We start from the raw sequence: 72,089 nt of genomic DNA on the forward strand, positions 1-72,089 counted from the left end.
TTCTTGTTTATCAATAAAAGCTATTCAAGTTTTCCTCCATGCTCTTGTGTCATTGATGTTTGCTACATTTGTATGGTCAATTTACATCTGATCCTAGATTGTTTATGATTATAGATCCATGTCTTTGTATAGTTCTATGCTACTGTGATCTTACAGGTACTTTGTGAAGCTGGGCGTGCAAGGGAGCAGGTAGCTAAAGACTATCAAAGAAGAGAGGAATCAAATCAGGAGATTAGCGCAAGACAGAGGTTGGTCTTTCTATTCCTCTCTACCTATAATTCATAAAGGAAAAACGAAAGTAGCTTTTCTCTGTTTGTTTCTAAGGCAGCTGTCACACCTTAGTGGGATAGAGCAGTTCTATATAGACACTTTTCCCTGTAACAGTGGTGGAGGAAAAAGAGGGGGAGGAGTGTTGTACTGTGTCCTCTACCCCTAATGAGGTGTATTCCACTGAGGCTGTGGCTGAGCATAGGATTGGAATGAATGAGTAGCTAGTTTAGCATGATATTGAGGTGGATATGACCAAGGAGGGGGTGTGGACCAGGAAGGATGAGCAGAGGGACCCCAAGAAGGCATGGAAGTGGCTTGATTGGGGTTGTAATATGCCTGGGATGTCCTTTGCATTCCCTGCTGGTAAGTTCTGGGTCCATGTGGCCTCCTTTGGTTCATGAAATAGAGTGGTTCAGTGGCTCCTTCAGCCCCCTAGTATACAGCTTTAAGTCCAGGCAAGGAAGGGCACTTATTTGTAGGATGATCTTCTTCATAGTCTGAACACATTTCTATAGATTGCAATGGACACTCATTCCTAGGATGCCTTCTGGTGCACCTAGGACAAAAAATGGCCAAGGCCCTTTCTGCTTCCGCTTGTTTCTTTTTGATATGCAAGGTATCCATTTGCATGGCAAGAGTCTGCATCATCTCGCTCTTGAAATATTCCAACAGATTTCCAAATTCTCCTTTAAGGGATGAACTGGATGAGGAGGTACTGGCTATGGGTTGACTCCCCCTACCTCTCTTTCTGGCTACCCTAGAATGGTTTCTAAAAATAGTCTTTATGTCTTCATAAGGTAGTTGGTAGATGTCCCCCCCAGCTAGCAAATGGATGGTGTCTAGAAGGTCTTCTGGGACTCCTCTGAGCAAGACCAACTTTAGAGATTCGGGGTCAAGTGTGCACCTGGCCCTTTTATAACTGATCTGAAGCCTCTTTCCGTGATCTTCCAAGGATTCATCACTTCCCATGGTCATTCGGAAGATTTTTTCCTTGGTATCTTTTGACCTACAGTAGTCCTAGTATTTGTTATTAAAGGCTTGCTGCATCTGAGCCCAAGTTGCGATGCTATTTCCAGGTAACCCCATGAACCAGCGCAATGCTGCATCCTTGAGGGTAGAAGGAAATAGTTTCAATTTCTGCTCATCTTCTGCATAGTCATAGGTTCGACAGATAACAGCAAATTCAAACAAAAAGGTATTAGGATCTTCAGTAGTCAACCCATGGAAGTGAGGTAGGGATGAAGGGCTTATGTTCTTCATTTTAGTGTCCCCATTGGTTTGTCGGATGGGAAAGGTACCCTCTACTCTTTCTCCATTCCCCCTAACATTTCTATTTTCAGCCATTGTCTCCGGAGGGATGGTTTCTTCCTCTTCTTCTATTATAGGATCTTCGTATATCTCTAGTTGTTCACCTATAGGTTCTTATGGAACACTGCCACTGAAGAAGAGAGAGGGGTGGCTTTGTGATGTGGTGGGGGTGTTGGGTAGGAATTTCCTTGAATTATCTCTATTCCTACGAGGCATGAAAGGGAATCTATTTTTGGGCGGTTTTTGCATTTTTTCTACTTGTACCTATAAAACTGAAATTTATTGAACAAGCAAATTGCAACTACTGAAATGAACTTGCTGAAATGCAATGGTGGAATTGAAATGAAAGCAAGGAAATGACTAATCTACTTTTGCTGAAATGGAAATTGTGGAATTGAAATGAAAACAAGGAAATGACTAATCTACTTGTGATGGAATGGACATTGCAGAATTGAAATGAAAGCAAGGAAATGAATAATCTACTTTTGCTGAAATGGAAATTGCAGAATTGAAATGAAAGCAAGGAACTGAAAGGAACAACTACTCTACTTCTGCTGAAATAAACTACTTAGCAGAATGTTGCAATAGAAAATAGAAGAAAGCAGTAATCACAAAATACTCTGATGCTTCCCCGACAACGGCGCCAAAAAGTGCTGAGCACTAGTATTGCAGCAATAATGTTGCAACTCCTGGGGCTTCCTACTTTACTTTTATCAACCCGGTAGTTTGTAACAAACTTGGAAGCGATGGCGTTGTATGCACAAGTACTAGCTCTTACTGCAGGCTATCACTTGGTCAGCTGGTGCAAGATCACTAGGAGCTCAAGCCAACTTCTATGAGTTTCCGAAAAAAGCTTTTAACTGTGATGAAAGGAAGCTAACTCTACAAACATTGTTCTACTTGCAAAAAGAGAAGGAAGACTAGAATGTAACGCAAACCCTAGCAAACCCTAATTTTTCCAACTAACCCTAATTTTGCAGAAAAAGATATGAAAACTGATGAAATGAGTGCCATTGACTACTAAAAAGGTAAATCACATCTATTTAAGCTATTCCCAGAAGAAAATGAGAAAAGAACATCTTTTTGTGTTTTTGTGTTTTATGTGAAATTGTTATGCATGAGATTTTGTCTGTTTGTGACTGTGGTAGAGCTTTGGTGGTGAAGGAAGGCAGATTTGGTTCTTACAAAGGTGTAAGAAGGTGTGGAGGGGTCCTAAGAAGCCTTTGGTAACCTTCTGGAGACTTCCCTTGCAATTGGACTTTGAAAAATCACTCATAGGAAATTATACAGGAGGCTACAGGGGATCTACAGGAGGATGCCAAGAGCTATTTTTAGAGGTTTTAAGAGTGTAAAAATGGTGGGAAATGGTTAGCTGAAGACTAGATGGATTTGAGGTGTCTGGGGCTTAACAGGGAGGATCAGGAAATAAAATGATGGTTTGATTTGTTCAAATGACGAGAGGAAAGCTTATGGAAAAAGTGCAGAAATTAGGGCAAATTCATGAAGGACTGTGAATGACTTGTGAAACCTGTGAGAAATGAGATGATGCTGGCTATTTTATTGATTTATTGTGAGCTAAGGTGTGTTGTAAGAGATCTACACATCTAACTACTGAAACTAAGCAAGAAAAGGACTAGCTGCACCAAGAAAATAGAACCATATCTCTTGTTAACCTAATTTCTGACCTAGAAACATGAAGTGCTAAAGAGTACCCTATGAATAGAAAATCTTGCAAAGAGATTTATTATAGAAATAGGAAATAATCTTGGCAAAATGAATCTAAAGCAACACTTTAACTTTTCAAATCAAATCATCACACTAGAAATTGCATGGAAGAGCAAAACTGTGTTTTTGGTGGCAACAATGGTGCCATAACCTCAAATCATGATCCCAGGAAGGGAGAAAAGAGATCAGGGCCTATTGGTTGCCTTTTTGAATCTTAGCCTATCACTGTGTGAACCTACTTCAGCAACTAAAACAAAATCAGCTATACAAACCATCAAAAGAAACCTATGCTAAACAAGGTAAAATGAATCTATGTAACAGAAATCAACTCATGAACTGAAGAAAAAACATATAAGTACAAGGCAAGAGGTGTTGGGCAGCTTGGGTTGGGCCCTAATGCAAGAGCTTCAGCCCTCTAGAAGAAATTAGTGCTGGCTCATAAAATATGTCATCTCCATTATCAAAATAAAAGTCACATTACAAGAACTGTTCACAAAAATAAGCTCGAAAATGAGCTGAACAAGAGTTGCACAAAAGTGAAAATTTTTTACTAATACTGGCTAACCTACTGAGGCTCTAAGCCCCCATATTTATACAAATGGAATCCTTTAACAGCCCTCCTAAAATCAAGGAGCTCAGCTTCCCAAAACTGTAGATAAATAACAGTCCTTCTTTACTTGCTCAGCTACCCCTTGGATGCACTATTGTGGTTACTTGTGCTCTGAGTTTCTGATGGAGAATTCGAGGTAAGGGTTCATAAATGAAGGGAACACCCCCCTACAAATTCTCTTCCCTATTTTCCTCGAATATTGGCTTCCAAATGCTCGTAAATCCTTTGACTTTGTCCAAAATTGACCAAAAAAATCTGCATAAAGCACACATTAGACTTCATGGCGTAATGACTAACCCAATTCACTCTATTAACATAAATATAATCAAAAACATGCATTAAACTAATGAGAATGGTGGAATAAGCTGAGTTAGGAGGCAAAATGAGCCCATATAATTACCCATTTCTGGGGCTCATCAAGTGTGCGGAGTGCGTGCAGTTCAATTGGTCGTTTTACCTCTGTAGCAAGTTCCTTTTGAATAGTCACAAGGCTCAAGATGAGAGAAAAACCTTCCACTATGCGTGGTTGTTGCTCTCCATCGTGCTAGTGGCTTGGGACGTGCTAGAGGATAGCTAGTTTCCTCCCCTAGAGAAAGGATTGTCGGAGGCTACACAGTTTGCCTCTCTTTGGGCCACAAAGGACGCTGCATGGGTCACAGAGACCAAAGTTTTCTAGGTGTTTATGGAGGCGATCATTCGCATGGCCATCAACTAGAAGCCACAGTTGTCCCAAACGGTGTTTGAGCAGCTATTCGAGTACGCGGAGTTTAAGGAAAACTTCCACTGCATATATATCAGGGCATGGAAGGATCGCAACAAAAATGGTTTGATCTGCCTTACCTTGCTACAAATGATGTTATTCAGGAGGTTATAAAGCAATGGTTGACAAATTGGCATTCTCCATTCGATATGGCTGTCGGCAATAGCAAAGGTGCATGGAGTTCTGCGGAGAAGAAAAAGAAGGAAGCAGTGAAGTAGGTGGTCCAGAAGTTGGCCGAGAAGCAAAGTTGGTCGAGAAGCAAAGGAAAGAGACCAAGGAGAAGGCTTGGATAGAAAAGGAGCACGCTGTGAAGCAGTAGGCCGAACATGAAGAGAATGACTCGAAGTGAAGCGGTAAGTCCCCTTCACCCCAGATAGAGGAAGACAAGCAATAAGAGTGGGTCGGTGACAGTCAGGAAGAACATAGCACACCCTTCCAAATAAAAGGGTACAGCGACTGGCAAAAGGAGGGGCCCTAAAAGAAGTCGAAAGTGACAAATCCATCACTAGATCTGATCACACTAACAGAAGGCGATCTCGACGAGATCAGAGATAAGGTGCACGACACCACAATGGAACTGCTGCAACAGTTCGAACAACAGTAACAACAGGCGCCAAGTACTATCCAAAAGGATATGTGCGAGTTGCAAATTCAAACCAACTACATCTAGGTGGGCACAGCGCAGGTAAGTGCCACACAAACAAGCTTGACACCAAGAACAAGTCAGGCAGCAGAGATGGTCAGATCAGTGGATCTTTGAGCAGTCGCACTACTAGAAGGCTCATTGAGCGTGGAAGCGGCTGATGACAAGGTCATCATGAGTTCTCTAAAGAACATCGGCCTCAACCTCGCAGTGCTACCCAACGAATATCTTCACATGCTACAGTCAGGTGTGACAACGGAGCTAAGGGCACAGAAGTACCGTGCCCTCAGTTTAATCAATGAATATTGCATGAACAATGAGAAGATGTTCACCGAAAAGATGGAGGCTCTGAAATCAAAAGAAACAATCCAGACACAGAGCTCCTAGATAGCGGCCGCAGTGGCATAAGCATGCAAGACAGTGCCAGAGTTACTCATACCTAAGGAAGCACCGTTGGAGACCAAAATCAGAAAAATTGTTGCGGGCATGCACGATGCCAAGGCAGAGGTGGCCAGTGTACAGTTTGAGGTGAACATGAAAATCATTGAACTGGAGCTAAAGTCACAGCCTTCAACCCCGCCATAGGTTAGGGAACAATGCGAAGCCGCTATTAAGGATGGAGTTGCCACGGTGGATGCCGTGGTTATGGACTGCACCGTGTTGTTTGAGCAAGCCATGGAATTAGTGACAACCCTGTAGGAATATCCCACCTTGCAGGTATTAAATACAGAGGTCTGCGATCTCCAGTAACTATACGATGAAGTAAGGGTGACGGCGTGCAACGTTGCTACAACACAGCACCTCGTCAAGCTACAAGAGGCTAAGCAGCTCCTTACATGGGTGGAAGTGGCACAAAAGAAAGAGGCAGTCCTAAATGCCAGGTTGGGGCCTTGGTTGGATGAAGCCTACATAGTCTCGGCCAACATATAGGAAAATTTGGTGAACTTGGAAAGTACGCAGTAGAAGATTAAGCGGGATAGTGTAGGACCAACAACAGAGCAGTTGGTAGAAAAATTCAAGCAGGTAGTCACACAGAGCGTGGCTGAAGTGGAGGTTGCATAAGTGGAGCTGGGGTATCTTCACAACAAGATCTTCGTACCAGCCGAGTGACTCAAGGGCGAGTCACGATCTTTGTGTTGGGGCCCTGTTGGGATGGGGTCCCCTGGGTCAATTTTGGGGAAAAATCCCAAGTTTTATGTAAAAAGATGGAAAGTCTCTGCAAATTGTGGTCGTGGAGTGCGTAGTTAAGTAAAGAGTCAAAAAGGGTTTTTACCCTCTTTTATGTAAGTTAAGTCAACTTTTTGAAGATCTACCCATGGTCCATGGACCATGGGATTGTATAAATAGGTGTGTCTTAGAGAGTCTAAGGCATATTAATAGAAGAATAGAAGTTGTCTATGGGTATGACAGAAGGAGTCTAAGTTAGTGCAGAAGGTAGAAGAAAGGCTCTGCAGCTGAGTGCGCAGAGGCCTAGAGTAGAGTCCACAGCTGAGTGCGCAGGGAAGTCTTGAGTTTGTAAGCTTAATTGAATATCAATAAAAGAAGATTATTCTAGAAATTCTTGTGTTTTATCTCTTTACTTCTGTTACAAATGAATGCACTTTATGTTGTGATAAATGATGGTTTTGTGAAATAATGATGTATTGATGCGCGAATTTACTGGATCTATATTGTTATCTAAACGCAATCGATGTTAAGTACTTACGCAAATATTATATCGTTGTATGTTAAAAATATTGAACACTTAAGTAGATCTCAGTAAATACTAGGTTAAGAGTAATCTATGATGTGTGTAAGTAGCCAATTCACTTATTCAGGGTCCACGAAAGCTAGTCATAGACCTTCGCGGAGGTCTAGAGGTTGATTAAATGAAGTTACATTGATAAGACATAAGGGTTTATTGATCTGCGTGAAGGCAGATCTAGGGCACAAAACAACATCGCACTGATCTTTGGGTGTGGGAACTTGGTTCCAGCATCCCCCCATACTACTTCGGGTGAGACTTCAATCCACGCTCCACAGATTGATGCCGAAAGTTCCAGTAGTGTAGGGATTTGTTTGGTGTAACTGACTCTGAACCTAGTTTAGGACCCACTAAGCCAAAAAATACTTAAATAAATCATTATTTGTTTATTATTCCTTATCCATATTCCTTGAGATGATAAATAAATCATTTATTTATTTAGTATTTCTAAATAAAAGTTTAAATACTTTTTCCCTCTAATAAAATATATTAAAATATTCCAAATGGTTAATTCTAGAATTTGGTTAATAATATTTATTATTTCCCATTATTCAAGAATAACCTAATATTTTGTTATAAATAGAAGGGTTTTACATTCATTCTTCACTTTTGATCATTTTCATTGTTGCACTCACTAGTGTAACTCTGATTATTATCACTATTACACGCCATTTTTCATTTCCATTTGAGTTCTCATTGAGCTCAAAAAAAAAAATTGTTGGGTTTTACACATTATAGAGGAGAGAAACTCTACAAAAGCTGAAGACATTGAGGATAGCCAAGAACCAATCCCATAGAGGGGGATTGGTAACATTATTTGTTCCCTTCACAGGTGTTGTTTAATAAAATATATTCTCTAATATATATCTAGTTTCCATTGGATTATTGGGGTTACTTGCACTTATTTCATTCTATTGTTTAACTATTTTTGTTGCATAGATCAGGGCTTTAGTAGGTTTTGTTTCTATCATTTGCTACAGATCTACATTGTTTAACGACCAATTTTACTGTTAGGGTTGTTTTTCATCCACAACCTTAAGTGATTTCTTTTTGTACACCTTCGAGAAGAATACTTATTAACATTATGCTTTCATGTGATCATCTCATTAGTTTTTAAGAAGAGTTCATAAGTTTTATGCTTTGTTTTGATGAGATCTTCATGTTTGTGTTCCATTTCTTATGATGAATGAATTCATAGTCATATGCTCATTTTGATCCTTCATTTTCAACCCTATACTAAAATAAAAACCCAAATATGTCACTAAACATACCTACCTTGCCTCATTTTTGTCCCTGCAATTGATCATTCAAAACCCTAACCTATTTTGCTAGATCTATGACCTTGATCCAGTAAACCCCATTTGAAAACCCTAATGAGCTGAATACCTAGCCTAAAAACCTGATTTTCTCTAGTCACTTCCATGGCTGCGAGCTTGATATAGAGAGATCCCTCTCTAATTTGGTAGGGCTAGATACCAAGTCAAAAGTTGGTCTAAGGTTACGTCCTTGGCTTCCTTTCTCAGCCTTGGGAAACTAAGGAGTGCTAACAGACCCATCCATCCTCCATACTCTATGTATCATAGTATCGGATCCCAAAATCATGTAACTATTATAAAAATAAATGTCACACAATCATATTATTTTGATGCCTTCGGCCCCTTTTCTCTTAGTCCCCTTCTTGTTTTTACTCCATGGGACCACTGCTTGTGACCACTAGTATAGCGATTAAGTGCTACAATAACGGAGCCTTCATCCCTCATAAATCTATTTAAAATAAATATTACAAAATTGTAACATTTCAATGATATTAGCCCCTTTATACTTAACAAGGTGTCGTTACCGGAGGCTAAGCCCTGAGGTGCTAATGCCTTTTAAATCCTGTCAGGGGCATATCTCTTATTGTGTTTACTCTCTACTTTTGGTTTTTTGGGCTTACACAACCAAGAGCCACCAACAAATTTGAGCTCCTCCCATCGTAACTTTTCTAAAATGCACTTACAAAGAGGTTCTGGAAGCTCTAACCTCTAATATGCTCCATAGCACCTAGGTGTTAAATATTCTCTTCGCTCTAGGTTCTTTGGATCTCTCACGACCATGTGTCAGTCAACATTGGAACCCCTCTCAGCGAAACTTTAACATAAAATAATTTGACAAGAGGTAAAAAACTCCAACCTTCGAAAAGCTAACCTATAAATTACTTTGTGTGTGACGCCTTGGCAGTACTAAGCACTAAGTCTTGTTGCATGCCATTGTCCCCTTGAGTCCCTATGACAAAGCCTTATCCAACATCGGAGCTCCTTTCATCGAAATTTCTCCCAATTGGAATTAAAACAAAGTTATGATGCATATTTCCTTTGATATTATCTATAGCACTCAAGTGCTCAGCCCACTCTACGCCCTTGGTTCTTTTGGGTCCCTACAACCAAGTGCCACTTAATCATCAAAAGCCCCATACATCAGAACCTTTTTGAATTCCAAATACATAGGAGTTTTAAAATATCTTCCCTCTGAAATTCCAACCTCCGAGATGACATCACGCTAAGGTCATCATCTCCACATGGTGCCTCTTAAGTGATGAAATGTGTCACACAGATTTTCCTCACTAGGCCACCTAAAAATGCTAAAACTAGCTACCATGTGTCACGTACCACCACGTCATGTTGACGTCATCTACCTTGTTAACTCCTCAGGGTCAATCACCAGCTGCCATGTGTCCTCCAGAGGAGAGAGAAAGGGTCCTTGGGTCCTTTGGTTTTGCAGCAATTTTCTTTGTAATTCCCATTCTCCAAAACTTTGGCACTTTTCAAAGAATTGCATTTGTTGAGTTACGAAGCTTCGAGGTTCCAACATGCCAAGTTTCTGATATACCTTCCTTCCGACTGCCTGCTCCAATATTCCATTTCGGGTCCACTTTTAAATAGACCATCGAGGTCTCTTATGTTCTGACCTATGATATCTCGAAGTCCCGATATTCCTTTCCAGTTAGTCCTTTATATATTGGGTCCCAAAGTGTTGATCCTTCTCCAAAATTGGCATCCTGATGGTCGGCCTTTCCCTTTTGATTTTGGCCTCCGAATTTCAGCTCTCCTTTTTAGGTTCGGCCTCTGAGTTTTGACTCTCCTTTTGTTAGTTAACCAATATTTCACTATTCTTAGGGATGAAATATAGGACCACTTGACACAAATTCAAGATGGTATGACAGGTGACAACAAGGCTATTGAGTATGTTTGAATGTAGATTTGAATGATAGTAACATATAATACAGAGGTCTAAAATTACAGAGATTGTATATGCATTCCTTATGAACTAAGATAAGTATCAAATAATGGATCAAATGAATTGAAATGAAAAGTTTAAATTGGGAATGAAATATTGATTCACCCACCCCCCTTCAGTATTTCTAACACATACATAGATTCCCTTCACAACATCATCCATTATATAGGTTAGCTCACAATATTAAATGAAAGGAACATGGAGGTCTATGTTTGAGGCTCGCTATGTATCTCTACTAGTTTATTCTTTTTCCTTTTAGCCATGACAGAGATTATAGGTTTCCGTGGTAAAGGAAAAAACAAGGTTTGTAAGATTAATGAGGGGCGTCATTCTAAATGACACTATAGCTAATGAACTCACAATATTGACTAGGATGCCTCCATATCAATCCACAAAGATATTTATATTTTCTATGGAGGCTAAATCTAGGGATTCAAGGAGAGAAATGCATGTGACCATTGTTGGGTTTGTTATATTCCTTGCATGACTATCTAGGGGGGTCACGTGGGGGCATATCCCCCCTTACTTGGTTTCACCTCCTGCATAGGGGTTTCGAGTATCACCCAAAACAAAACAAAAAATGGATATTTTTTTGCCTTTGTTTTTGGCAATTTTTAGCACACGATTTTCTCTAAAAGTGGTTTTATGGTGCATAGTGGTTTTTCCCATGGTTTTTAAGTTCTAGTTTAGGAACTATAATTTCATTCTAGTCAATTTAAATGGATTGGAGGTTCATGGATGCCACAGGATATACACTATTTTGTAATATTGTACAGAATAATATATTGAAAAAAATATTGCTATTTTTCCTAGTTTAGGTTTCCAGAATAAAGTTTCCATGTCAATGTGTGTGTTTTCCCTTGAATTTTTTCTATTTTATTAAGAATTAATTTTCATGTACAAGGTTAAGACCTAGATTTGGTATCAAATTAGTTTGTGCTTCAAGGGGGCACCTTTGTGGATGAGGGGTTTTTCACTTGAGCCTATGGTACACCTTGTTACAATGCGACATATACAAAATCAATTCTTGGTGAAAGGAAATGGAAAGTAGTTCAATGATAGAAATTAATAAATTCAATGGGGATATTTTTGAGATGTGGAAGCTCAAAATGGGTGATGTGTTAGTGGACAAAGATCAATGGATTGCTATGGATCCAGGTTCTAGACCAACGAGGATATCAATAGAAGATTGGACCAATTTGCGTCGAAAGTTAGAGAAAAATACGATTGTGTCTCTTAGATTCAATATTACTAAATGTTTCAAGGGAAGCTACAACAAATGCCTTGAATAAAATTTTAGGGGTTTTATATTAGTTTAAGTCCCTAATGAAATAATTGTCCCGATAAAAAAATATGTATAACATGAGGATGAAAGATGGAGATTTAGTGATAGAGAATTTGAATGCCTTCAACATTTTGGTTAGCTATTATCTATTGATATTAAGATTTAAAATGAATATATTTTCATTAGTTTATTGTGTTCTCTACTAGACTCATGGGATAAATTTAGTTGATGACATAAGTAGTTATTCAACTACTTTAAGTTTTGAGGATGTAGTCTCGTCCTTATTATCATAGGAGATGAGATAGAAAAATATGGAAAGTTAGAACATATATTCCTTATCTGTAAACCATGTCTGTAAGAGGAAACTTCTAAAAAAAATAGAAATAAGTCCTCAAGTGAGAGATATGATTGAAGATGACAAGATTCTATTAGAAATGGTGGACACTTTGAAGAATGTTGCAAATTAATTAAAAAAATATATGAGCTTTGAGATATTCTCTTAGTGTAGACAAATAATGGGAATTATTTTCTTATGTTAACATGGAAAAATCATACACACATTTTTACAATCCATATGACACCCAAAGTCATCCGGTAGAATGTACAGGTGAATACTTTCCAGTTGAAAACATCATGAAATACAAAATAAAAAATTCTCCAAAGGTTTCAATTATAAATTCTACCCACACAACACATCCAAAGGTAGAAATTAGCGACCGCGTGGCTATTTCTTCGATAGTCGCGCGGTCAAACAAAAGTTTGATTTATCTATCGAAGACCACTTCACACACTTGGAAGATGGGATTCCCTGAAATGTGTTAGAAAATTATATATTACAGAGCAATGGAACACATTAAAAAATTGCGGAAACACAAATATAGAAACACGTAAAACAAGAGAGACACAGATATACGTGGTTCACCAAATTTGGGTTATGTCCATGGAGAAACAGCCAATCATTCCTTTTATATTATCCAGCAAAATGAAGAGATACAACCTACAAAAAATCTGTTGTAATTTATTCTTCACTCTCACACAACCTCCTCTCTCTCTCTCTCATAATAATCATACACAACTGCCATACAATTCCCTCATATAAACTGAGGGTTTCCTTCTAGGGAAAAAAACACTAAATTAACATAAATTCTACCATCATATCATTTTCCTAATGAACAAACCATATTGACTACAAAAATACAATATTTTGCAAGGCAGTTTTTCAACTATTTTTAGCTTTAGGGGCACTACCCCCGAAGCCCGACCAAGGGGGGCTCTTTGAAAGTAGTCATTGCCCCCCCTTGGACCCCCCTAGAGGCTACCATATGGGTGGCATTACCGCCCCATTTAGGAACTAGGGTCAAACACAGCTAAGACCTCTCAATTAAGAAGATAATCAAGCTCCACACCTAACAATCTCCCACTTGGATATTGGTTATAGCAACTCCATCATTGCTTCATTTGATGGAAAATGCTTCCTCTTTGAACCTGGTTGTTTCTCATCTTCATCATCATATTTTAAGACCAATTGAAACTTAGAAAGATCTCAATTTCTCCCTGGTTACAACTTTTGTTAACATGTCTGCAGGATTCTAGCTAGTGCGTATCTTTTCCAACTTCAACTGTCCATCTTCCAACACTGGCTGTATGAAATGGTACTTGAGTTGTATATGTTTAGTCTTGGAATGAAATTTTGAGTTCTTTGCAAGATGAATGGCACTCTTGCTATCACTATATAACCTTCCCATCTCCTTTTTCTTGCCCAACTCATCCATAAACCTTTGTAACCAAAACATTTATTTAATAGCCTCTGTAGCAGCAACATACTCTGCTTCTATTGTTGAAAGTAAAACAATTTTTTGCAATTTTGAAACCCAACTGACAGTTGTTCCACCTACAGTAAACACGTACCACGTGGTTCTCCTCCTGTTATCTCTATCACTTACCATATCTGCATCAACATATCCCTGTAGAGAAATGTTTGAACTACCAAAGCATAATTCTTGATTTGTGGTACCTCTCAAATATTTAAGAATCCAATTCACTACTATCCAATTCTATTTTCCTAGATTGTTCATATACCTGATTACAAATCCCACTGCATGTGTAATATTAGGCCTTGTGCAAACCATTGTATGCATTAAGCTTTCAACTGTTCATGGGTCTTGGAACACATCTCCTTAGTTTTAAATGGCTAGCCAAAGGTGTACTAACTGGTTTTTTATTTTTCATATTAAATCTTTATTACAACTTTTCTATGTACTCACTCTAAGAATATGTTAATTTGTGATTTTTCCTATCTCTAGTTATTATCATACCAAGGATTTGTTTTACAGCACCTAAATCCTTCATTGCAAATGAATTTTCCAATTTTCCTTTGAGCACATTTATTTCTTGCATGTTAGACCTTGCAACAAGCATCTCATCTACATATAATAGTAATATAATATAGTTGTCATCATTTTGTTTCTTAAGATAAACACAGTAATCAGAATGGCATCTAGTATAATCTTTTTCAAACATAAACTTCTCAAATTTTAGATACCATTGACTTGGAGCTTATTTTAGGCCATACAAGCTCTTCTTCAACCTGCACACTAATTTCTCCTTCCCTTTGACCTCATACCCTTGTGGGTGCTAGATATATATTTATTCCTCCAAATTCCCATGGAGAAAGGTTGTCTCTACATCTAATTGCTCAAGATCCAAATCTTCTGCTGCCACTAGACTTAAAATAGTTCTGATTGAAGTCATTTTAACAACAGGAGAAAAAAAATCATCTAATTCTATACCTTTATTTTGTGCAAACCCCTTCACCACAAGTTTAGCCTTATACCTTTGTTTTCATCCATCTTCTACCTTCAACCAGTAAACCCATTTATTCTGCAATTTTGTTTTACCTGCAGGAAACTTGACTAAGTCCCAAGTCTAGTTATGCATCAAGGAGTCCATCTCTTCTTCCATGTCCTTCTCCCACTTCTTCCTAGTTTCTATCTACATTGCTTCTTCATATCTTTCTGGTTCACCATAATCAGTCAACAATACATAATCTAATGAAGGAGAGTGACGTTCAATGGTTCTATTTATCCTTGAAGATCTTCTAACACCACTTCCAGGTGTTTGAGGTGCCTGTTTCTGTTGTGCTTGATGTTGTTGTTGTGGTTGTTGACCATTATGATTTTCAGACACCTTTACTTTTTCTGTGATCTCATAAAGCACTGCATATTATTTGTTTTCTTTTTCTTGTTTCTTTTCCTACATCTGATCCTTATACAAGACTAATGAGCCTCATCATTGGGTAATTATATGGGCCTTAATTCACTTCCTAGCTTAGTCAAACTAGCTATTCTCATAACTTATTGCATGCTTTTGATTATATTTTGTTTATGAGGTGAGTTAGAGTTGGATATTTTACTTTGTGGTCTAATGTGCATTTAATGCGGGATTAAAGGAGAAAATCGAGGAATTTTGGCAAAGACCAAGGTCAAAAATCAAATGGGACAATGGAGAGGGATTATAGGAGGTAAATCCTTCTCATTTACTACCCCTCCACTAAAATATTCCTCCATCGGCGCGAAGTGAAAATAGCCAAATCATGAGGACTAGAAGGCAGCCAAGCAAGTGAGAGACAAAGCACCAGTTTATCTCGAGTTTGGGAGCCGAGCCTCCCTAATTTTACGGAATTCATTGGAGACTTCATATGTATAAGTAGAGAGGCCTAGGACCTCAGTAAGATTCATAATTTCATTGTAAAACTCTATTATATTTTTGCACTGCAAGACTTGTGACAGTTCTTTTGATGTAATCTGTTGTTTTGGTAATAAGAATGAGTTTTGTTTTGAGCCAGCACTAAGTTAACTGAAAGGGTTGAAGCTCTTGGATTAGGGCCCAACCCTAGTAGTCAAGGCTCCTCTTTATTGTACATGTATGCTTAGTGTAGATTCATAGCTTAATTGTTAATTTTCTTATTAGATGCATTTCCATTACAAGTAGTGTAGATTAGATTGGTTGTGTGATAGTTTGCTTCCATTTGTGCCTTCTTTCAAGTAGCAGGTTATCAAGGAGAAAAAGGATCACCACAAGGTTGTCAGCAGGTGTCTCGGCCTCACTTCCTCCCTCTGGGACCATGACTTGAGGAAGGGACCCTTCAGCAGCCCCAAAAACACAGATTTCTAGTTCTTTTATGAGCTTTGGAGTTTGTTGTCTTTAATTTAGTATTTGGTTAATGTTTCAAGGTAGATTTCATTGTCATATTTTTCCATATCCATTTATGAAATAATATCTCACTCCTGCTTTCATTCCCTTCAACAATTTTTTTCATGCATAATATAGGCAGTTGATTCATGCTTTTCTAGTTTATGAAAATGTATCTTGTTGCATGGTTTTTTTTGAAGATACACATATTTTATGCAGAGCAGGTGCTTCAAGAGGATTCCAAGACTTCATAGCCAGTAGCCCCCTTCCACTTCATCCACCTTAGCCATCCCTTTTCTTCACCATCACCCTCACTATTTTTTCATCATTTTTCATTGAAATTCTCCTAAACACATTGAGCGAATCTATCCATCTCCTATATTGGATATTGACACCTTAGTTCTCCTAGACCTTCTAACACTCCATTCCACCCATCACACACCCTTCCTAAACTTCCCAACACCTCCAACACATCACAATTAGCTTTCGGTTGTATCCTGTAGGTTTCCTATAATTCCTACAGGATCATCTCGTAGGTTTCTAGTACATCCTATAGGTTTTCTTGAAACGCCCTATTTTGAAGATCAATTGATGGGAAATCTCTAGGAAGTCACAAAAAGCCTCCTAGGACCCCTCCACACCATCCAAACACTTCATAAACCTTCTAGCCATCCTCAAACACCTTCAATCTACCTGTCACATCCACAAGAACAATTAGTTTGCATACTTGAAGTTTCCTAAAAATACCAAAAAAGTGAAAATAGATTTAGTTTAGTTTCTCTACTTGCACATTAGTATTGTTTGATTCTTTTTACTTTTGCAGCTTAGATAGTAGCATTTGTTTATTGTTGATTTAACATCTCTGCTTAGCATAGCTTCTTAAATGGTTAACTAGGGTATGGTGTGGTTTAGCATTACATGTTGGCTTTCTCCATTCCTACAGTAGAGAAACTCTTTTAGAGTATATTTGCCTTTCTTCCATCAAAGAATCAAGCTTCTTCTGAATCTATAGAAGTCTGGCTTGGAACCCCAATGGTCTCTCACCAGCTGAATAGTGACAATAGGCAGAACCATCACTTTTACTTGGGCATACAACACTATCACCTCCAAGTTTGTATGAACCCCGGGTTGATAAGTAAAGCTGGTAGCCCAGGAGTTGCATCATCCTTGCTGCAATATTGACACTCATCACTTTTTTTGGCATCGTCGTGGGGGAGGTGTCTGAGTAGAGTGTGATTACTGCTTTCTTTTCTTCTATTTCTTGTCTTCAATATTCTCCCATTAGTTTATTTCTGCAAAAGTAATCTAGTTGTTTCCTTTCTTTCATTTTGCATTATCTACTTTCCTTTCCATTCTGCAAGTATGATTTCAATTCAGTAAATTTCTTTTTCATTTTGTCAGTAATTTTCATTCAATCAACAGTTTCAATTCTGTAAGTACTTTCCAAGTTTTAAAAAAGAATACAAAACCAACCCAAAAAATTTTCCTTTCATGCCTCGTAGGAATAGGGACAACCTAGGGAAATTGTTGCCAGATACCCCCACTGCATCCAACAGCCAACCTTCTCTTTTCTTTGGTGGTTGTGAACTGAAGGAACCCTTAGGTGAGAAACCTAACATATTTGAAGAACCTACAGGGGAAGAAGAAGAAGAGGAACCCATTCCTACTGAACCAATGGCTGAAAACCAAAATGACAGAGGGAATAGAGAGAGAGTCGAGGGTGCCTTCCCCATCAGGGAAACCAATGGGGACACTAAGATGAAAAATATAAGCCCCTCTGCCCTACCTCATTTCCGTGGCTTGACCACAGAGGACCCCGACACTTTCATGTTTGAGTTTTTTGTTATATGCCAAACCTATAACTATACAGATGATGAACAAAAGCTAAAACTATTTCCATCTACCCTCAAGGATGCAGCATTGCACTGGTTCATGGGTTTACCTGGAGATAGCATCACAACTTGGGCTCAGATGCAAAACTCCTTTAACAACAAATATCGGTACTACTTTCTTTTAAAGGATACTAAAGAAGAAATTTTCAGGATGACCATAGGCCATGATGAATCCTTAGAAGACTACGAAGAAAGATTCTAGCTTAGTTACAAAAGGGCCAGGTGCACACTTGACCCTGAGTCACTAAAGTTGGTCCTGCTTAGGGGAGTAAGAGAAGATCTTTTGGATACCTTACATTTGTTAGCAGGAGGAGATATCTACCAATTACCCTATGAGGATATCAAGACTGTCTTTAGAAACCATTCTAGGGTAGCCAGGAAAAAGGGTAGGGGTAGTCAACCTATGGCCAGTACATCATCTTCCAACTCATCCATCAAGGGTGAAATTGGAAACATGCTAGAAGATTTCAAAAGTGAGATGCTACAAACCCTTGCCTTGCAAATGGACACCATGAACATTAAAAGGAAGCAAGAGGAAGCAGAGAGAGCCTTGGCCATCTTTTGTCCTAGATGCACCAGGAGGAATCCTAGGAATGAATGTCCATTGAACTCTATTGAAATTTGCTCGGTCTGTGAGGAAAACCACTCCACAGAAAAGTGCCCTTATTTACCCGGACTCAAATTTGTATATCAAGGAGCTGAAGGGGTCAATGAGCAACTTTGCTACATTAACCAAAGGAGACCTCCTAGGCCTAGACCATACCTGCAGGGCATGCAAGGGTCATCCCATGCCTATTACAATCCCAACCAGACCACATCTATACCTTCTTGGGGACCCCCTGATCATCCTTCCTAGTATATACCCCCTCCTTGGTCCTATGCATCTCAGTATCACTCCCAGCGAGCCAGCCAGACATTTCAACCTTATGCTCCGCCACAACCTCAGTGGAATACACCACTCCAAGGGTGGAGGCCCCAATACAACAATGCTCTATGTTGGGTCCCTATAATACTAGTGATTACCCCATTACTATGGTAGTTATACCCATTATTTATATTGTTGTGCCCCCATTACCCCCATATTGTTATTAATGTTCCCATAGAATCCCTCTATTGTTATTTTTGTGGCTTTATATTATTATTGTTAGGTCGGCTGGATTATATTGTGTCTCCATAGACTCCTATATATAGAAAGGAGGTTTGGTCATTTGAATCATCCAAGAATTGTTCATTTATGTAATGTAAAGGAGGTTTCCCCCTTGAAGAGGCTGAATTATAAGGCGTGGATCTCTCTTTTCTATCTTTTTGTGAGCTGGTTTCATAACATTTGGTATCAGAGCTTTGGATTCTAGGGTTTCGCTGCTCCAAACAAGTCATCGTGGAATTTTCACTATAAATTTTTTTATGTGATGTTTCAGAAGTCGCACAAAAAACCCATTTGAGAAGAAATCGCAGTGAACCTTGGGTCCGAATTTCAGAGCTTTTCGCATGATATTTTCGAAGATATGATCTCAGGAAGTTGGTCTTTTTGCAGACTCCTAAATTACACTCAAAATAGGTGACCTGGGGAAAATCGTCATAACTTTCTTTCTGAGCATCGGATTGAAATTTCGTAAGAAGGTACAGAAAGAGGACGGATGGTAGTTTTATTTTATATATTTTTCAGAGTCAAAGGTTGAAACAGTGACACGTGGCACTTCATACAAGTTCGATCTACTGAACTAGTCTATAATCAGGTCACTGCGGGAGATTGTGCATAAATCTTTCTTGGAGAATCCAATTTGGTTCAAACTAGTGGCATTGGAAAGAGGACATAGAAGCTACTATAGGTCACAATTTCAGAACTGGATGATTCGAAATTACAGAGATACATCAGATTCAATATCAGGCTTCTACAAAGTAAAAAAAGGTGTGTAGTTTTTATTTTTTATTTTTGCATAAGCTTGGTTTGAAGGAATTCAAAGGGCCTAGTAAAGCATTATTATCGGTAACTGATGCCCCAAGGAAAGAAAATGCAAACACCTAGTAAGGAACCTGAAAACTCTAGCATGACTCATGAAGAAGAGGAAGAAATGCTACATGATATATCAAAATTACAAGAACAAGTGCAACAAATGTCACGCTCACAAAAGCTAACAGATGCTAATATAAATGGCGTGGAATCTAAGATAAAGGGCATGGAAGCTAAGATGGATGATTTGAAGATAGATTTGAAGATAGATTTGAAGAAAGACATGGAAAATTTGAAGACAGATTTGAAGATAGACATGGCAGATTTGAAGACAGATTTGACAAATTTTCTACAAGAGATACTTACTAATGGTGAAAAGGTTGTAAAGGAAACTCATGATGTGAACAAAAGTAATGTTAATCATGATTCCATAGATTCTAATGTTGGATCGAAGACCCACCATATTCCAAAAATCGATATGAGGAAGTTTGATGGCAAGGATCCCGCCACATGGATATTACAGATGGAGCAGTTCTTCGATCTCAATAATGTGCAAAACACACAAAAGGTACGTATGGCAACTTTATATTTGAACCAAATCAATTTGTATGGTATCAATGGCTTTGCTCTCGTAAACAATTTATCACTTGGGCAATTTTTACGGAAGAATTGATAGCACATTATGAGGATACAAAAAGCAACACTTTTTTTAGCCAATTGATAAGTCTCAAACAAAAGGGTTCAATAATGGAGCACATTGAGGAGTTCCAAAAATTGAACATAAGGGTAAAAAATATTCCAGAGCAGCATAGGATTGATGTGTTCATAGGGTCTTTAAAGGATAATATCCAACATGATGTTCGACTTTGGGAACCTGATTCATTAGAGAAGGCATTCAGGTTAGCAAGAAAAATGGAAAGCAAAATTATGGCAACCAGGAAGCATACCACTCACAACTATAAAGACGGAAGTGCAGTTGCCCCTAGTCTTCCACAACCTATAAGGTTGACACCACAAAAATTGGAAGAAAAAAGAGCAAAAGGGCTTTTTTATAGTTGTGATAGCAAATACACTAAAGGTCATAAGTGTGCTGAGAAGAAATTATTCTACATAGATTGTGAAGAGGAAGAAGAAAAGGAGCAAGAAAGGTCAAAAGAAGAAGATATACTCCAGGAACAAAGCCTAGATGAAGAACAAATAAATCCAACCATATCTTGTAATGCATTGGTGGGAATTACCACTCCTCAAACCATCAAGATAGAAGGACAAATCAAGAAGAAAAAGGTGATAGTGTTGATTGATTCAGGAAGCACCCACAATTTTATTCATTGTAGGGTAGCAAAAGAATTGAATTGCTTCCTATATCCAGCACCAGAGTGTCAAGTGATGATTGCAAATGGAGGAACAATAAATTGCTCTGGAAAGTGCCATAATATCAAGCTATCCATGGGAGAATATGTATTGACTAGCCCAATGCTTTCCATTCCAATGGGAGGTGCTGATGTTGTACTAGGAGTCCAATGGCTACAATCCTTGGGTACAATAGCTTTTAATTTTCAAGAACTTTTCATCAAATTTTCTGTGGAAGGAAAGGAAGTTGAATTAAGGGGTATTGCAAGGAAACCAAGAAAGATAATCAGCTCTAATGGTATGACAAAGCTTCTAAAAAAGGAGCAAAGGGGTGTAATTGCACAATTATGTTCGCTAGATGTTTCCACATTAGAATCATCTATTTCTCCAGATCTCCAAAAAGTCATGGACAATCATTCCAAGGTATTTGAGACTCCCAAAGGTCTCCCACCTATGCGTGATCATGATCATGCTATTCATCTGATTCCAGGAAGTGTTCCTCCAAACATCAGGCCGTACAGATATCCCTATGTCCAAAAAAGTGAAATTGAACGTATGGTTGCAGAAATGCTAGAGGCTGGTATAATTCAACCGAGTCAAAGTTCTTTCTCTGCTCCAGTAGTATTGGTGCACAAGAAGGATGGATCATGGCGCATGTGTCCGGATTATAGGGAGCTCAACAAGCTCACTATTAAAGATAAGTTCCCCATTCCTGTCATTGATGAATTACTGGATGAATTGCATGGATCAATTTACTTCACCAAGTTGGATCTTCGTTCAGGATATCATCAAATCAGAATGAAGATTGAAGACATTCCGAAAACGGCATTTAGAACTCATGAGGGTCATTATGAATTTTTGGTCATGCCTTTTGGCCTTACCAATGCACCTTCAACATTTCAAGGTTTGATGAATTCAATTTTCAAACCATTCCTTAGAAAATTTGTGTTAGTATTTTTTGATGATATACTTATCTACAGCAAGTCTTGGAAGGATCATGTTGAACATGTTGACAGGGTGCTACAACTATTGGAGGAGAAACAATTATATGCCAAAAGATCCAAATGTTTCTTTGGAGTCCAGGAGGTGGAATATTTGGGTCATATTGTATCTCATGAAGGAGTTAAGGTAGACCCTAGCAAAATTAAAGCCATTAAGGAATGGAAAATCCCCACATCCATAAAGCATTTGCGAGGATTTCTTGGGTTGACAGGGTATTATCGCAAGTTTGTTAAGAATTATGGGAGAATAGCAGCACCTCTAACAACATTATTGAAGAAAGATGCATTTTCATGGACTCCGGAAGCAACAAAGGCCTTTGAACATCTTAAAGAGGCAATGTGCCAAGCACCGGTCTTAGCTACACCGGACTTCACAAAAACCTTTATTGTGGAATGTGATGCTTCAGGAAATGGAATTGGTGCTGTTCTAATGCAAGATGAAAGACCCATTGCTTTTGAAAGTCGTCCAATCAAGGGAAAGTTTTTAAGCAAAGCTATTTATGAGAAAGAAATGTTGGCAATACTCCATGCACTTAAGAAATGGCGACCCTACCTAATGGGAAGACACTTCAAGGTAAAAACAGATCATGATAGCCTTAAATACTTTTTAGAACAAAGATTATCCTCTGAAGAGCAACAAAAGTGGGTCACAAAGATGTTGGGTTATGACTTTGAAATCATCTACAAAAAAGGGAAGCAAAATGTGGTGGCAGATGCACTCTCAAGAAAGGATGAGGATGTGGAAGCATTGTTGTGCGCTATTTCTATTATCCAACCAGATTGGATAAATGAAGCAAGGGAGGAATGGAAGAATGACGAAGAAGTGTGGGCACTTATTCGAAAGCTACAACAAGATTCCAGTACGTCTGATACATTTAGCTGGAAAAATGATTCGTTATGGTACAAAGATCGCTTATACCTCTGTAAGAATTCCCAGCTAAAACAAAAGATTCTTATGGAATTGCACACTTCTCCCTTAGGAGGGCACTCAGGATTTTTAAAAACTTACCACAGGGTTAAGAAGGAATTTTTTTGGGATGGCCTTAAATCAGATATTCAAAAGTTTGTGGCAGAATGTTTGGTTTGCCAACAAAATAAAGTTGAAACAATTAAGACACCGGGTCTATTACAACCTTTATCCATTCCAAGCCAACGTTGGGAGGAGGTATCAATGGATTTTATCACAGGTTTACCCAAGTCTGAGGGAAAGAGTGTCATCATGGTGGTAGTTGACAGACTTACCAAGTATGCACACTTTTGTGCATTATCACATCCATTTAAAGCCAGTACAGTTTCTACTGCATTTATGGAAACAATTCAAAAGCTACATGGAAACCCAAAGATTATTGTAAGTGACAGAGATCCCATTTTCACTGGAAATTTTTGGACACAATTATTTTCTTGTCTTGGTACTCAGTTAGCTCATAGCTCATCTTATCATCCTCAATCTGATGGGAAAACTGAGATAGTAAACAAATGTTTGGAAGGATATCTTCGTTGCTTTGTATCTGATAAACAGACACAATGGGTCAAATGGTTGCCTCTGGCTGAATGGTGGTATAACACTTCCTTTCATACAACAACAAAAATGACCCCATTTATGGCACTTTATGGGTATCAACCACCATCCATCACATCATATTTAAGAGAAAATTCTAAGGTTCAGGCAGTGGAACATCACATCGAACATCAACAACAAGTCCTCCAACTCTTAAAGGATAACCTCGTGTTGGCACATAATAGAATGAAACAACAGGCAGATCAACATCGTAGTGAAAGAAGTTTTGATGTAGGTGATTGGGTATTCCTACGGCTACAACCATATAAGCAAATGTCACTCAAGCAAGCTAAGAAGGATAATAAATTATCACCAAAGTATTATGGTCCGTACAAGGTGTTGCAAAAGATTGGTACTATGGCATACAAATTGGAGCTTCCTGCAGCTTCTCGATTGCACCCAGTTTTCCATGTTTCATGCTTAAAGAAGGTTATAGGCGACAAGCTCCCAGTTCAAACAATATTGCCAGAACTTGACGAGGAAGGACAAATTATATTGGAACCGGAAGCAGTTATAGAAACAAGAACTCGACAGCTACGAAATCGATCAATTTCAGAGTACCTTATCAAGTGGAAGAACTTATCCGCTGAAGATTCCACATGGGAGGATGATAATTTTATGCAGAAGTATCCTGAACTACTCAAGCGTTGAGGAAAACACTTTTTTTGAAGGAGAGGGGCATGTTGGGTCCCTATAATACTAGTTATTACCCCATTACTATTGTAGTTATACCCCTTATTTATATTGTTGTGCCCCCATTACCCCCATATTGTTATTAATGTGCCCATAGAATCCCTCTATTGTTATTTTTGTGGCTTTATATTATTATTGTTAGGTCGGCTGGATTATATTGTGTCTCCATAGACTCCTATATATAGAAAGTAGGTTTGGTCATTTGAATCATCCAAGAATTGTTCATTTATGTAATGTAAAGGAGGTTGCCCCCTCGAAGAGGCTGAATTCTAAGGCGTGGATCTCTCTTTTCTATCTTTTTGTGAGTTGGTTTCATAACACTCTAGCTCTATTGCCTCCACCACTTGCCCAACCTCAGCTCCTACACTCTGCTCCACCCAAGCAACCCCAAATATCTACCCAGCCAAATCCGAACCCAAACAACAAGCAAGTTTAGCAAGTATACAGTGGAGAGACATCATATCCATCTTATGTTGTGGAAATCCAGGAGATTAACCTAAGATTTGGGAGAGTTCTCCCAGATAACCAACCTCCCCCTCTACCTAGGGAGGTTGAGGAAGAAAGAGAGAAAAGCAACCTTAAAGTAAATCCACCCTTTCCTGAGAGATTAGCCCAACCACTCCAGCCTACCCCAAAAGAGACTGAACTTCTGGGAGAATTGAAAAATCTATGTGTAAAGATCCTCCTTCTCCAAGAAATAAAAGATGTTCCCATTTACATTAAGTTGATTAAGGAGAAGTGCTTCAAGCATCCAGGGAGGCGAAAAATGGATGCCCCTACCATTAATGTCATTGGGCAGCTGTCCAAATTAATGTTGGGGCATGTAATATGTCCAAAATATTTGGACCCTGGAAGCCCTATCGTAGATGTGCACATCAATGGCACCATTGTCCCGCACACTCGGATCGATCTTGGGATTGCCATTAATTTGATGACCAAGGACACCATGCTCAAGCTCAACCTCCAAGGTTCATTGAGGAAGACCACAACAGTTCTGCAACTTGTAGACCATTCCACAATAACCCCTGAGGGAATTATGGAGGATTTCGTGGTCTCCATTGACTCCTGGGAGTACCCTACAGATTTCCTGGTTCTCTAGCCTAAGGCTAAGCTTACTAGTGGACCCAAACAAAATAGATATCATCCAAAGGATCCCACCTCCTCAAAATAAGAGAGATGTTAGAAGTTTCCTAGGGTTAGCTGGATACTACTGAAGGTTCATAAAGGACTTTAGCAAGTTGGCCTCTCCTTTATTTGGTTTGTTGGAAAAAGATTTTGAGTTTATATGGTCAAAAAGTTGTCAAGAGGCCTTAGACATCCTAAAGGATAAGTTAACCACTGCACCAATTCTCTGAGGCCCAAACTGGGTCCTCCCCTTTCATATTCATGTTGATGCCTCACACAAAGCCATAGGAGTAGCCCTAGGTCAGATAGATGAAAAAATGCCTTATGCTATATATTTTATCAGTAAAAACTTATCAAAGGTTGAACTAAATTATATAGTGATCGAAAAGGAACTCCTGGTTGTTGTGCATTCATTAAACAAATTCAAAAATTACATTACAGGCTATCAAACATTTTTGCATACTAACCATAATATAATCAAATATTTAATGAACAAACCCGATGTGAATGCTCTAATTATAAGATGGTTACTTTTATTACAGCAGTTTGATCTAACCATTGTTGATAAGCCTGGTAAGGAAAATGTTGCTACAGACTTTTTATCTAGGGTAAATTTGCCTGCAGGTGAAGAAGGAATGGTGGATGACCAGTTACCAGACGAGAACTTATTTTCTATTTCAGTTCTCTCTCCATGGTTTGTTGATATAGCAAACTATTTGGTATCAGCACAGTTCCCACCAAACTTGTCCTCTAAAGAAAAGAGCAAGATAGTCAGGAAAAGTGCCCCCTTCACTTGGATTGGGGGCAATATTTTCAAACTTGGCCCAGATCAAATCTTGAGAAGGTGTGTTAGGGAAGAGGAAGTCTTTGACATCCTTCTAACCTATCATGATGGGCCTTGTGGAGGTCAGTTTACAGCAAAGAGGACAACATTCAAAGTGTTACAAGCAGGCTATTATTGGCCCACTCTTCATCAAGATGTGAAAAAATACACTAGTCAGTGTGATCGATGCCATAGGATGGGAAGGCCTACTCCAAGAGATGAAATGCCTCTGCAGCCTCAAGTGACTTTCGAGCCATTTGAAAAGTGGGGCATGGACTTCATTGGGCCTATTGACCCTCCTTCAAAGCAAAAATAGTACATTATTGTGTGCATTGATTATTTAACTAAGTGGGTTAAAACCAAGGCAATTAAGGCAACAACAGAAGAGAAGGTGGCTGAGTTCCTAAGGGAGAATGTATTCTACAAATTTGGGTACCCTAGAGAGCTGGTCACAAACCAAGGCAACCAGTTTACCTCCAACATGATTGAAGACTTTCTCATCCATCACAATATCAAGCATAGGACCTCCACTCCCTATCATCCACAAGCTAATGGGCAAGTGGAGGTGACCAACAGAGCACTGGAGGGCATCTTAACCAAGGTGGTGAGTAGCAGCAGGAAGGATTGGGCAGAAAGACTAGTTGAGGCCACCTGGGCCTATAATACCACATGGAAGACCACCACTGGATTCACACCCTATGAGCTGGTCTATGGTAAAAAGGCCTTGTTGTCCATTGAATTTGAATATAACACATTAAGGATGGCTGCCCAACTAGATCTGGATCTCAATATCTGCAGGAAAGAGAGAACCAATTGGCATGTATGCCCAACCTCTCCTTGGAGGCAATCCAATGTAGGATGCCAGCTAAATCCTATGTTGTCTACCTCAAATAACAATGGCTACATTTTCAGATTAAGACACCAGCATAGAGGGAAACCATGCCATTTCAGGACTACACGAAGTTTATTGATCTTTGTGATCAAATTACACTAGAGGATAGGGCCAAAATGGCTGAGTTTTATTTGCACAACATGGCCCTCATAGACATGAATGTATGGGACCCTAATGCTAAGCTAGGAGATCTACAATTAATGGCTTTGGCATCATGGATGAACCATGAGGAGTCAAGAGCTACAGAGATGAAAAGGATATTGGCAAGAGAGCAAACTGAACCTCTTTTGATCAGATATGAACAATCAAATCCCATGGTCCTCATAAGTACCTGTAATTTTATTGCAAATGATCCTCAGCTGGCACCTAGATATCTTGCTGCCCAAGAGCAAGAAATTTCACATTTTGAGGACATGTTTAGGCTGCTAGGAGATGATAGTATACATGCTTTCCTGAGGAGATGGAACACCCTGCCATACAACTTAAAGATAAGAGAATATCACTCCCCTCAAAGGTTGAGAGAGGCACTCAACAGGACACCTATGTATAAGAAATCTATGCAAAGGTTGAAGGTCAATTGGATAGGCCTAAAACTCAGTCCACCACTACTCTTAGGGATGCTAGAAGGGAGAAAAGAAGAAGAAGAAAAGAGGCAGTGGGAAGAGGTAGAAAAGAAAGCAGGCTTCTATGAACAAGAAGAGGAGACCACAACAGAGGCATGGGATGTTAGAGAGGCTACTAGAGCCATGAAGGATATGGATATTGACTAAGTTGCTCAGAGGATGAGCAACACTTTTAGTAGGGGGTGATGATGAGCCTCATCATTGGGTAATTATATGGGCCTTAATTCACCTCCTAGCTTAGTCAAACCAACTATTCTCATAACTTATTGCATGCTTTTGATTATATTTTGTTTATGAGGTGAGTTAGAGTTGGATATTTTGCTTTGTGGTCTAATGTGCATTTAATGCAGGATTAAAGGAGAAAATCAAGGAATTTTGGCAAAGAAGAAGGTCAAAAATCGAATGGGACAAGCGAGAGGGATTATAGGAGGTAAATCCTCCTCATTTACTACCCCTTCATTCGAATATTCCTCCATCAACTCGGAGTGCAAACAGCCAAATCATGAGGACTAGAAGGCAGCTGAGCAAGTGAGAGACAAAGCACCAGTTTATCTCGAGTTTGGGAACCGGGCCTCCATGATTTTAAGGAAGTCGTTGGATACTTTAGATGTATAAGTAGAGATTCCTAGGACTCCAATAGGATTCATATTTTCATTGTAAAACTATACTCTATTTTTGAGCTGCAAAACTTGTGACAGTTCTTTTGATGTAATCTGTTGTTTTGGTAATAAGAATGAATTTGTTTTGAGCCAACACTGAGTTAACTCAGAGGGCTAAAGCTCTTGGGTTAGGTCCCAACCCTAGTAGCCAAGGCTCTTCTTTATTGTACATGTATTATTAGTGTAGATTCATATCTTAATTGTTAATTTGCTTATTATATGCATTTCCATTACAAGTAGTGTAGATTAGATTGGTTGTGTGATAATTTTCTTCCATTTGTGCCTTCTTTCAAGTAGAAGGTTAGCGAGAAAAAGGATCACAACAAGTTTTTCAGCAGGTGTCTTGGCCTCACTTCCTCCCTCTAGGACCATGACTTGAGGAAGGGACCCTTTAGCAACCCCAAAAACACAGATTTCTAGTTCTTTTATGAGCTTTGGAGTTTGTTGTCTTTAATTCAGTATTTGGTTAATGTTGCAAGGTAGATTTCACTGTCATGTTTTTCCATCTCCATTTATTTAATAATATCTCACTCATGCTTTCATTCCCTTCAGTAACTTTCTTCATGCATAATATAGGCATTTGATTCATGCTTTTCTAGTTTATGAAAATGTATCTTGTTGCATAGTTTTTTTGGAAGACACATATTTTATGCAGAGCAGGTGCTTTAGGAGGAGACCAAGACTTCATATCCATAAGCCCCCTTCCACTTCATCCATCTTAACCATCCCTTGTCTTCACCATCACCCTCACTAGTTTTTCATCATTTTTCATTGAAATTCTCCTAAACACATTGAGCGAATCTATCCATCTCCTATCTTGGATATTAACTCCTCAGTGCTCCTAGACCTTCTAACACTCCATTCCACCCATCACACACCCTTCCTAGGCTTCCCAACACCTCACAATTAGCTTTTGGTTGTATCCTGTAGATTTCCTATAATTCCTACCGGATCATCTTATGGGTTTCTAGTACATCCTGTAGGTTTTCTTGAAACGGCCTGTTTTGAGGCCGAAATGATGGGAAACCTCTAGGAAGTCACAAAAATCCTCCTAGGACCCCTCCACACCATCCAACCACTTCATAAACCTTCTAGCCATCCTCAAACACCTTCAATCCACCTGTCACATCCACAAGAACAATTAGTTTGCATACTTGATTTTGCCTAAAAAGACCAAAAAAGTGAAAACAGATTTAGTTTAGTTTCTTTACTTGCACATTAGTATTGTTTGATGCTTTTTACTTTTGCAGCTTAGATAGTAGCATTTTTTTATTATTGATTTAGCATCTCTTCTTAGCATAGCTTCTTAAATGGTTAACTAGGGTATGGTGTGGTTTATCATTACATGTTGGCTTTCTCCATTACTGCATTAGAGTAACTCTTTTAGAGTAGATTTTCCTTTCTTCCATCAAAGAATCAAGCTTCTTCTAACTCTATAGAGATCTGCCTTGGAACCCCAGTGGTCTCTCACTAGCTGAATAGTGACAACAGGAAAAACCATTAGTTTTACTTGTGCATACAACATTGTCACCTCCAAGTTTGTACGAACCCCTGGCTGATAAGTAAAGTTGGTAGCCCAGGACTTGCAGCATCCTTGTTGCAATACTGGAACTCATCAAATACCTTTTCATTGAATATGACATCTCTACTCCTAATGGTTTTGTGGTATAAGAGATAAGAAAAATCATTGACACCATATCCAATAAAGGTAAATTTCTTTGATTTTTCCTCAATCTTTGTTCTTTTTCTTTATTAATGTGGACAAAGGCTTCATAACCAAAATTCTTTAAAATTGAGTAGTTTTCCTTTTTACCTGTCCATGCCTCCTTTGGAATACCACCATCCAAATAACTTGAAGGTCCTTTTTTTATTAGATAAACAATAGTATCTACAACATCTACCCAAAATTGTAATGGAAATCCTGCATGCAATCTCATGCACCTTACATGCTCCATGATTGTCCCGTTCATCCTTTTTGACACACCATTTTCCTATGGAATTCTTGGAATTGTCTTTTTTCTGCAAATTCGATGTTCTGAACAGTAGTTATAAAACTTGTATTATTCACCTCCATTATTTGATCCAACACACTTCAACTTATTTCCTATCTCATTCTCAACTAAAGCTTTCCATTTCTTGAAAGTATCAAATACCTCAAATTTATTCTGAATACAATAAATCCATGTTTTTCTAGTTGCATCATAAATAAAAGTAACAAAATAGCAAGAGACACCAAGAGATGATACTTGAGCCGGTCCCCATACATCTGTATGCACAAGAACTATTTTTTCTCTCTTCTTTTCCTTCCAAAATCTGATAAATCTTACTCTCTTCTATTTTCCGTAAACATAATTCTCACGGAAATTCAAATCAACATGCTTGTGGAGGTTAAAGCATTAAAAAAAATAGAAATACCATTGCTTAAATACGATGTACCAACCTTTTCTCTTTTTTCTATTACCAAGGCTCCTTTAGTGACCTTTCAAGTTTTGTTTGTCGATGTAGTTACATAGCCTTCACCACCTAACTTCCCTATTGAAATTAGATTTTTCTTTAGGTTTTTCAATAGCCATTGGTTTCCATTTTCTTGCTTTATAAAAACCTTACCCATTCCAATGATTTTATAAGGTTTATCATCACCCAAACAAACATGTCCAAAATCTCCCTGAACATAGTCATGAAAATGTTTCCTATCAAGGGTAGCATGGAATGAAGCCCCTAAATCAACTACCTATACATCAATAATATTTTCTAATGAAAGAATCAAAGCATCTTGCAACACATCACCTGTCACATTTGCTTCCAGATTGTTCTCTTACTATCCATCTCCTTCTTTTCCCTTTTTAGATTTTCAGTCTTTCTTTAGGTGTCCTTTCTTCCCACATTTCGAGCACACTATCTCTGATCTAAATTTGGATCTGCCTCTTCTTGACTTACTGTGATTTCCTAGGCTCCTTACTCTTTCCATTTTTCTTCCCCTAGTCTCTTCAGTCAAAGTATTACCTGATGTCTACCGTAGCTTTTCCATCACATTTCCTTGCTAAGGATGGCACCAACAACACCATCAAACTTTAAAGTGCTAGATCCAAAGACATAGTTACTAGTAGCCATAACTAATCCATTCCAACTTTCTATTAACGAACACAAAAATAACAAAGCCCTAACTTCATAATCAAAATTTACCCCTAAATAACTTAATTGGCTGGTAACCGTGTTAAAGTCATTTAAATGATCAACAACAAATCTGCCTCCTGACATCTTCATATTAAGTAGATGCTTCATGATAAATACATTATTTGAGCCTAAGGGTTTTTCATATAGTTTTTCCAATGCCATCATTAAACCTTTTTTTTTCATTTCCTTTGAAATGTTGAATGCCACTTACGCTGCCAAACAAAGTTGTATTGTTCCTAGTGCCTTTCTGCTGAGAATCTCCTATTCTATGTCTATCATACTCATTGGCTTCTTTGATTTTCCACTCAATGGTAGGTACAGATCTTTCCGATACAGATAATCTCCCATCTACATCTTCCATAGCTGGTAGTTTTTGCAGTAATATTTCTCAACCCTAAACCTACCATCTTCCACCATTTCTCGCACTTGAACCAGGAACCATTCTCTCCTGCAAGTTTATCAGCCAAATAGACCTTCGTCTCTGATACCAGTTGTTAGAAAATTATATATTACAGAGCAGTGAAGCACATAAAATATTGCGAAAACGCATAAAACAAGAGAGACACAGATATACGCGATTCACCCATTTTGGGTTACGTCTACGGAGAAAAATCCAGTCCTTCCTTTTTGATCTGAAAATGGGGCACTTAGGGTTCTTGTCTATCTTACAAGAACCTCTCCCACTTCCAAAGCTTATATATTCCCAAGTCACAAATGATTAACCAATGCAGAAGTAAATATGCTTGAAAAATAGGTGTATGCTTGTGCTTATTTTTAAATTGTTTATGTGTTGTAAATGGATTTGCTTAAACTGATATAAGACATATAACAGTGAAACAATGCAGCAAACAACAACCACACATAACAGCAATTTAACATGGAGTTCACCCAAAACTCTTGGGCTACATCTCCTTGAGCTCTAGTCAACTCAACTAGGCTCTCTGGGATTATGGTCTGAGTTCTTTTACAAGTTCCACGCTCAACACCACTGGTTTACACAGAACTCAATGGGCTTAGAACACCATCTTCTCCCTGGCTCTGAAGCTCTCGGCTTTCTGGCTCTAGCTCTTGCTCTCGCTCTCGCTCTCACTCTGGCTCTCGGCTCTGGCTCTGGCTCTTGCTCTGGCTCTTGGCTCTGGCTCATGGCTCTAGCTCTTGGCTCTAGCTCTGGCTCTGGCTCATGGCTCTCACTCGCGGCTCTGGCTCTTGGCTCTGGCTCGTGGCTCGGGCTTCTTTGGCTCTAGCTTTGGCTTTCTGCAACCTTCAACTCTCTGTCTTTTCACTTGAACTCCAAGTGACCCCAAAGGCTCCCTCAGTTGCTCTGCACAGTAGTTTTTCAGCTCTCTCTGCTTCTTCCTTTGCTCTCCTCCTTCTTCCTGTGCTCTCAATCATCCTCAGGGAAAATTTTAAGAACCACCCTAAATTTATATGTATAATAAATGCGCTACTCCCCATTATACATAGGAAAAATGGGAGGCGATTTTAATAATATAATATGTATGTATAATTTTTTTGGCAAATCTCTCACCAGATTATATTATCTTGTACAGTGATGGAGAATCTTTCACTGAATTATAAAATCTTGCAAAATCTTCGCAAATTTTTTACTGAATAATAAAACATTGTGAAGTCTTGATGAATGTTTTGTTAAATTATGAAACCATATATGATATTAAGAAAACATATTCATTAAACTGTAATATACTAACATACATGTTTGGAAAAAAGAAACGTAATTTTCTCTTCCTACAAACAATGTTCCAAGTTTCAGTGGTCGTGTTTGTCAAGGTTCTTACAATACACTCTTTCATATCCTTCTATTAGTTTTGATAATATTCCACAACAAAGTTCTTGTAGGTGTTGATATTGACAACGAGTTCTGTCAAGGTAGGAGAGATTAATCTTTTCTCTACAACTTTTGTCAAGCTACCACTTTTTTCAAGTTATCGAAGTTCTTTCTTATTCCACAGACTACAACTCCGAGATTAAAAAAAAACAAAACAAAACAAAACAAAACAAAACAAAAAACAAAAAAAAACAAAAAAACAGAAAACAAAATCAAACAAAAACAAACAAACAAACAAACCAAAAAACAAAAACAAAACAAAACAAAACAAAAAAACAAAACAAAACAAAACAAAAAAAAAAAAACAAAAAACAAAAACAAAAAAAACAAAAACAAAAACAAACAAACAAACAAACAAACAAACCAAAAAACAAAAACAAAACAAAAAAACAAAAAACAAGAAACAAAAACAAAAAAAAAAACAAAAAACAAAAAAACAAAAACAAAAACAAAAAAACAAACAAAACCAAAAACCAAAAACAAACAACAAAACAAAAACACATCAAGTTTGTTTACCCCAACGCGCCAACAAGTAGCAAGCCCCAATTATATTATATAAGAAAGTATTAGGTATCCCAAAGGCTTGAAGGGGATCTAACTGAAAGAAGTGATCATTGTGAGAATCCTTCCAATCAATATATGAATATATAAATGTAGATTTATTATTATTCTAACTGGAAATCTTAAATTACATAATAATATTTAATTACGTCTCTCCCAATCTAAATTTCTTATTAGCATAATTCACTACCCTCATAGGTCTCGCATTTTTTAACAGCGTTGTAACATGTAGATTAATTTCCTTTTTGGTGAACAATCACCACCTTTTAGGAAAACATGGTGCAACCAGCTTATTTTTCAAACAGCTAATCCAACATCAGTACCTAAACTTTTTCATGAAGATATCATATTGAGAATGTTTGAAAAATGGTGAGAAATCTTCTGCAAGGGTGATGCAGAAAGAGTGATAAGGTTTCATTGTTTTGAATTTTTTTTGTTAAATCAGAAAAAGTTAAAAACCAATATTAATGGAGATATTGGTATTTTTTACTAAATTTTGTGAATTGAGTAAATGTAGCTTTAACCATTCACCTTAAGATGTTTTTACAATATAATTTCCTTAGTCTATTTAATATCTTCATTATCATAAAAACCAGCCTATATCCATCTTAACTCCACATCTACCACTCCTAGGGGGATGAAATCTATTTATCCCTCAAAGCACTTGGTAGACCTAGAATTAAGATGGATCTAAGATGATAGAATTTCCCCTTTAAATAGTCTATGCTCACATGAATACCATGGTATTACCATGGGTCAATACCATGGGTTATCATAAACCTGAAGCTTAAAAATTACTATTAGTAATTTATAAAAATTAATAAAATTAATAATTGATTTATATTTTATTTTTTTATTTTAACCAAGTTAAAATGTTTTAACATACATTAAATTACAACATCCATTTTTACTCTTGATCCACCAAGCCCCGAGAGGGATCAAATATTTTTTCACTCTATGCTAGTTTTCATATCACGATATGTGATCTCTCTCGAGGCTTAGTAGATCCAGAGTAAAGATGGATCTATGCTGGTTTAATTCCCCCATTTAAATAGGCTACATTCCACGTGAATACCATGGGTCAATACCATGTGCTATTTTTATTTTTATTAATACTAATATTAGGGTTAATAATGTTTTTTGCATGGTATTAATAATAATCTAGCCCATGGTATTTGGCCCATAGTATTTTGCCCATAGGTTTCACCTAATTATAATGCATTTTTTGAGTGTTCGTAAATATAAGGTGACTTATGGAGTAAATATAAAAAAAAATGTTTTATTTGTTTACCATACCTCTAGTTTATTTATATTTTTATTAATTTATCATACCTCTTTTACAAATATGGTATTTGGCCCATAGGATTCACTTAAATAAAACCTCTTTTCTGAGTCTTCATAAATAGAAAGAGGGTTATGGACTAAATATAAAAAGAGGTTTTATTTATTTACCATACGTCTAGTTTATTTATATTTATATTTATTTACCATATCTTTTGAGTAAGTATAAAAAAAGGTTTTATTTATTTACCATACATCCACTTTATTTATATTTTTATTTGTTTACACCCTTGCATGTATATAAGGTGACTTATGGAGTAAATATAAAAAATGTTTTATTTATTTACCATACCTCTCATTTATTTATATTTTTATTAACTTACCATACCTCTTTTATAAATATGGTATTTGGCCCATAGGATTCACTTAAAGAAAACCTATTCTTGAAAATTAGGGCGAATGGAAGGTTGTAACTCCTAATTTCAAGGGCTAAATTTACCTTTTTTACCCTCTCCCTTAAAATAAGGTAGGTTATTTGAGGCAATTTGTAAAAATGTACTATGATACAAAATATTCACCGACTAAAAATTTAAAACCCCTTAATTTCGCCCAAGGGCGAACATTCGCCCCTAAACTTTTCCATGCTCTATGGCTCTTTTGAGGCATCTTCCTAGCTTTTTGGATTCCCTGGTTGTTTCTCTGCAATTCATTGTCCCTCTGCGGCTCTGTCTCTTCAAAGTGCATCATTTCCTGTAAAACGCCTGCTGCAACATAGCATGATGATCAGGAGTGATTACAGAAGGAATCGAGGCCGTTTCATAGGCGAAAATCTGAAAACTGAGAAAATTCCATTACACAGAGATTTCTGGCAAAATACACTATCGGGCACATTTCCCGGACGTGAAACTCCCTTCAATTTCCCCTAAATATGTATCGACTCCGCCATTAGGCGTTAAATCGCATCACAGAAGTGTTTTGGGTAAAATCCCAAATACACGGGAAATCATTAAAAAACCTGACAAAATCCTTTTATCGGATTTGAAAACTTATCACATCCACCCTATGATCGTATCGAGTCTGCCTTTGGTTGCAGTCGCAATCTCCACCATCGATCTGGGTGATCTCTGATCCGATGGTCATCATGCAATTTTGGGCAGCTTAGGAGTACGGAGGTTACCCGCCCAAAAAGGTGGTTTTCCTCTCTCCTCTGCCAGCCACGTGTCGACTAGTGTGTGGGATCGGGCAGAGCCAACCCAAAACCATTTACCGCTTGAGGCCCGCCCGAAATCCGCCTTTATGGAACTCAAATCTATGCAATCGGGCTTAGAATTCCCCTTCGGGTCCGTTTTATCACTTCGGGCGTCGTTTCTTTGTATTTCGAGTTTTACACCGAAAAAAATTAATACACAGAAAATTCAAAGTTCCAGATTTCAAAATTTATAGACTGCGCTTATGAAATCCATCGGGTCTGGAAATCGCGAATCGCCGATTCAATCCTAGCCATCCATTCTTCTCGCGATCCCACGGCTAAGATTGCATGTCACAATCACTTATCACATGTCGTGTCACACACGGCCCAGGGGTTTTGTGCATCGTCAATCCAATCATCGGCGATCGGCGTATCGCATGATCGCAATCACTAATTCCAGGGTCCCGATATCACATACGAGCCTATCTCTGACTTGATTGATCGAATCGGCGGATCAGAGTTTCTTCCGCCTCCGCTTAAGTCCTTCCCTTTGCCTTTTTTCAATGTGATTTCCCTTTATAAGGGTTTTTGCCTCTTTTTCCAAAGAACAAAGGGCATCTTCTTTCTATGATAACTTCTACATCCTATGTCCATTTTAGCCCATTCAACTTGCAGTAAATTCAGAAGGAAAAGATCTCTGCAATGGGGCTATTTCCAGGAACTTCCTTGGACTTTCATTTTCCTCTGTGAGGAACACTTAGACTTAGGAGTCTATCCAAAATCCATTTTGGATCACTGTTATATTATCCAACAAAACGAAAAGATACAAGCTACAGTAGATCTGATGTAATTCCCTCTTCGCTCTCACACAAACTCCTCTCTCTTTCTTAGAATAATCATACACAACCACAATACAATTCCCTCATATAATTTGAGGGTTGTCTTCGAGGGAAAAAAAAAACCCTAAATTAACATAACTTCTACCATCGGATCATTCGCCTAATGAACAACCCATATTGACTATGAAATTACAATATTTTACAAGACAATTTTTCATTTATTTTTAGCTTCAGGGGCGCTACCCCCAAACCCCTAGCAGGGGGGGGGGGAATGTTTAAAATTAGTCTCCAGCCCCCCCTAATAGTTATCAAATGGGTGGATTTGCCACCCCATTTAGGAACTGGGGTCAAACATGACTAAGACATCTTAATCAAGAAGATAATCAGGCTCCACATCCAACAACATGTACCAATAAAGGACAGTTGATTTCGAGTCGACCTGGAGATATGTAGCCCCCAAGGGATCCTCTTGTCTTACTCATAATTCATTTTCTCATTAATGAACCAAGATAGGGAAGAGGAATTCAAAATTCTATATAAACAGGCCATTGGAGAACCAAAAACAAGGATAAGTAAAGCATTGTTATGCTGGAAAAATTGCTCCTCAACAATCGAACATACTAGTGGGAAGAAGATTTCACCATTGAGAGAGTCTTCATACTTCTTTGAGAGAGAGAAGAAGCTTGCAAGGAGATTGAGGAAAGGCACCTCCTTGTTGAGGATTTTTTTTGCACCATTTCTCAAACAATTCTCTCCAAGTGCTTTATCATTCATCTAGTGTATCTCTTCCACGTTCACAAATCAATAAAGGGAACCCTTTTACATTACTTTATTGATGTGTTTTCTTCATCAAGCATTTTTTATGTGTTTATTTCTTAGTTTTAGTTTATGTTTATGTATTGATTATTCTCACTATTTACAGTGCCTTGTTTACCCAAGTTTGTCAACTAACAACAACCAATTCTCTGTGTTTTATTTGTAGGGAACAACCAACAACAAAGAAGGTGTCCTTGGTACTCCATAGCAACAAACATACTACCACAGATTTGGCTACTCCACTAGTTTCCTTTCTTCACTCTAACGATTATTTTTGTAGAACCTTTGTTGGCATTGATATGTGTTCTAGATGTGTTGGTTGGTTGGAATTGATGTCAACCTAATATCATGGATTGCAGGTGAGTTGGTTATGCATTTGTATGTGTAGTTGTAGGTTCCTTGTGTATGGATGATATGTAGATGGTTCTTAGCATGTCTACTATCTTTGACTAGATTGGAGATGTGATGATCTTCTTGTTCATGTTGTTGCACTAAGGTGTTAGTTGTTGCTACATGAGTTAGATTTGAGGAGCCTTGCTGATTATGTATCCATGTCTCAGATTAGGTCTCTCATGTTGACAATGTTATACATAGGGCTTGGAGAGGATCTACAGGTGTTTTAGGATGCTTGAGTAGGTTTTACAAGTGTTGGAGGTTTTTCATGGTGTCCCTCACACCCTCCTAAAACTGTGTTCCAAATGATGGCCAAAACAAGTTGGAAACTTGGGTTTTAGAGGGTATACGCTACTTTCATGAAGGAAATGAGTGTATACACTTCCATATATGCAGGTCTTGTGAAGAAAACTCATGTATACATCCTAGAAGAGTTTTTCTACACATTCCTTGCACATCACAGGTTAATTTATAGTTTTTCTGGCTTGTCTTATTCATAACTTTTCATGTAAAAGTCAAAAAAGGTAAGGGAACTTTTAGAAGTTGGTTAAACTTGAAAATATCTATTATCTAGTGGAGAAGAGTGGCTTGATCAATTCAAGGAGCTAGAACGATCAAATTCAGATGTGTGAAAAGAGTTGTTGAGTGCTCCATAACCTATGGCATTTACTGAGTTAATCATCACAAAAGAATGATAAATAGAGGAAGGATTTGAGTCTATGTGGTTGGTTATCTTGAGAGTGTGTGAATATACCATTGTGAGGGAATTTAGAGTGAGTAGAGGTTGCAGCATTTTCTCACACAGTTTTTGCAGAGTTATATCAGAGAATTGTGTGCAGAAATCAGAGATAGAGTTGAGAAGAAGATTCAAAATTTGTGTTGTTTGTGGCAAATAATTGGCATCTTGTGGGGTATTAGAGAGAATATATTGTTGTGAGTAGAAGAGAAGAATTAATCCCCTATGGGTCATAGTTTTTTATCTAGGTTTCGTGTGCAGAATGATAGTGTTGTCGGATTGCTCATGTTGAGAAATTTGAGAACCAAATATGAAATATTCTGAAATGTGGTTCGCATGGAGGAAGTGAAGGCTTGGAGGCTTCAGAGTAGATATTGATTTGGTGGATTTAGTAGAAGGAATATATTTCTCCATCCAATAGAGGTTGGATAGTCCAATGAAAGTTGGGTGAGGATCATTAGTCATGGGAGCTTCCAGTGGATGGTAGTTCGTAGATCTATGAGAAACATATTTCCTGTCTGATAGGTGCCAACATACTCTGAAGGAAGCTGAGTATTTTGGCTTATGGTGTAATATAATCCATGTAAATTTGTTCAACATATTAATAGAATAATTGAGTAGCGCAACAACATCAGGTTGGTTTTCTCCCAAAATGGTTTCCACCAAAAATGCTTGTGTTCTTATGTGCGCATGGTTGTGTTGATATTTCTCATGGTTATTTTGCTTTGAGTATATTGATGCTTTCATATTCATTTAATCTAATGTTGTGAATGTGAATGGCTATTTGAGATTGTGGTAAAAAAATTTAAAATTGATATAAAGGCCATCACTATTGATTCACCCACCCAATAGTGATCTAGTTTCCAACAATTGGTATCAGAGTCGATGCTCTTTAGTGAAGCTTAACCACTGAGAGAGTAGATTGTGGATCATGGCCAGAAGAAATAAGAGGTTGTCTCAAAAGACAAAGGATTTGAAGAAGGAAAATATTCATTCCATTGCAAATGAAGCAGCAAATTATGAAATCTCAACCAAAGAAGTTGTGTCATGAGATAATATGGTGAAAGCATTTTTGAATTACAATTTTGATGATTCTATTGAGTTTGATAGTGATGAAGAGAATGATATTTCTCTCATGTAAAGATCAAAAATTAATTTTGCATATTTCCAATGAGAAATAAAATGGGTTGAGAAGAAATCAATGGATTGAAAATTCATCTTGAGGAGGCCAAGAAGATTGAGGAAGAAATGAGAAAGAAGTATAGAGATAAAGAGGATGAATGTGAGAGATTGGAAGCAAAAGTGGGTTCACTAAGGAATGATTTAGAGGAGAAAACCACTTCCACATCTAATCAAGTCATATTTTATCATGCACAAAGGAGAAACTATTTTTGTCACAGCCACATGTATAACTGATAATACTAGTTGCAAAATCACTAAGAAGGATAGCCATCAACACAACTAGGAATCAAAGAAGGAGCTCAAGCAATATAAGTCCAAGGTTATGCCAAATAAAAAATTGAGATCTTTTTCATATGTGAGATGCTTCAACTGCGAGAATCTAGGACATATTGTAGCAAATTGTAGATCCATGCAACAAGAGAAGTAGTGGTGTAGAAGGTCCTATCAAGAAAAAAAGAAAGCAAGACAACCCACTTCTTGGAGTTCAACCAAAATTAGGTATAATGGTCATTTTTATGGTTATTTCTACTCATGTAATGATTTTGGCCACAAGGCTATTGAATGTATTTTTCATGCAATGAGGAGTAAAAGTAACATCAAGGGATTCAAATATTTTCCTCCATTTCTTGGTCATATCAGATGCTACATATGTGATAATCTTGGACATATGGTCAAGGATTGCAAGACTCCAAGATACTTAAGGCCACCTAATCAAAGAATGAAGAATATGCAAAGTATGCCAAACAAGATGATAGTTGGACATTTGCATGCAAGAGTTCCACCACTCAAAGTTTGGAGTAATAAGGAGTAGCAAGGACCGGCAAGAAGAAATTGAGGCTTGCATGGCCTCAAGGGGAGCTATGGTGCATCTTGTTTTTGCATGTAAAATCATTGATAGTGTTTCCATAGCTAGTGAAGTATATGTGAATATATATGTTTGTTGAGAAGTTGTTTTTGATGAATCTATGATTTCATGATGTTGGATTTTATTTTTGCTACTAATGATTGTATCTTCTAAGGTTGTTGTGATCAGGATTTGTGATGTGAGAATGAGCACAAATCTCTATAGAAGGAAGATTGACAAAACATGATGGCACGTGTTCAGGGGGAGCACTTTATATGATTCCAATATTATGATGGTTTGATGGCATTATGTTTCCTTGGAGGAGTTTGGATATGCATTCCATGCTATGTTCTTATTTGACATGAGTTTGTTGCACGAGCTTTCATTTTGGTTGTGCATGGATAATATGATACATATACTAGTTGACATGCAGATGGCTAGTATTATGCATTTTGGTTTGATGAATCATGCATGTGTTTGTGCCATGGAGTTTAGTATGATGGTTGTGTATGTGTTAGAGACTTGCAGCTTATATGGAGGGAATCTAGAAGTTTTTCATGATGGATGTTTTCATGTTATTGTTGTTGCTACATTTGGTGAAGTTAATGATTTTTTGTAATGGTAGATGATGTTTATATTTCTAAGTATGGTTGGTGATGTGATGTTGTTATTGTCATTACATCATTATATGATTATTGCTACTACCATTTTTCCTTATCTTGTAGAGGTTCATGCTGCATATGATGGTTATTGTTGTTGCCATGTATAGCCATAGAGGGTTGATATATTGAGCTAATTGGTATGCTATATTTCTGATTCAAGATGTTGTTGATGCATACTATTGTTGGGCCACTGTGTTTATTACCACTATTGAGATCATGACTTATGGCTAGTGATTTGGAGATACTAGCACATGTCTTCATATGATATGTATTATTATTATCTTGTTGTCATATAAGGCACATATTGTTGATCATTTATGTCATGTCATGCCATTTGGCCATTGTAGTGAGTGTATATTTTTTTGGGTTGTGTTATACTCTTTCCACGACTAGCCCATGTAGTTAACCGGGGGGTTAGAAGGGGGGCAGAGCCCCCCCTTCGTTGCACCGATTATGTAGCGGGGGGAGTCACAGGGAGTTTGAGGGGTGCAAGTAACCCCACTCTATGGGGTCCAGGGCAGCGCCCCAAAAAATTTTGGTTTTGGACCCTATGTTAGGTTGGGCGGACCTACCTATGGTTTTGTGCATGTTTTTTGCACATGGTTTTGGACGCGATGGTTTTCAGTTCATGGTTTTAGATGTGATGGTATTCGGTCCATGGTATCGGATGCTTCGGCATGTATAAATATGTATTGTAACATTGAAAGGAACATAATGAAAAATCAAGCTGGTAGTCTCGGTTTTGGGATTTATGGGAAAATCTCTATGTATATGTGTTTTATGTGTTATGCTCTCGCATTATTTATTTTCTGTGTTTTAGAATTCATATGCAGGTAATTTCTGTACGGGGTTAAAATCTACATATTTCAGCCATGCATTATGATGCTTCATTACTTGGTGTCATTTATCAGTGGTATACCTCATTGATAAGGCCTTGTATTATGCTCTTGAAATCATGGATTCTTATTTGGTATTGGTCATAGAGTCATGAGCCATGATTGTCATATGTTGCATAGTGAGTCATGAGAGTTGGTTCAACCATATATGGGCTTATGTTGTCATTGTACAATCATGTATTATCATTTTGGAATCCATATATAAGGCCTGTGAAGCCCTGTACTTTGTTGCATATCATTTGGTCATAGTCATTGGTCCATGTGGAGTAGCCTCTTGCATATGGAAAGGAGGCATTGGCAGCTATATATATTAGTTTACATTTGTTGGGCCGCTAGTTTGTCATTATTATTATCACTCTTTAACACCTATTTCATCCATTTCTACCATTCTTTATCATGTCATTTATCATGATTTATCATATAATTCCATTTTATAATTATTTATGCTCTTATGGATAAATATTATTTCTTCTCCTTTATTTTTAATAAATTGATGATTATTATGCATGATTTTACCAATGATGGTTTATTAATAAATTTTTTGTAACATCACTCACCATTTTAGCCTCCAAGATATTTTCCAGATTGCAGATTTGATCTCCAGCTCATCATTAAATATTCCAACTCAGAAATTCGCTGGAATAAGAAGTGACAGTTTTGCATTGGACGTTTCGGGAAAATGGAGAAGAATCTGGAAAATCTAAAACATGGGTTTTTTTCAGAACGGACCAAATTAGCTTTTTGATGAGAATTTTTCCCAAATTTGATCTGTATTAAGAGAAACAGAAGGTTCTCTGAAGACATTTTTCTTAGATTCGTTGTTGCGGCCGGTTTCCAAATTATCTCAGTTGCAATACCAAATTCGACCTGTTCCTATTGAATGTTGATGGAAAGATATTTCAGATATGATCTTGCTGATCAATTTGTTGTGAACAATCCAATTTTGTTATGGGAATCATTTTGTAATCATATATGTTGTAACTTCTCTCTACTCTTTGTGTATTTAAATGAAAACAGATATCAAAGAAGGGGATTCAGGATGGATCATTAGAGATAGGATAGGATAGGATAGGAGGAGAGGGGATAATGGAGAGATTTTGATATATACACGTAATCATTGTTGAATTACAGGCAGACTATGTTATATTATCTTCATTCAATGAAATATTCTGTTGATTTCCCTTAACGCATGCAGATCGAATCGAATGAGATGTGTTGATTAAGCCTGAGTGGTTTTTAATTCTTCGGTTACTATAAGTTCTTTCCTCCCAAAAGTGGCAAGGGCCTGCCACAACTAGGAGATCTAGCTAGAATTAGCACCAGCGCTATAGATTTCCATTACTGGTTGCATTTCAATTCTGTTAATTCTGTAGGTTGTGAATGTTAATTTCATTGCAGAGCGTGTGTTAATTTCATTATAGAGTGTTTAATTTCTAGCATAATCGTGAGTTATTTTTACACAGGCAAGCGTGGATTAGAGCATTGATTTCATTTTCTTTTGTTTACATCATTGCAGAATAGGGCATACGTGAGAGTGTGGTTATTATAGAATCAGCTGAAAGAGATTGGTTAATGCTATTGAACTCTCGGTTGACATCATTTCCATTTGAATTGCTTAATTGAGATTGAGTGTGATTTAGATAGAATCAGCTAGAAGAGATTGGTTAATGCTACTATGCTGTCGGTTGATTCTATTTTCAATTGAATTGCTTGCTTTAGGTTTGATTATGGTTTTGCTTGAGATTAAGTCCTAATGCTTAGATGTATTATTTCCTTTAAAAGTTACAGCTTGAGATTTATGATTGCATCCAGTTACTCTTGTATCAAGTTTTATAGTTCAACTTAAAAAGCATTACTCTTTGGATTTATAGCTTACACATATTGTGTACACTCTTGAAACAAAAAGACTTACCCAGGTTGATAATTAATCTGAGGCAATTAAGAGTTTTAAAAGACACCTTTTAGCACCCAACAACATTCAGCCATCGAGATGTTTTCATTCAATGGAGTATGGTTGGTACCATGTCTACTTCAAAGAGATGTTGCTTCTAGATAGTCATTGTTGTTGTGGAAGAGTACATTATGGAGATGATGTATTTGATGTTGTTTTTTCAAAGTTGGTTGGATATATGTTGGTGTTTCTATATGTTTGTCATTGATTAGTATCTGCTTCTACTATTATGACATGGATTATGTTGCTACTGCTTCAAGAGAGAGAGCATATGTTTCAGCTATTGTTGTTGTTGCTTATTATCATGCCACCATGGGAGTTACATACTTTACTACTGTTGATTCGAGATATATGTTGTTGCACACTTGTGTTGTTGATTGGATATAGCTTGTGTCCAAGGGAAGTTTATGGCACATCATTTTCCATTATTGGAGGAGTATTGTTGTTGTTCTCATATTTCAGTGCTGCATATGATATTGAGTGAAGTATATGTTTTTGTTTATGGATCCCATTGTATGGAGAGGAGCATATAGAATTTTTCCTTGAAATATTTATCGCTTTTCCATTGATGACAAATTGCAAGAATGTGAGGATGTTGATCATTTTTTAGAGGACAGTTTCATATGATTGTTTTAGCTGAGGTTACCATCAATGCTAAAGGGGGGTATTGTTGGAATTGATGTGTGTTACAGATGTGTTGGTTGGTTGTAATTGATGTCAAACTAGTAGCATGGGTTGCAGGTTAGTTGGCTATGCATGTGTATGTGTGTTTGTAGGTGGTTTGTGTATGGATTATGTGTATATGGTTCTTTGAATTTCTACTAGTGTAGACTAGCTTGGAGATGTGATGATATCCATGTTCATGTTGCTGCATTTAGGTGTTGGTTGTTGCTGCAGGAGTTAGAGTTGATGAGCCTTGCTAATTAGGTCTCCATGTCTTGGATTAGGTCTCTAATGTTAATGATGTTATACATAGGGCTTGGAGAGGATCTACAAGTGTTGGAGGACTCTTGAGAAGGTTGTACAGGTGCGAGAAGCTTTTCATGGTGTCCCTCACACCCTCCTGAAACTGTGTTCCAAATGATGTCCAAAATAAGTTGGAAACTTTGTTTTTATAGGGTACACGCTTCTTTCATGAAGTAAACAAGTGTATACACTTCCATATAGATATTTATTGTAAAGAAAAACCATGTATACATCCTATAAGTGTTTTTCTTTGCATTCCTCATGCATCACAGGTTAATTTATAGTTTTTCTAGCTTGTCTTTTTCGGAACTTTTCATGTAAGGGTCGGAAAAGGTAAGGGAGCCTATAGAAGTTGGTTAAACTTGAAAATATCTATTATCTATCGAAGAAGAGTGGCTTGATGAAGTCAAGGATCTAGATCCGCTCAAATTTAGATGTGTGAAAAGAATTGTTGAGTGCTCCATAACATGTAGCATTTACTGAGTTAATCATCATAGAAAAATGATAAATAGAGGAAGGATTTGAGTCTATTTGGTTGGTTTTATTGAGATTGTGTGAGTATGCCATTTTGAGGGCATTAAGGTTGAGTAAAGATTTCATTAGTTTCTCACATAGTTTTGCAGAGTTATATCAGAAAATTGTGTGTAGAAATAAGAGAGAGAGTTGAGAAGAAGATTCAAAATTTGTGTGTTGTTTGTGGCAAATAATTGGCAAATTGTTTGAGTAGAAAAAAGAAGTAATACCCTTAGGATCAAAGTTTTTCATTTAGATTTTCTGTGCAGAATGATGGTGTTGTTGGGTTTCTCATGTTGAGCATATTAGGAACCCAGTATGAAATATTCTGAAACATGGTTCGCATGGAGGAAGTGAAGGCATGGAGGCTTCATAATAGATAGTGATTTGGTGGATTTAGTAGAAGGAACATATTTATCCATCCAATAGAGGTTGGATATTCCAATGGAATTTGGGCGAGGATCATTGGTCATGGGGCTTCTAGTGGATGGTAAACCATAGATCTGTGAGAGAAATAGATTTCCTCTCTGATAGGTTCCAGAATACTGTGAAGGAAGCCGAGTCTTCTGGATTATGGTTTGAATATAATCCATGTAAATTTGTTTAGCAAATTAATAGAAGAATTGAGCAGTGTAGCAGCAGCAAGGTGGTTTTATCCCGAAAGGGTTTCCACTAGAAATACTTGTGTTTTTATGTGTGCATGCTTTTGTAGATGATTCTCATGGTTATTATGCTTTGAGTTTATTGTTTCTTTCATATTCAGTTAAGAAAATGTTGTGAATGTGCATGGCTATTTGATATTATGGTAAAAAAATTTAAAAATGATATAAAGGACATCACTACTAATTTAGCACCCCCCCTGCCCTTGCAGTAGTTTCCAACAACCTTCCCTCTACATTATCACTTCAATGTGCAGTTATCACCTCTCTGGAATTTTTGCAGGACCTTCTAGACCTATTTTCGGCTGAGAAGCTTGACTGTTCAATTGTTTTAGCTAGTCGCGCCTATTTTGTCGCAAAAATACATATGCGTGCATCTTTTCATAGGAAAAACCACACGTTTTACAAAGAGCACAAAAAACCATTGTAATTTTTCTTTCCTAGGTGATTGGCAGCCTTTAGTGAATTTCCTTCACCTCTGTAATTTTTTCTAGTTAGTTCAGATTTCCTAGTTTCTTTACTAATCACTATTAGTAGAGTAATTACATAATCTTTGCTTTTTAATTGCATTTCTCACATAGCTTAATTAAGGGGAAAAGTAAGTGGCCACATTCCACATATATTTTTCAATTTATTTTTCTATTTTTCACAAGTCACATAGCTTAATTAGTAAAGGAGTAAGTGGCCCATTATCCACATATCTTGTTACTAACCAAAGAATTTTTATTTCATTAGTTTTTGGGAATATGACCAAATGTTACTATAGAAAGTAAGTAATATTTGCTTCCCTTACATCTTTTAGATGAACCTGGGCTTGCATATGAAAGATTTCTTAAAGCACTTGAGTTTTCCATCTCCCTTTAGGCACACATAGTGTAATAGGAAAAGAGTAAGTGGCCCATTATCCACATATTATTTATTTTTCATGCAAGGAACAATCAAAACTTAGTGTAATTAGAGGGTATTGTAAAGGATCACTGAATATCCACATCTTATCACACTTTGTATGTTCACTTTACAAATCTTCTATAAGCTTTGTACAAAATGGCATCCAGTTTCAGGAGCTTTTTGCACTTATTTTATTTTTTCTTATAGTCTCACACCATAAGTGAAGTAAGGCTCCTAAAAGAAACCATAACTTGAACCAACTAAATTTCCCCACAAGGGCCATAAAAGAATTTATAGTTCAGGTTAGGACCATTGGAGGTAGGCATCCCATAAGCTTCCATGGTCATGTTACATCTTTGAAACATAGAATTTGACTTTTAGGGTGCTTCAAATCCTTTATCATCCCATGGAAAAGACTACCCGAGCACGTCAAAGACATGATCCAGAGGGGGTTCATCTTAGGTCTAGTGCGTGCGGTATTATATGGGTCTACCCGACCTGTATAATGCTCAGTATTGGTACTTGACTACCAAGAATCTAAAGACTCCACTGCTCACATGGGACAAAGGTATCTTAGTGGCCAATATTAGGGCATCCTTTCCCTGTAGGTGGAGCTATAGTAAGAACTAAAGCCTCATCGTTACCTTAGTTGATTCTTTAGCTATTGGAAAGCATTGCCTATTCTCTTAGGACAATGCCCTAGTACCCATCAAAATATATCTTTGCATGGCCAAGTTACTTTGAGAGTGAAAAGGATGAATAGGTCTCCATAGGATCTTTTATCATATGAAAAGACAAATGAAAACCATTTTTTTATTGATTGATCACATCCCATAAATTAAAGGGAAAGTAACTATTTTTTTCGCTTTGTTTTATGTATGTGATTTACTTTCTTTGATAGTTATCTCCTTCCCTCATCACAAAAAATGGCACACACTATACTTGATACCATAGGGGACCCAAAGGTGCCTTATCTCTCTAAGTGTTTCCAAAACTGTTATTACCAAAAAAATTGATTATCTAGCCTAATTTACTAGATGGATCGAAGTACACCATGTAAAGCCAATTTTACCATAGTAAAATTGCCTTCAGTGTGAGAAATTACTTAATAAACCACCTCTGTTAAGTAATTTATAGTTAAATCCATGAAGAATAATTAAATAAATCACTATTTATTTTATTTTCTTCTAGGAATAATTAATTAAACCATTTTCAATTATTATTCCTTGTCATATTTGACCCAATCACGAAAAAGAAACAGATAAATCATTAATTATCCTATTTTTCTCTAAGAATAATTAATTAATCACTTACTAATTATTATTCTTTGTCAAATTTGACTAAATCCCTTAGGAATAATTAAATAAATCCTTATTTGTTTATTATTCCTTAACTAATTCCTTGAGATGATAAATAAATCATTTATTTATTTATTATTGCTCATTATTCGAGGATAACTCAATATTTTGTTATAAATAGAAGGGTTTTCCATTCATTATTCGCTTTTGATTATTTTCATTGTTGCACCCATTGGTGTAACTCTAATTATTTTCATTGTCGCACACCATATTTTTTTTGGGTTTACACATTAGAGAGGAGAGAGACTCTATACAAGCTGAAGGCATTTGAGGATAGCCAAGAACCCATCCCATGGAGGGGGACTGGTAACATTTATTTTTTCCCTTCACAGATGTTATAATAAAACTATTCTTTGTATATCTAGTTTCCATTGGATGATTGGAGCTATTACTATTTCTTTTTGTTGCTTAACTATGATTGTGGCATAGATCAGAATTTTGGTAGGTTTTGTTTCTATTAGTTGTTGTCGATCTACAATGTTTAGCATCCATTTATATTGTTAATATTGTTTGTCATCCACAATCTTAAGTGGGTTCTTTTTATACATCTTTGAGAAGAAAACACTACAACAAAATTGGCGACTCCACTGGGTTTTATACTTTAGATCTAGAAACATGGTGACCTTCGGTTTTCAGCATAGGGTTTTTTTCTTTTTTCAATTTTATTAATGTTTCCTAGTTTTTTAGCCCTAGATCTGTTAAATTTCTGACTTCCACAACCTTTCTAGTTGTTTACATAGGTTACAAGAACCATTCGCGACAAAGGCAATAGTTTTGGCCCAAAAAGTGCGATCTGGAGGCTAGAGCGCACTTATTAGTCCAAAAAGTGTGATCCCACCTAAAAAATAAGTCAGTACCTACGATTTCTGGTTTTACAATTTTTCTAAGATCTGTTTCTAGATTTTGCATAGAACTATCTATTTGGTTGTCTAACCTTTGTCTCATTCTGCTTAGGCCTTGATCTACTCTTATTTACTCCTTGAAGTCGAATTTATCATCCCCTAGGGCTTCTAGTACGCTTCCACCTTTATAGGAGGAGTTTAGTTGAGTGAGTAGTCTGATTTTATGCAGCACTTTCAGCCATATTTTCCAGATTTGTACCCTTCTATTTTAGATCTATAAAGATAGGTTGTCACCATCCATAGTTTCATATTAAAACTTGTTTAGTCATTGGCCTTAGGGTCCCATCGATTGCCTTAGGTGTTTCACCCATCTCCTTATCTTTTTGCAGCGATCTTCCTCTCTGGTTTTTTTTTGTTGTTACACCACTTTCCAGTAGCCTAGTGTCATTTGATCCCAGTCACACTGACATTTAAATCTCTTGACTGTTTTAGTGTATTTTCTGTAGATTTAGCCACCAACCAACACAGTGTTTACAAACCTAGTTTGGGTGGAGTTTAGTTAATTGTTCTGTTGTTAATTTTAGTTGATTTTCAGCAAAAAAAATTCTTTTTTACAAACATGATCTAGGCTTAATCAATAAATACACTGGCACACACAAGAACACCTTAAGCGAAGGGTGTTTGGTTTACACCGTCAAGCCAAGACTTAACATAATAAATTTATCTCCCCTCATTGAGACAAAGGCATATTGTTGATCTCCCTTCACCATTTTCATGTCACGTGTGTCTTACCACCATTGTGCCACCAAGGCATTTGTCGCGAAGACTATTAGGCCTTCACCCCCAATTTCCGCTTGGGCATATTACCCCTCCCTGTCATGTTCAAGTTCATAGCCCTCTGAGTCCCCATACCGACTCTTCTCTTGGTTCATCTGATTCCTCATCTGATTCTGAGCCTCCTTCACTGCATATCGTCACCATTTCTGGACCCACATCTAGTGTAGAAACCCAACCTAGTGTTGGCTTCGGTTCTACCCATGTGGTCACTTCAAGCAGAACAGCCTCAGGAACCATTCTGGTAGCCCCCATGCTCCCCTTTATGGCTAGGTTAAGTCTACTGGATTTTATCTAGTTGAAAAATGACCCCATACACCACAATGCTGGTTGGCCTTCTATGCCGACTAAGCTTCCCTCAAACATCCCAAATTTTGAGGGTAATGATCCTTCCACATGTGGTGTTCGTCCAACTCCATTACCAATGACTCCATTCATCTTCGTCTATTCCAACACATGCTCACTGCAAATGATGCAAAATGGTGTGTAGACCAACCTGCCACATCTCATTCTGTTTTCGCAATGCGTATTAAAGCATTCCTCTCATATTTCCAATTACCTCTTCAGTACGACACTGGTATAGAGCTATTGACCTCATTTCGTCAATCCTCCGCCACTTGCCTTTCTGACCATGTTCAAGAGTGGCGTCGAAGGAGGAGCATATGTCATGCCACACCCTTCAAAGACCGTGTTTATCTAGATTGGTTTCTTAGGATCCTTTTATCACCCATTGGAAAAGATGTCGCATCCCATTTTCCTCAGACCAAGGAAGAAGCTCTCCAAACCGCTCTAAGATATAACCTAATTTATGCACAATCTGGTTATGTCTATACCATCATTCCATACCTCCCTCGTCCTCTAAGTTCCAATGCACCGAGGGCATCTCACGTCGTCGACGATATCATTGGAACCCTTTCACGCCCTTCGCCATATACTCAACAAATTTATGGCTATCCATAGGGGGGCACCAGTTCCTCCAAAACATATGCCCCTCTTGCTAGCAACATGTTTTCAGGGCCCCAACCTATCTACCAAACCGTTGCTCCTCCTTATGCATAGCCTAGCGCTCCAACCCCTTAAGAATTAGTGTCGCAACCTCCCATGCATCCTCATCCCCAACAACCACCGCCCCCTCAGGGTCAGGTGTTTATGCAGAAGAGTGCGACCAATCCCCAAAATTCGAAGAAAAAGAATAAAGGGAAGGGTAACAAGGGTAACCAGGGTAATCAAAGTAATCAACCTAGTGAACCCCAAGGGAACCAGCCTAATGCTAACAACCAGTAACAGGGAAACCATCCCAAGCAGAACAAGGTTATTTGTATGAAAAAACCTTGTGCATGTTGTGGTGTACATGACCATTATACACATGAGTTTCCTCTCTTATCCCAAATGTGCCAAATGTGGGAAGCTCAAGCAGCTTCTAGAGGTCAACAATCGCCTCAAAATCATGTGCCATCTCAACTGGAAGTGCTCACAAATCCTTTCCCTCAGCAAGGATTTGTTGTTTCTCAACCTCATCCAGGTCAAGTAGCCCATCCCCCCCAACCTTCAATTCCTGGTGACTACCAAATATTTATGATGAACTCTGATGAGGTTAATCCCTCTCATATCAACCTGCAAACTCGATCACGTTAATATGACAAGCCATCCACTTCGCCCACCACCAAGTCCAAAACCAAAGCATCTGTTGAGCCTCTTACGACACTAAACGGTCTGTTACAGATCCTCAACCTAAATTTGAGGCCATTCCTAAGATCCTAAAGGGACCATTACGCCAAATGCGGCTTCTAACCGAGCTGCCCATACATACAATGTAGTAGACAACTTGGCACAATCACCTACTTCAATGTTGATGCTAGAAGTCCTCCAGTCGTGCCCATATCAAAATAAAGCTCTACTAACTGCCTTGGGTGTAGTAGATCCTTCTGACAATCGTTTGATTTTCTTCATAGTTGATACATCAGAACATCCCCCATTGCCTTCATCCGTTGCTTTTCAGATACTAGTTAGAGTTTGTAATGTCATCATCTCCCGATGCATTATTGACGAAGGCATATCCACCTATGTGATTTCTGCTGCCATTTGGAAACAACTCAAGTCGCCTGAGTTGTCCCCCTCCACCATCGCTTTGTGTGCTTGTCACAGACACTCCTCTCAGCCTCTCAGTCGTCACGTCTGCGGTGTTCCACAAGATGTGCTACCCCCATGAAGGGAAGATCGTTACAATCAATCAATTGACTTACTACGAACCAACATCCGTGACCTCCCCTGAGTCCATTATCTCATGAGTCTCAAATAAGAAGTCCTCAACTCCTCTCACCGGTGTTTCACACAGAGTCTATAAAGATTCCTCATTGCTGGGTGATTTCCCTAGTCCTCCCCCCCAATCTCAGAGCCTAGCTCTATGAGTGTTTGAATGTTACCAGCATCACGGGCTGCTCTCAAGCAATCTAGTACATCTAATCCACAACCATCTCCTCAACACCCTACACTTACGATCCTAGCTAAGCCCTCTAGATCCACCCCCTAGGGCCTCCTCTGTTTGTGGCCCTCTCCTATGTTTCGACTAGGAACTATTCCTCAAGATCTCAACCATCCAGGAAATATTATGTCGGGACATTACCTTGTATGCCAGATACCTTTCTTATTTCTCCCTCCGGGAGTATTTTTTGTCCCTGTCATGGCTTCATTGGTCCTTCCTAACATGACTTTCGTGATCCCATTATGGTACATTGATCCCCCTGCAAGCATTCCACCTGGTCAGCTAATACCTTATCAGGCTTTGACCCTGGTTTAACCATCCTCTACTGCTACTTTAGTTCCATCACAACCTCAACAGGAACCTGTTCCTGTTGCGAAAGCATCTAGACAGGGGGGCAAGATAAGAGGAAAAAAACCTAAGGACAAGGCTCCTCTAGCCCCTAAGGCCCCAAATTCGTCACCTCCTTGCACTTTGTGTAAATTCATTGGGCACACCACCAGTAATTGTCTCGAGCTTCCTCATATCAAACCTTTAGTTCATGAAATGTTCCCTGAGTCAAATATCCCTAAAGTCCATGTTAACTAACTAGGTCCACCCAAGAAACTCAAAATGTTGCGCAAAAGCCACCCTTTTGCCCTATGTGATCATCATGGTCACTATTCCCATTATTGCCCTCGTCTTGATGAATTTCGCAATTGCCTTGAAGCACTTTTCCAATACGAGGCCACTCATAGTGGAACCCCTACTCCGTTACCCATGGATTGTGGTACCCCTAGTCAACCAAAACAGGGGGACTTTGTTCCCACCATCATGGTCCCTCTCCCCGATGTCGAGATGACGAACACCACAAGCCATATCCTTTACCTGTCGTCATCCTTGAGTTCCTCGGAGGAAAACCTTTCTAAGGTTTCTACGCGCACTTTTATCAAACCTCTTTCGACTGAATCCCAGGTCTCAACATTTGTAGATCCTCCATCTACTATCTCGTCGTCTACCATTCAAGATGATGCATATGTGAACCTCCTTTCTCAAGTTGATGCACCAGGTAACGCTGCCAAATCATGTAGTCATTCTTCCTCCCATCCACCCATCTCCCAGTCGAATGAGGACATCATGGAAGCTATGTTTACCCCTAATTACCCTTTCACTTTGGCAAGGGGGCATATTTTGGAGGATTCTAAAGGTCATCTCCTTCCTAATTCTCCCAATGCACTCTACCTCAAGGAATGTCTTTCATTGCATATCCCTTTTATTTGCATGTCTTTATTTCTGCCATGAAGTTAGGTAGATTGCATCATCCCATCTGTTCTCTTTTGCACCTTTTAGATGGATCCATCATCCACACCATATATCGGTCATGCCAACGGTGCGAGTCACTTCTCCAAGAATCTAGCCTTGGTAGCCTGGGAAATTTTTACCCCCTTGCATATGTTAGTCCTTTCAAATGGCATGTGCATTGGATCTACCACCAATAACTAGGCCAAATATGATGCAGTGATAGCTTTGTTAGTCAATGCCCTTGCTTATTGCATCCTTCATCTTCATGTTCGTTTAGATTCCTTGCTACTTGTCATGCATTTGAATGGTGTGTATCATGTTCATAACCAAGTCCTATTTAGAAAATATATACGAGTTAAGCTATTGGTACATGAATTTGAAACCATTATGTTCAATCATGTTCCTAGAGCACAAAATACCTATGTAGATACCATTGCAAACAACATTCTAGATTGGCATTTATCACATGTATACCATAGAAGACAACCATAAACAAAACAAATGGCGAACAATCATCGTCATATAAAATGAATAATAATATTATGTATCATATAAGTATTTGGAGCCAATAGCTCTAAATACATATGACATGCCCATAGCATGTTACAAAAATCAAAATCAAAGGGACCCACATGTCCCTACATCTAGTAACTGTCTAGCGGATCCCGCACCAAAGCTCTGCTCCACCTGCACGTAGATCACGTACTATATGACCAACCATCGCCATGCACTGCACGATACCTCGCCACTTTGAGGGAAGACCGGTGCACTCATTTGTGTACTAATCCTCTAAGTCATGGCATTGACGCTCTGAAACTCCGATCAAGAGCACATAAAACCTATGATGAAGATCACCGAGCAGTGCATTATCCTTTGGACCCTGATGTGATGACGATGTCCCACGATCTGCAAACCAGCGTTGTGGCTCAGCCTACATATCCTGTCGGCTTTGTCGGTGCTATGTCTGCATACCATATATTTTACACTCAATACCAAATACATGTGAATAAAATATAAAATGCACCATAAAAATAGCAACTTAACACTTACCATCGTGTCCCCATGCTTGCATGGGTGGAAGGGGCAAGTCAGGATCTCCCTGGTAGTTCATCCCGCTATAAGGGTAATAGTTAATGTAGAGGGGCATCTGATCCCAATGTGTTAAAAACTCAGGTCGGAACACCCATCCAACTCCCCCTCCTCCTCCTCTCCACAGTATTTGCCCCCAGCAGCTCATCCTGGGCTCTTGTGGGCTCCCATCTCGGATATGTACATGAGGATGGATAGTGGGTATCTTCTCAAAGAAGAATGCACACAGTATTGTGCCAAAAGCACAGTCATGGTTCACCTGCCTCCTACATAGACTTAATTGTCATTTCTATGATGACAACATCATTTGGGCCCACCCATAGTAGGTCCCGGCCAAAACACTCTCAACCAGCATCATCTGCCAACCAGTGATGTGGTGGAATGCCTGGCAATCCAAGACCTATAGCATAGCTGCAGAAATAGCCCGTGTCTCTAGCCTCTCTAGATCAATAAGAGGGATAGTTGTTCCCTTGACACGAACACCCCGTCTTCAATGGCGCTCCACAAACTCAATAATGTTCCTCCCACAAGGTAACACCGGATGGATATACCCAACCACTCCGAGGGGAGGCAGTCCGATCAAGAAGTAAATAACCTGTAATGTGAGCTCAATATTATGCCCTTGCATGACAAAGACCTCCTGGTCTGTATCCCAATAACTCACAACTCTCGATAACAAGGGTTCACCTGCCCTCATGAGCGAGCTCTCTACCATCTTGAGAACCCCATAATGAGCCAATGCCCCTCAAACCCCTTGACCCCCCTCGATCTTGAATCAAAGAGTATCCAAGTCTCGTTCATGCCAATTGATTTTTATCTCTGCCATGCCTGTAAAATACCACATGTCTTGTCAGTTCAGAGAATAAAACACTGGTCTACAATGATAACCCTATAGCCCCCACCAGGCTAACAGACTAACCCTCTCTTCAGCCCCAAATCGCAGTTTTTTCCCAGAAAGTGCGAGCTCGCAGGTTTCCAGTTGTTTCCTATGAGCCAGATCGCACTTCTGGGCCCAAAAAGTGTGATGCGACCATGAGCAAGAGTAGGGGTCTCTCAAGGAGCTACCAGGTGCCAAAAATCAGGAAATAAACCACTAAAATTGAAGAGATGAGTAAGGCCACCTACCTGAAATTCATAGATCCTGATTTCGACAGTTGGTTTGTTTGCTACAATCTCCATAAGATTTATGGCCTTTTCCTCCTCTCCAAATTCACCACATCTCACTTAGCAAATGAATCCAAATTGGAGGGAAAACGTCATTTCATAGAAAAACCAAAATTTTTTTTGTTGCCCATTGCGACCAGGCCATATCTCAGTTCGATGAACCATCAACACCATTGGATAGCTCTCATCAAGCTTATAATGGGTCTTCCTTAGTTTTTGATGATTTGACACTTCACTAAGAAACCATTTTTCCAAGAAGGGTCACTTCGTTGCCTCTCAAAATCAAATTTCTTCATAAAGCGACACTTGTACTTTGAGGACCACCTCCTCTTAATACTTGTCGTACCATGTGTTGATTTTCTTCATGAGTAACCATAATTTTCTCATGTTTTCATGCTCCCCACCAGGCTTAGTCTATGTGGCAACTTCATCGAGTCACCCTTGTTCAAAGCATCCGTGATGAGTCACCCTTGCATTCATGGAGTTTGTTTCATGTCTCATTATATCATGTCACAGTATTCCATCCATCTTTGCATATCGTTCATCCTGTGTTTCTCATTTTGGCCTCCAGTCATACTGTCCCCATCCCCTCCAGAGTTGAGTCAGTCGCTGACAAGTCAACCATGCACTTTATGCTCTGACAAGGGAAGTCGTCTATTTGTCCCTCAATCCCACATTTTCCATTATCCCTGGTGTCATTCCATCAGTCACATTACTATTTTCCCTCATGCCTTACTTGAGGATCATCTTTGCCTCACCTATCACAGGCCCTATTCTGTCGACATCAGCCCATTTATTCCAGAAGAATGGCCTAGAGGGCAATGTATCTTGGTTCCAACTTTCATTCTTGTTTGGTGCCTCGGATCGAGCATAGGGACTCATTATTGCCCTTTGAATTTATTGTTTCATGTTCATGATTCATACACTTGATGGTCCAATGAAGCAGCAGATTGTACCGATGATTCTCAAGTGTGTGTGAGATGTTTCAAACCTCATGAGTGATTGGCCCTTCAGGTAGGCCCCCACATGCCCGAATGAATTCCAATTATGCTACAACCTCAAATGCAGTTCCACAGAGTTGATGAGTTCGGTTCCTACCAATTGCATGTTCATAGTATGCACATCTCCTTCAAATGATCCATTCAGTTTGCAGAGCCCTCCCCTATTCAGCAGGGCTTCTTCAGTTGTTTTACCCTACCTCCCACCTATTTTTTTAGGGAAGGGCCTTTGTATCTCATATACTCAGATATTATTGTATTCAATCTTGGCTCATGTTTTTCCAGGTGCATTATGTATATGGGACACATTGTATTATTTTTTGGCTCTGTTATGCTAGCGTGTCATGTACCATTCAGCATGTACTTCATTGCTCAGCTTTATGTTTCTAGGCGAACCATTATTTTTGTACTAAGTTATCTTAGCGGGTATGGGTATGCCTCCCTGGGCTCATTAAGGTTCGGTACCACGACATAAAAGGAGACTTGCATTAATCACTTCCCCTCTGTCCCTATCCTATTTCACTTCAGCTTTATTGGTCTCTCTCTCTCTCTCTCTTTCTCTGACTCCCCTGTGTTTTCTAGTGATTGTGTCTTTACAACATACTTCAGTCATATGTTTTGCTCCTAACACTCATACATTGGGGGCAATCTATTATCTCCAAAAAATTGATCATCTAGCCTAATTTACTAGATGGATCGAAGTACACCATGTAAAGCCAATTTTACCATAGTAAAATTGCTTTCACTATGAGAAATTACTTAATAAACCACATTTGTCAAGTAATTTATAGTTAAACCCATGAAGAATAATTAAATAAATCACTATTTATTTGATTTTCTTCTAGGAATAATTAATTAAACCATTGTCAATTATTATTCTTTGTCATATTTGACCCAATCATGAAAAATAAACAGATAAACCATTAATTATCTTATTTTTCTCTAAGAATAATTAATTAATCACTAATTAATTATTATTCTTTGTCAAATTTGACTAAATCCCTTAGGAATAATTAAATAAATCTTTATTTGTTTAGTATTCCTTAGCTAATTCCTTGAGATGATAAATAAATCATTTATTTTTTATTTTTTATTTCTAAATAAAAGTTTAAATACTTTTTCCCTCCTAACCAAATTTAATAAAATATTCCAAGTGGTTATTCCAAGAATGGAGTTAATAATATTTATTGCTCATTATTCGAGGATAACTCAATTTTTGTTATAAATAGAAGGGTTTCCCATTAATTATTAACTTCTGATTATTCTCTTTGTTGCACTCATTGTTGTAACTCTGATTATTTTCATTGTCGCACACCATATTTTTGTTGGGTTTACACATTATAGAGGAGAGAGACTCTACACAAGCTGAAGACATTTGAGGATAGCCAAGAACCCATCCCATAGAGGGGGACTGATAACATTTATTTGTTCCCTTCATAGGTGTTATAATAAAACTATTCTTTGTATATATGGTTTCCATTGGATGATTGGAGTTATTACTATTTCTTTTTGTTGTTTAACTATGATTGTGGCATAGATCATAATTTTGGCAGGTTTTGTTTCTATCAGTTGTTGTAGATCTACAATGTTTAGCATCCATTTATATTGTTGAGATTGTTTTTCATCCACAATCTTAAGTGGGTTCTTTTCGTATATCTTTGTGAAGAAACCACTACAACAAAAACCTCCCCCATTATCAGGAGGTGTGTTAGGTCTCTCGCCATTCAAGCGTAGAAGACACCACACAACCACCATTATAGGATCGTCCTTTCTCAGTGCAACTTTGATTGGGACCCCTCCTCGTCAAAGAATTCATTTCACTACCCCTCAAGGGACTCCACACGCTACCCCTTAGGGGAGCCCACACAACACTCCTCCAGGGAGTCCATGCGGTTCCCACCAGGGTAGCCATTCTCATTAGGGAACCCCTTTACATATAGTTGTTCAAAATCATATCTCGATGGAAAACAACTTCCAAGTCCTATTTCTAGCTTCCTTAAACCTCCTTGATTTAATTCATTTAGCCAATAACCCTATTGCACATGGCTAGAATTAGCCACCCATGCCAACCAAGTTACCCTTGAATGTGCCAAAATTTGAAGGGAAACAAGGACAAGATCTGGGAAACCATGTCATGACATTTCACCTTTGGTTTTCAACCAATAGTATCATGGAATACATTATTCACCTACGATTTTTTCAACGCACCCTCATAGGGGCCGCAAAAAAATGGTACATAGGCAAACCCTCTGGGACACATGGGAACTTCAGTTCTCTAGCCACAAAATTCCTCACAAATTTTCAGCTCCTTGTCTACCAAGACTCAAAACTGGAACTTCAAATCCATTTCAAGCAAACATCTGCTACGCACATATGGGACCACATCCCTGAACAACAGAAACATCGTAGCTTGTGCAAAGCTCATCTGGAAGAAAAACTCCTCGATTTATTTTTGAGATCCCTCACATTAGAAATATTAAAAGATGTGGCAAAATTCCTCCCCAAAAAATGAAGATGAGGCTATCAGCAAAGCTCAACAATTAGAGCTCATATAAAGCAAATTTTGATACCTCTACCTATCCTTCCATATGCACCTTGCCTGCAAAGTTTTAAACCAGAGTTACTAGGTGTGTATAGTGTTGTAGATAGGTTGATCGGGACCATAGCCCAAAATCAACCAAGAAACACCTTCCAATACTTTGGAAATATGTATAGTGGCCAACCATTTGGTACCACGCTTGTAGCACCACGACTACAAAACACAGGATATTATCCCTTTAAACCTACACCTCTATAGAATCCTACTATGTAGGTCAACCAATACCCTCCCATGCAGGGTGGCCAATACCCTCCCACACATGGCGGCCAATACCCTCCCACACCAAGAAATTTGTACCCCCTTAGGAGTACAGAAGTGGTTTCCACTTCCCATAACACATATGCCAACCAAGGACAAGGGAATCAATACTTCCCTTTTCCACCACCTCAATAGAATAACCCACCAGCACAGGTAATGATGAGGTTAACTTTGTACAACCTTCTCTCCCTCAACAACAGAAATTGTTTGAACATTTAAACACAGCTAACCCACCCAACATTGCTAAGAAGAACGGAAAGAATAAGCAAAAGGAAGAGCCTAGATGTTGGGCATGGAATCCCCCCAAGACATGTTTTGGGGCTTAAAGCCCAAGTTTTGACCGAATCTTGTTGTAAAGCTCCACGAATTGTGGATCCAAAGCACGAAAGTATGATAGAGTCATAGGTTTGTCTACCCTAGTTTTGTAATGTAATGTCGCCGGGATAGACCTACCCATGGTCTGTGGATCATGGAATTGAATAAATAGAATGAGGCTCTAAGTGTAAAAGAAGACTAACTAATAATAAGGAAGAAGGAGAAGTCTAAGTGGTGGAGTCAAAGTGTAGAGTGTGTATGTGGGTCGTAGAGTAGGAGAAGGCTTTGCAACTGCGTGCGTAGAGGCCTAGTAGTCCGTAGCTGAGTGCGTAGACCCCTGCAGCTAAGTGCACAGGGCGAGTCGAGTCTGTAACTGGGGAAAGAATCAATAAAGATAAGCTTTGCTATAATTTTGTGTATCTGTTCTTGGGTTAATGCATGATTGATATAATTTTCAAATATATTGTTTATTTACTGTGTGCACCTGTATGAAGGTCCTATGTTGTTAAGTATAACTTAAAGCACTCAAGTAGGCAATGATAATTAACTAATATTGGAATATAAGCAATATTTTGGGTAATAACACAGAGCATAGTGCATAGCCCCTGGGTAGGGTTGCGCAAAGGTAGTATATCAAGCTGCAAGGAACGGGAAAGTGCGTGAAGTAACCTGTGCGCAGTGACAAACCGTGGACCAGGCAAACTCATCAGACATCTCCAGGGTGCAGAAACCTAGTTCTAGCACCCTCCCATACTACTTTGGTGAGACCTCAGTCCGCACTCCGCGAACTGTTGCCGAAAGGGCCAATAGTACCAAGATTTATTTGGCTAATTAACTCCGAACCTAGGTCAGGCCCCAACAAGCCAACAAATGGCTCTGTTGCCAGGACCAAGATCTACATAGAGATGTCTGATGTTGTATCACTGGAATCTAACAAAGAAAGGAATTGAAGAGTGGTTGGACAAAAATATTCACGAGTTCGTGACGCATGAAAATAGGAATTTGTGATTATCGAAGGAAGAGTGGTTAGATTGCTACTTATATACGGAAATCCACAAAATTTTCTTTGCATCCTTCCTTACTGAGTTGTATGAGTGGATCGTGAAGCTAGCAGATAGCCAAGGAAGGTGTAAACTCGAAAAACCTATTGTGTGGACTCCAGAATTGGTGCGTAGACTAGAAGCATCGGAAGATAAGATCGTGCGCGCTGTCGATCACTAGCTGGATCGAATCATAGGAGGATTCATCACTGAATTCATGGTAGATACTTCAATCAGCTATAGCGAGGTAGAACGGTGCTTCCTCAAGGGACCATGAGGTAAGTACGATAAATCTTTGAACACTTGGATTAAAATGCTACTATGTGAAAGGCGGGTTATGCGAATAAATTGATGTTTAGGGCTACGGGGAGTGGGAAAATCTACAAAAATGAAGGTAGCATAGAACTAGAAACTAGCACCTTGATATCACCTCCGTGAGGGGGTGAAGAAGAGATCGTGAAGGTTTTGCCAAGAAGTGTGATCAACCTGATAAGGTAGAGAATTCAACGCATAACACCCCCACCCACACCACCACTAGTTCCACCATCTTCACCCCCGACTTTTCCCATACCACCTCCGCCACCACCGCGAAGCAGTATGGCCAGCGCGATAAAGCTACCAGTGTTCAAGGGAGTAGGGAATGAAGATCCAGACCAATTTTTGTTTGTGATAAAAGCTGTATAGGAATCACAGGGCATCACGGATGACAATATAAGGAAGGCAACATTGGTCAGCACTCTGCAGGATTACGCATTGACTTGGTACATTAAGCATTCCAATGACAATCCGAATGCGGGGATAGCAGATATCCAGACTGCGCTAAACAAAGAATTTAGTAGGCCAAAGTCGGAGGCACAGTCGATCATTGGATTCAAGGAAATCTCAATGCCACCAAGAGAAACCCCGTGGGAGTTGGATCAAAGACTGAAGTGCATAATTCGTGAAGCGAACATGACCTTAACAAACGGGCAACACCGCGAATGGTTTGTAGCCTCGTTAACACCGCATCTATGGAACGCGTTGTCGCAACAAAGGCTAACCACTTAGGTTGAGGCTTTGGAGGTCGCGATGAGATTGCATGAGACTCTGATACAAGATCCTAACCTGGGAGTCTAGCAGATTCACGCGTAGTTGAAAAACTTGTGCCTTGAGATGCAGAGTTTGAAACAAGACAAGACGGCTCATCCAGAAGTGCGCGACGAGGTATGGTGCGTAAAGTGCAAGGGCTAGGGACACGACAAGGACCACTACCCGGTGTTCACAAATTACCTCGCGGGAGGAGGACCAATGCAATTGAGACCGGAGGCACAAGTAGGACCAAGCGTGATGCCTGCATTATGGTGCGCAATTTATTAGATAGGAGGAAAGCATGCTACAAATAACTGCCATCTATTACAAAAGTATACACAGAATTCACAGCAGTTGTTCTGTAATTTCTTTAGATCAGTAGGCCATGATGAGCGCACTTGTAGAAGTTATGATCTGATGATGGATCAGACTCCTACCTACAAAGTTCAAGCCAAAACATGACCCCTTGACCAGAACACAGGGATGGCGCGAACCGGATTTCAGGGGCACAGACGAGGTTGAGGTGAAATGGGACCAGGAAGAGGTCACAGATAGCTAATATGTTACAATTGCGGAAGGTCGGGGAATTATACCCACGATTGTACAAATCCAACGAGACCATCATGCTTATATTGCATGCAGTTTGATCATGAGACGGAGAACTGTCCCACACTGATAGCGAGGTTGCGCGATAAAGGAGCACTCCAGCCTCCCCCGACTCAGAACCTGCAAATGATGAGGTCTGAGCTGCACGAGGAAGACCCCAATGTAAATATCATGCTCCGAAGTGGTATTACGATAGGGGAGGACAAAGGAAAGTAGCCCAAAGAAAGTACCTGGGTTGGCAAGGCTCCAACAAAGGAACTTGAAGTTGACTTGGAGCACACTAAGGAGACATTCATGGAAGCTAAGAGGAGCTTTGTGGCTGCCTCCACTTCAGGAAGTAAAGACAGACTAGAGCCAGAAATGGACCCATCGATGCTCACTATGTTCTTGGAGACATGCATGAAGCTGTTGTGCGATAGCAAGGCTGTAAAGGGGCTGCAAGAACTCATAACTAGATGCGTTAGTACCGCACCAGGAGAATCGCACGTAGTCTGGAAGCTCGGGAAGCACAGAACGCGAATAGGAAGGGAAATGAGATTGACCATGCAGATAGGGGAATATGAGATGGATCAAGTGATTCTGGATCTAGGATCAAACGCGAACATCCTACCAAAGCAGACATGGGAGCGCATGGGCAAGCTTGCGCTGCAATGGTCTCCTATCCAACTGTGAATGGTGAACCAGCAAAAGATCCAACATATGGGGAGATTGTAGGGAATCACAGTAGACATTGAAGGAGTGAGCGTGCTAGTAAATTTCGAAGTGATAGAGATTGTGGATGACAGCAATCCCTATCCCACGTTATTGGGAATAGATTGGGCCACTGACATGAATGGAGTAATAAATCTAAAGAAGCGAAAGATGATCTTTGAGAAAAAATCACTACACGTAGTGGTACTTTTAGATCCTGCAGAAGGATCGCGCTACATAGAACCAGTGCGCGACAATGACAGTGATGATGCTCTAGGCTGCATCTACAAGATAATTGTGTGGGAGCAAGATTGGGTAAATCCAACTGCAGATGGCCGAATCTCTTCAGAACACGAAATCTCCTGCACCTCATATTTTGATGAGGAGATAGAACGATGGCAGAACCGGTTACACAAGGTAACCATGCTCAACTGTAACATGATGACAACGTCATTACATTACGTAGAAACATATGTAAGAGACATTCCTACGTATGACGGGTTGGGAGAGGTGGATGATTTCCTCAAAAAATTTGAAAAAGAAGTATTGGAACAACAACGTTTAGGTGCTCTAAAATGGGTACTGCACGATACACCCACGAGGTGGTGGGGTACGCACCAGAAGAGTTTTGAGGACTGGTACAACTATCGAAGGATGATGCACCTATGTTTTAGGAAGCCTCATATGTGGTTAAAAGAGAAGTATGATGGATGAAACAACCTACATGCCCACCTTTCCAGGTGGGTACAAGCATATGGTATGAAACTTGCAGGGATACACATAGTACTTGCGGTAGGAGACATGGTCGAGATGCAGGTGCGGGAAAGACAATGGCGCGAACGACCCCTCCATTTGGGACCAGGAAGTATGGTAAGACCAAGCACGTAGAAGAATAATCACGCAGAAGCTTTTGACAAAGTATGCCAAGCATTGAACATGGTCCACCAAGTGAAGCAGGCTGACTGGGACCTGCGCGTACCAGCAGTTATTTGGGCATATAGGACCGTGTGCAAAACCCTGACTGTACAAGCACCGCCAAGGTTGGAATATGAAGCAAATGAAGTAAGCCCTATAGTACTTGAAGAACTTACACTGTGCATGATCGCACCAATAGCTATGATGGTTCGCAAAACCCTGAAAGCAGAAATCCAACAGGGAAATTTTAGGCTCCAAGAACTTGAAAAAGAAAGGGTGCGATTAAGGAAGAAAAGCGCTTTGGTAGAAGCGGAAGTCAAGAAGCTAGAAGACAAGATAAGGGACAATTTTCTCGATAAGAATACCACAGTGATAAAACAAGGTGTGAACGATCAGGCTGACAAGTTTGGGCACTATCGATGTGAATTAATCAGTCTGATGCCTTGGCTTGGACCGCATATTAATAAGAGAATTAACCAGAGTGATGTGCTGCAGATGATAAGGTGCGCGACGCCACCAGTAATGGTAAAAGGTAGGTATTTCCTAGGAAGAATGCTGGATGACCAGAGGAAACCGCACATAGGTGACGCAGCCACCTGACTAGTCGAGGGAGGAACAGTCTTAGCGCTCCATGCAGTTGAAAGGGAGCGCAGGACTATAAACTATTCTGCCCTGGAGCTGCGCAATGTGGGAATGCGCGGAGAAGCAAAGTCACAAGGTCCACGACCGCGCAAGGGGGGTTGTGCTACCGCATAGGTTGACCAAAAAGTGACCGTTGAAGTCACTATTCATGATGGGATGCTCGACTTGAGGCAAAATGGAGTGGCTGGCAGGAATTTAAGACACGATTTATGGGCAATATTTGGGAAAATCTTCTACCAAGGGAGCATTAATGAACCGAATTTGTGGGGAACGGTCGAATTCAAATTTAAAAAGTGTTATAGATTGCAAAGGGCTACCCAACAAACAACACTTGGTCATTTGCGAATTGAGCTATTGAGCAGAGCCCTGATTGTTGAGTTTTGAGCATTGATTGAGCCCCTAAGATCACGAGTGATAGATTTCTGCACAGATACAATGGCAACAGCTAAGGATGTTATGGAGCTAACAGAAATAACCACTGAGGAGGCCGCATAGGCCCTTACTGTGGGGGATGTTCCGGAAGGCACTGAGATTGTGGCATAAATCCCAAAATCTCCGTGCACACCAAGACCCAAGAAGGACAAACAAGAAATGGTCCCCATATGTGTGTCCTCCTGAAAGCCGTTGTGCACCAAGTTATCAATGGAGGAGAAGGGGAAAGTCGTCACCATAGAGATCGATGAAGAAGAAGAAGATCTGGAGGATCTTATCATTGTAGAGGAGGAGGATGAAGGCATGGAAGAGGACATTCAACCTGCGCACCCCACAAAAAAATTACCCGCCTATGGCCCCCCTTTGAAAAGGGAAGGCTAAAGTGCCCAAGGACCTCGACGAGACCAAGAGCTCGCTCCAGAGCCTGCTTCTCCCAGACAACATTATGTTTGATGGCACGCACCTGGGACGCATGCCAAGCCTGAAATTCAAAGATTGGGACCTCACTGACAATGAGAAGTTCCCTCACCTTGAGACCAAGAACCTCATGAAGCCCAATAAGAACACCACGCTAGGGGTCACAAAGCTAGAGACGCAGAAGTGGTTGCGCGGAGTGGAAAAGGCTGGGCTACTGAATCTGCTTTGGGTGCCGCACTTCCACCGCGCACCAATAACCATTTTCGTCATGAGGCAGTTGCTCTTCCTAGTGCATGATGGGTGTTTGTGGTTGGAGGAGCCCATCCCCATCACGGCAGACCTGATTCACCGCATCTCCCAACTTCCATGTAAAGGAGAGGATCCCGCGGGCATATCAGAAGGGAAGGGCAGTGACTTGGCCATCGCGGAGGCCATGAAGAAAAAGTACAAGCTAGAAAAGAAGAAGAGGGGATACGCTATCTTCGGCATCAAGGAGAAAGCAGTGCGTGTGGCAACCCAAATCCTGGCAGGAATGGTCATGCACAAGTGCCGCGTGAATGAAGTACCCACGCTGGTGGTAGCACTAGCTGAGCAGTGCGCGGAGGGGGTCGAGTTTAACTGGTCTGAGTTCCTCTGCAAAGAGCTTTTATAAAATTGCCACGAAGCTCATGAACATGGCAAAACGTTCCACTATGCATGGCTTCTGTTGTCCATAATGCTCATGGCAGAGGAATTACTAGAGGATAGTCAATTCCCCATAATTGACAGGGACCTGCCAGAGGCTATGAAGTACGCTTTGCTCTGGGCCACAAAGCACGCTAAGAGGATCTGCGACAGTAAAATATTTTAGGTATTCATGGAAATGAACCTCAGAATGGGGATCAACTACAAGCTGTAGTTGTCACCCACTATCTACAATAATCTGCAGAGTTTTACAAAATTCAAAGCAGACATGCATAACATTTATATCAGGGCATGCAAGGACCCGACCAAGCAGTGGGTAAAGCTACCCTTCGTAGCCACCGATGATGTCATTTTTAATGTACTGGAGGCATGGCCAGTAGAGTGGCGCACCCCAAACATCGTAGAGATCGAGAAGTTAGCGATGCAAAGAAAGAAAGACGAGGCCAAGCTACGCATCGTACAGTTTCCCAAAAAACGAAGGAAGGAAGTAAGAGCAATAGAAGTGTGGGAAATGTGGAACGCGGCACAGAAAGCAGCTGAGTAGGAAAAGGCCACAGCAGTAGTAGCAGCACAGGAAGTAGCCACGAAGGCAGGTGAGGGCCAAACAATGCCTTCGCAGGGGCAGGAAGCAGAGGAAGTAGAGATAGAAAAGGGAGGCACGGACCCACAAACTACGTCAATATAGTTAAAGCGCCAGCACCCAACAAAGCGAGCAGGGTTGCGTAAGAAGGTCAAGGCATCCAAGTTGTCTGTTGACCCGATCACCCTAACTGAGGGTGATCTGCATGACATCAATGACACAATGTGCGATGTCACCAATGAGGCTCTCCAAGATTTCATGCAAGAGAACCAGATTATGTTGGGGGCCCTCAGAGCGCAGTTGCAGGAATTACAGGCGCACCCTCCTTACGTTGGTACCATTTCGACCAACCTCGCAGTCAGCTCCATGGCAGCAGAGCAGATGTTGCACGTGCGGATGATGAATACCATAGTGCTACCGGAAGGGGCACTAGTCACAACAAATGAGGCCGACAGACCTTCGGTCAGCGTGTTGAAAGGTCTCGGTATCAATATAGTTGCACTCCCACGCGAGACCTTATATGTGTTATAAGATGGGATAATTGCAGAGCTGCGAGCTAGGAAGATCCACGCGCTCCAAGTCCTAAGTGAGCAGAAAATAAATATGGAACAACTAAGCTTGCAGTGCGATGAAGTGGTGTCACAGAATCAACAGCTAGTACAGGTGATAGACGACGCTTGTCAAAGCATCCCAAAGCTGGCCATCCCAGCAGATAAGCCAACGAAGGTGCAAATCCACAGGTTAGCAACAGGGGTCTGTGAGGTAAGGGAAGAAAAGACAAAGGTTCATCTAGAGCTGAACCTTCAGATCACCGAGCTGCAGTTGAAGGCGCAGCCATCCACCCCCCTGGAAGTCAGAGAACAACGCGCTAGTTCTATCACAGCAGGACTAGAGGAGATTGGCGATGCAGTGCGAGACTACAACAGTATGGTGGAAATATCCCTTGAGGTCCTCACAAATCTACAGGAGGATCCCAACATCCAGTGCTTAGAGACAGAGGTGCGAGAACTCCAACAGTAGTATGACAGTGTCTGAGGAACTGTGTAGACGGTGGTCCTCACTCAGAGGCTTGCACGAATGCAGTAGCTAAAGCACTGAAGGAGAAGGTGGACACGGCATGACATAAGGAAGCAGTCCTAAAGGCACGCATTCAGCCTTGGATCAACAAGGCCTTCACCATCACGGCAGAAATCGAAGGCAAGCTCACATGCATGTAGGGGATCCATGTCCTAATGCAGAGAAGCACTCCCGACACAGAGGTCTCGAAACATTGTATGCAGTAGATCCAACAAGCAGCAGCTCAGTGTGTTACTGACCTTGCTACAGTTCAAGAATAGTTGGAGGGACTCCACGCAAATATTGCCACGCCAACAGAGTGACTCGAGGGTGAGTCATGATGTTTGTGTTGGGGGCCTGTTGGGCATGGAATCCCCCCAAGGCATGTTTTGGGGCTTAAAGCCCAAGTTTTGACCGAATCTTGTTGTAAAGCTTCGCCAATTGTGGACGCGGGGCGTGAAAGTATGATAGAGTCACAGGGTTGTCCGCCCTAGTCTTGTAATGTAATGTCGGCGGGATAGACCTACGCATGGTCCGCAAACCATGGGATTATATCAATAGAGAAAGGCCCTAAGTGTAAAAGAAGACTAACTAATAATGAATGAAGAATGAGAAGTCTAAGTGGTGGAGTCAAAGTGTAGAGTGTGTCTATGGGTTGTAGAGTAGGAGAAGGCTCTGCAGCTAAGTGTGCAGAGGCCTAGTAGTCTGTACCTAAGTGCATCGACCCCTGCAGCTAAGTGCGTCGGGCTAGTCGAGTCTATAACCGAGGAAAGAATCAATAAAGAGAAGCTTTGCTATAATTATGTATATCTATTCTTGGGTTAATGCATGATTGATATAATTTTCAAATATATTGTTTATTTACTGCATGCACCTATATGAAGGTCCTATGTTGTTAAGTATAACTTAAAGCACTCAAGTAGGCAAAGATAATTAACTAATATTGGAATATAAGCAAGGTTTTGGGTAATAACACAGAGAACAATGCACAGCCCCTACGTAGGGTTGCACGAAGGCAGTATATCAAGCCGCGACTCCCGTGAAAATGTGTGAAGTAACCTGCACGCAGGGACAAAGCATGGACCAGGCGAACTCATCATACATCTCTAGGGTGCAGAAACCTGGTTCTAGCACCCTCCCATACCACTTCGAGTGAGACCTCAGTCCACGCTCCGTGTATTGTTGCCGAAAGGGCCAGTAGTACCGGGATTTGTTTGGCTAATTGACTCTAAACCTGGGTCAGGCCCCAACAAGCCAACACTAGACAGGGAGCAACAATCAGCAAAAACCTCCACAGGCACCGGCTAGGGGCAACCCCAACCATAACCAAAACCAGGGATAAACCAATATCAACCCACAAAGACAACAAAAAAAACTCTAGCCAATACCCTCCCACACATGGTGGCTAATACCCTCCCACACTAAGAAATTTGTACCCCCTTAGGAATGTAGAAGTGGTTTCCACTTCCCATAACATGCACGCCAACCAAGGACAAGGGAATCAATACTTCCCTTTTCTAGCACCTCAATAGAATAACCCACCATCACAGGTAATGATGAGTTTAACTTTGTACAACCTTCTCTCCCTCAACAGCAGAAATTGTGTGAACATTTAAACACAGCTAACCTACCCAACGCTACTAAGAAGAATGGAAATAATAAGCAAAAGGAAGAGCCTAGACAGGGGGAAACAATCAGCAACAACCTCCACGAAAACTGGCTAGGGGCAACCCCAACAACAACCAAAACCAGGGACAAACCAATAATAACCCACAAAGACAAAAAAAAAAATAACTATGGTCTACAAATCAATCATGCTTGTGCCATTTTTGTGGAATACGGTTATTACACCCATCATTTCCCTCAACTCCATGAGTTCAAGAGGATGAAAGACAAAAAAAACAAACAACAGTAATTCAGGATCCTTCCCCCCATCAATGAGTGGTAAATACTCAGCAGGAACCCTCCCAGCAATAGTATCAAAATCCTCGTGGAGGAAGCTCCCACAATACCTCAAGTCACGACATTTACATGGTAGGATAAGAAATTCTCCTGCAAATGTGGAACCGGGATTATGGAACTCCACCAGAAACCAACCCATCCACCTTGACCACTACAACATCTACAACACCTTTGACAATCCCTTGACATCCTATAGAACCCATGCCAAAAATGATCAAAGGGCCTTTACAACGAATGGGACATAGCTCAAAGGTTTCTCATAGCTACAGCATAGTCGATGACTTAGCTCAATCTCCATCATCTATGTCAGCATTAGAAGTCTTGAAAGCATGCCCAACCCAACGGAAATCCTTACTTTCCGCATTAGGTGCAATTGACCCTATTAATTCTCATTTAATGGCTTTTGACATGGATAATGCTAGCCCATGTCTTCCATCAATAGTCGCCTTCCAAATTTCATTCACAATCTAGAACATCAACATCCATCGCAACATAGTTGATGGAGTGTCCACATATATTATGTCCAAAATATTTTGGAAAAAACTTGTATCTCCTAAACTCAAACCATCTGACATAACTCTTAGAGCATATGACAGGTGCCCCTCTACTCCCATAGGCCTATTCCAAGATGTGTTGGTGCAACTTGCCAGTAAAATTGTGCTCATTGAAATAGAAGTCATGGACGCACATTTGGATTACAATGTCCTTATTTTTTGAAGTTACATGTATGCAATGACTACAGTGGTATCTTCTATATTCAGGATAATGATGTTCCCTCATGATGGGAAAATTGTTACGATTGACCAACCCACATACTATGAGAAGAAGATATCCCCCACCCTTGATGGTTTCCTACCTTTTCTAGGATCTTCCCAGGAGTTTATCACAACCTTCACTGAATTCAAACCTAGACAATCTAAACTATCAAAGCTCCTTGGTACATAATCTAGAGGCACCCCTTTGTTGGAGGCCATTCTTGCAGCCATAGGAGTTCTGGTGTGCATG

Source organism: Pinus tabuliformis, chromosome 3_1 (assembly GCF_031772625.1).
Source record: "Pinus tabuliformis cultivar Carrire ecotype Pingquan chromosome 3_1, CPIR1, whole genome shotgun sequence".
Taxonomy (NCBI): Eukaryota; Viridiplantae; Streptophyta; class Pinopsida; order Pinales; family Pinaceae; genus Pinus; species Pinus tabuliformis.